Source organism: Podarcis melisellensis (genome assembly GCF_964234715.1).
Source record: "Podarcis melisellensis genome assembly, chromosome: 3".
Lineage (NCBI taxonomy): Eukaryota > Metazoa > Chordata > Lepidosauria > Squamata > Lacertidae > Podarcis > Podarcis melisellensis.
The window spans coordinates 81,874,667-81,935,963 of record NC_138530.1 but is presented as its reverse complement, the minus strand read 5'-3'; the positions used below and the strand labels follow the sequence as shown (position 1 = coordinate 81,935,963).

Here is a 61,297-nt window from a genome sequence, read left to right as displayed (position 1 = left end):
ATGGCCCTTGAACCTTCCTGCCACACTTGCCATCCTCTCCTGCCCCCAGGCCCTTTGAGAACCGCTGAATTAAGATGGAGAGGAGAGAGAGATTTGTGTGTTGTTGGTAGGTTGGCGATTCCATTCTGAATCAGTCTGATATCTGTAATGGAAAAGCTATAGAGGCTCAACCAGTCTTTAGACTATGGCATGTCTAAAGTGAGGGAGTGGCTTAAGTACATGCAGGGCTTTTTCCATGGCAATGGGAATCCTGGCCAATCAGGGCTCTTGCCCTCATGGAGGTAACTCGGCAGGTGCAGAAGCTGCTCCCTTCAGACAGAGCCAACCATATGGGAGCACAGGGGACTGCCTGGCACTGAGTCAGTCCATTGGACTCTCTACGTTAGCACTGTCGGCACTGACTGGCAGCAGCTCTCCAGGGTTTCAGGCCAGGGACATTGCTGCCATATGCAGCAATACCATGGGATAGGGCTAGCCCTATAAGTTACTGATGGCCTCTTTACACATTCAGTGCCTAGGGGTTCTGGAAGCTGGAATAGGGTGATAGTGTACTTGTGAGCCTGGGAATTTCCTGGGTATTCCTCCAACATTTCACCAATGAATATAGGGACATCCTAAGGAAAAGCAGGACATTCCGGGATCAAATCAGAAATTGGGACAGCTTCTGTAAATCCAGGACTGTCCCTGGAAAATAGGAACATTTGGAGAGTCTCTTTTCCATGCCTTTACACCTTCAAGATAGCAACAAAGGAAGCTGCCTTATACTGACTCAGACTATAGGCCCATCTAGTTCAGTACCATCTCTACTGACAGTGGCTCTCTAGGGATTCAGACAGGAAATTTACCCCGCTGCATCTGGGGATGCCAGGAATTGAACTCAGGACCTTCTGCATGAAAGGCAAGTGCTGTACCACTAAGATACAAGCCTTCCCTGCGGAAATGTTACTGATAGACTAAAATATCCACTTTGGGCTGCCATCTTAAACATACCTAATACAGCGTAGACTCCACTGAGTACAGTAGGTCTTATTTCCAAGTAAACATGAATAGGATCGGTCTGTTGGAAGTCAAGATGATGCCAACATGCAGGGATGCCAACTTGAATAGAATATTGAGGGGGGAGAGAGAGAGAAGAAGAAGAGTTTGGATTTGATATCCACTTTATCACAACCCAAAGGAGTCTCAAAGCGGCTAACACTCTCCTTTCCCTTCCTCCCCCACAACAAACACTCTGTGAGGTGAGTGAGGCTGAGAGACTTCAAAGAAGTGTGACTGGCCCAAGGTCACCCAGCAGCTGCATGTGGAGGAGCGGAGACGCGAACCCAGTTCACCAGATTACGAGTCTACTGCTCTTAACCACTACACCACACTGCCCTGCATAATTGATCATGAGACATGGCACATGCATACCATTTGAGTGGCAATGCCCATCAACTTTAGGGCCCCCTAGGCCCTTCAAATATTTTATTGGGGAGCTGAAAGGACCTCGGCCCCTAGGAGTTGGCTCCTATGCTAACATGTTGCTGAGAGCAAGATAGCATGGTAGTTGTGTCATATTGACATGGATTCTAATGGATTCTGATGTCATGAATTCTAATATAATGAAAGAGGGGGCAAAAACAAAACAAAAAAACAAAATCTAAATACTTTTAAGCATTTATTTTTATTTTTGCTAACCCTATTATGTACAGTAGCCAGTGAAGCTCCAAATATTTCAAACATTCCCTAGAAACCAAAAGTTAGATTGGAGCATAAAATGGCACATATGTTAATTTATCAGCTTTTACCATTTGCTCTTGAAAATCAGCAGCAGAAAAATAATAATTAACTGCTAACAGCCGTTTTGTCTCATCTAATTCAAACCAAATGCATACACGACATAATTATTATACAGTTCTAGTTTTAAACAGAATAAGCAAAGTCATTGTTACACTAATCCTTTACCAAATTCTCCCACCTATCAAAATAGCAAAATATTATTTTATACATTTTTAAAAAGTTAATATGTCCATTCAGGGTAGTTTTACATATTTACACAAAAGCAGCACTTCATCAAAGAAGCTATCCAATTTTCTTAAAGGGAGCATTTGCAATGAAAGTTATGGCTGCAAGTCCTCATCCAGCCATTTTCACGCACAAATTCCATTGATTCCTGTAAGATGTATGCATGCATACGAACATGCAGAACCTTAAAATCCCACATACAGCCCCAAATCTTAATAGTAGATAATTCCTAATATTGCAATACTTAATTTCTAAAAGTCAAGTCATAAAAATGTTTAAAGGCTAAAAGTACAAATCCTTGTAATTGAATCCCTATGTTTATGAACAATTGTTGTACTATCTAGAACAGATTTTTAAAAATTGGATCACATCTATTGCCCCAGTCCATCTCTGTTTGCAGCCAATGAGAAGAAGGATCCGGCCCTTAATTTGAGGACACATGTGCCAAGAACAAGTGCTTTGATCATTAAGAAATATTTCGTACATTTCAACTAATCATAACATAGAATGCTACCTTGCATAAGGCAATACATGAACCTAACGATATAAAAACGCTTAAAGGCTTACATAAACTGACAATGAACGTTCCCTGGTATCTGTACCTGCAATAACAGTGCCACATCAAAATGCGGTAATGAGACGTCTTCAGCAAATGCAGTTTCTTTGTCTCCAGTTTCCTGAGTCTGATCCAAACAGGCTTTTGGTCAGGTGCTTTGTAAGCAGATTTAAAGAGCTCTGAAGAGGACGCTCTATAAAATGCATAGACCCACACCGTGAAGATCGTTCTGTGAAATGAATGATGTGCAGCTTCTGAATCTGCTGAAGCTTACCTTTACAATTATTATACAGATATTGATTCAGCTGATCTAAGAAAACAGCCGTGGTGACTATTCAGGCATTGAGGGAAGCGCAGCATATGCTATCCCGAACCGAGAAAAGGCTTGTTGATTTTTGCACTAGTGACTCAAATGCCTCAGATTAAAGCAGATGTGTTCTCTAACATGTAACATCTGGTATTCAGAGAAGCCTGTTCAGTACAGATGTAGGAAAAGATGCTCCTACACAGAATATCCTAGGCTTGTTGCTATGTGAGCATTCTGTCAGTGCAATGATTTCTGCTTACACCATTGAATATTCTCCCCCCCAGAAATCTGCTCTAGGCATTCCTCCAACCCTGTGGAGCAGATTTGGAAAAGGGTGTGGTATGAAAGGGGGCAGGAGGAGAGGGAGTGGGAAAGCAGAAAATCTTGCACTAACAGGACCTGTTAGTTGAAGCCTCCTAGATGCTGATGAGCACATCGGTACACAGCCAACATGTGTACAGAGTCAGTCTGAAGGGGTCCCTACACATGTGTGGATGTCCACATACAGGACTCCCTCCCTGGAAGAAGAATCTCTGCTGAGCAGGAATTGAGTCCCTGTGGGAACCACCCACCCATCCACACATAGTCCGATGATGATTGTGCATCACCCGGGTGCATGGCTAACCTATGTGTCAGCATTTGCCCAAGAGCCCATTTGCATAGACGTGCTGAATTTTAGGGAGATATGGCTTCATTATTTATACTTGGATTATATTTTTGTGTTTCTAAAGGCAGGTTTTAGTGTTAACTTGTTTTTTTCCCCCCAACATCAAACTCTTCCCTCCCCACCCAAAAAATTCTTGCTTTTGCGGAAAGATGCAGCTATCTAAAACCCGAATGAATACATCACACTATGATTTGCATGAAATCTATTTACAAAACATGCTAGCCACAATGCAAGCTGCTCTTAATAAATGTTAAAATCGCACTCAAATAAACAGTTTATTTTGTTGTAGCTTTTACTAACATCTCCTGTGGATTTCAATAGCGTATACATTTATTGATAAATAGATCGTAAGAAGATTGTATCCAACATTAGTCATACTTAGAGTAGACACAGTGAAATTAATGGACTTGACCAACTTATTTTGGGTCAATGGGTCTACTCTGTCAATGGATCTACTCTGAGCAAAATGTAGTTGGCTCCAATCTGTAGTTTGTGTTGATCTCAGACATGCTCCAAGAACCAGAATTAAGGAAGAACTGACATTCTAGTTTTTGACAAGACCAGTTTGTAGTTCATCTGGTTTTTTTTTTCTATTTGGTTTTGCGAAAGCAAACTATTGCACATCATTTCCATAAGAAAGACAGAGGTTAAAAATGGAATAAACTAGATCATCATAGCTAATTCCACTTACAGATGAAAACTGTAATGACTCTGAGCATGGCATGGTAATGTGTTTCTTATTGAATTTGAAACGAAATTGCTTATTTCAACTAGCAGTAAACCAGTCCCAGGGATGCTTTGTCATCAATTGCAGATACCTGAAGCAGTTTATTCATTCAATATGCATGGTCTATGGATAATGGGGCTACATTCAGCATTATAACATCTGCTCTTATTCATGCCACCAAGTGTGTTTGCAATCCTGCAAATGGTTGCTGTTGATGTGTGATACTGTTCATGCATGTGTAGCCAGTAGACCACTTCATAAAAATGAGTCACAGCATGCAAAAGGCACTGGTTCATTTGGAGGAATAAAGCCTTATTAGAATAAATAAACTAAAATGCTTGAGATAAGCAATGGAGTCTCATATTATTCACCACCCCTTTAGTATCCTTTGCAAAAATGACATTCATTTATCCTTTGAATTAACTGCTGCGCCATACAGTGTGGCAAATCAAGGACTATCTCCCCATCACATGTAACTGCTCAGTTACTAGAAACCTGCCACACACACAAACCAGCTGCATTTCTGTGTTTTGTGGAGACAAGAAAGCAAGTATAGACTCAGCAACACTCCATTGCTCTGAAATAAGTTTTAGCTACCTGAAAATTAGAAACATTTTTTGCTTATGATTTCTGACAAGCAAATTTACAAAGATGATTTATATCTCAAAACAACTCTGGAAAATCTATTTCCTGATGTTTGTATTTGACATACCATATATTCAAAATATTGTTTCGTGCAATCAGCCAGTATCAAATCTCCCCCTACCCCACCAAATTGTAACATGCCAAAATCCAAGCTGGGGAATGCAAGCCCAGCATGCATTAATTTAGCTGTCTACGCAGGACGTTTGATTTAAGAAAAGTACAAGATTAAAGGCCAGTTGGAAAGTGAGATTGGCATATCTTGGCTCCATCTTTCCCTTCCCCCACCACTGCAAAGGAGAAAGTGATGAGATGAGTTTCAGTAGAAATGACATCTATGGACGCAGCGCTAGATTTTTTTTTTTAAGTTTTAAAAATAAAGTCTTTGAAATAGTTATGACTAAATGTTGCAATGCTTACGGAGATTTCTGTGGGCCCCATGACAATTACCTGCTTTGCGTACAAGGTTAAGACAAACCATGGTTTAGCATGAACAGGGAAAACTTGCAGGTACATGGAGTGTTCCTCCTCAGTCCTGCTGCTACTGTACTCTCTAGGGTTAAGCCATGATTTGGTTTTGCGGCACGTCCAAACCTGGGCTTGCCTCACCCAACAAACCACAACAAAGCATGTGTCCGGGTTTGGCCATAATGCTAAGCCAAACCATGACTTAGTGTTGGATAGTGCAGCAGCAGCAGCAGCAGGACCAAGGGAGAAGAGCACTGCAGCTGCAGTTTCTACTCTGGGAACCTGAACATTTTACTTTGCATTATGTATGTACTGGGTGTGGATGTCTTTCAAAATGTTGCTGGTACCTATTAAAGATGTCTAGAAAAGGATGCTGTAATCACCCCCAAAATGCACCATGATGACACAGCTCTACTTTACATTTTCAGGTGAGGCAGTGGATGCACTGGACCATTGTCTTGCCTTGGTAATGGACTGGATATGAGCCAATGAACTGAAACTTAATCCAGATAAGACAGAGGCAGATGACTATTAGAGGGTGGTTCCCTCAACCAGAAGGGTGGGGTGTGGCCTACTCTGGATGGGATTATACTTTCTCAGAAGGAGCAGGAACATAGCTTGCGGGTACTCCTGGATCAATTAATGCAGCTTCAGGCTCAATTGGCCTTGGTTCTGTTGAGTGTTTTCCCCCAGTGCTTTCAACTTGTGGCCCAGTCATGCCCCTATTTGGACAGGGACTATTTGGATTACTGAAATGTGTCACACAGGGGGCTGCATACTGTTTGGAAACTGCAGCTGGTCCAAAATTCAGCAGCCTGATTGCTGATAGCCCAAATATATAAACACTCATGCTGGCGCAACTGCACTGGCTACCAATTGGTTTCTGGGCTCTATTTCTGGTTTCGACCTATAAAGCCTCAGGACCCCAATGACCTCAAGGACTGCCTCACCTCACACAAACTGACCTTGACCCTGTGGTCATCATGTGAGCCTTTCTCCATGTAGCTCCTCCATGGGAGGTGCAGAGGGTGGCAATACGAGAACAAGCCGTTTCAGTGGTGCCTCTCCACTTGTGGAATGCTCTACCCAGGGAGGCTTGCCATCTTTATCTATGTTTGGTACCAGGCAGAAACCTTTTTTAGCCCTGGATCTTGGCCCCTCTTTTGAGGGGTTTCAGGTCTATCTGATCTCTGTTAATGTGGCCTGTCTTTTTTACTTGTATAGATGTGTTTTAAAACTTTTATTTGTTGGGTTTATATTATTTTTGTAAGTTATTTCAAGTCACTTTTGTGATAAAAGAGACTAACGAACAAATAAACATGATTTTAATTAAACCAGATCTGCCACACAGTCAAGCATGCCAGGATCTGTATCTTATTGTGGTGCAATTTGCATTGTCATCAGTGCCAACAAGTGCTTTGTTTACAAGCTACGCAGGATTTGGGTTTCCAGCAGCAATATTCTGGTGGAATTGCACCATAGGGTTAGTGTATGTTCTCATGGATATGAATCTACAATACACAAAGACCTAGGAGACTGCAAAAAAATCAAACCAAATGAAATCAAAGTCAAAAGCCACACCACCCTGGAAGAGAATATTCTCAGTACAACTGGCAAAGTCAATTATGTTGTCTGAAATAGGTGTTTTTCCCCTCCACCTGGATGATGACAGAACACCACCCCATGCTGAAATCCCATTAGATTATAAAAAGGACAAAAGATCTGCAAACATCTTTTACTTTTTATTTCTATACATTAAGGGAATAATCCAGACAAGGTTGAGCACATGCAAGTCCCATTGATTTCAATGAAAAAGTTAAGCCCATGCTTAATTCTCCCCCAATAAAATCAACAGCCCTTTAGCGTATCATGTCCCAAGGTGTTTGTTGCCTGCAGGAGCAGCTGGCGGGGTTGAGCTGCATTGCGTACTTGGCTTCCCAACATGGAGTTCACTACCAGTAACAGAGGTAGTTGAGTAACAGTTGAGGTTGTGGGGAGTTCAGCAGGTTGTTGGTACTGGAGCCAACCCACTGCTTGTGCTACTGTGCCTGCTGAAAACCAAGATACCTGCAATCACCCCCTCCCTATTAACAGCAGTGACCCCCACATTCAGAAGCCAGGTGAGCAAGGTCACCCCACCCTGCTCTGCCAGCTGCCTACAACAACACCCACCTTTCGGCTCCATTTTGAAAAGCACAAAAGAAACAACCCTAATCAGAGAAGCTACTTGATGGTCCCAGACCAGTTAAGATTTAAGAGATCTGCTGTGTATTTCCACAGTGTCATCCTTAACAGGTTTATTCAGAAGTAAGTCTCACTGTGTTCCATGCGCCTACTCCCTAGTTAGGGCTGCAGCCCATGTCAGTATTTTCATACCCAGTTTGGGTTACTTTGGGAGACCAGCTTGCCAAATTAACCTGTAAAGATGATCTGTGTCCAGACATTTATAACCTTTCCAATTATACTTTTGGATTGCTTTGGGAGTGTGTTGGGCAAAACCAATAAGCCAGAGACATAGTAAATATTAGGAAATATGGGGGGGGGGTTGTTCTCCTATCGTTTTTACAGACAATACAAGATGGGTAAAAGTAAAAACAGAATGTCCTGCGAGCTTCTGTCTCAACTAAATAGCTTTATTTTCATGATATAAAATACATTACTAGAGAGAAATCTCTTTCTCATAAATATATGAGGATGGCTCTGGTATTCAGAGCAGAGAAATCTAACGACCTCCTCAGTTCTAGTTCCAGCTGTGCCTCAAACTCAATCCAAGCTGGAGCAAATCATGACTTCTCTCCACATCCATTTCCAGGGCTGTGCAAATGGAGGATCCTTACTGTACTTTCTTCACAGTTGTGCAATAAAATGTATCCAGTCCATAGTGGAGTCGAACTTGAGGTACTCTGACAATAAGCGTTAGAGGCAAGCCATAATGGTGCAGCAGAAGGAATGATGAGCAGAACAGCCATGGAAATTAGACTTAGAGAAGCTGATATGGAAGGGATGGAATCTTAACCAGCCAATATTGCTCTTGCAGTGACATGACTGCAAGAAGAATCAATTACGAGTCTATTTGTACAGTACCTGTAAAAAGATCATGAGCCCTCAAGTATTACAGTACTAGAGGCAAGACCACCTTGTGAGTAAACAGTTCACAACAATATTATCTACAGTGCATTTGCTCATGACATTTAAGCACTTGGGCCCCAATTTAACTAAATTTAATCATGACTTAAGTCCCACTGAACCCAATGGAACAAGCTGGTCGTGGCTAACTTGAGTTCTATTGTTGGGTGGAGGCTTTCAGCTGCAAGACTCTATGCTGATGAATTTCTCCTCTTTATATTTAACATGCCCAGTACTAAATAAGTAGGCCATTAGCAAAATAAAAACTTGAGTTCTGTCCTCCCCTCTACCACAATATAACATCCAACCATTTTAAGCATTAGCACCATGGGTTTCATGCAACTGGAGACAACAAACAATAGTTTCATGACATCTTAGAAACAAGGATTGTCTTAGACTTAGACCATGGTTTGTCATTTGTTTCAGATACAGACCTTTCAAATATGTCCTCTTCATTAATGAGAAAATACATTTTAAAAAATAATAATGAAATACTTTTTTCTAATTAGATTAGAACAAAATTTATATTGGCAGACTCTGTATTTCAAAAATTAGTATTTAATGTTAGGTGTTACTTTCAAAAAATGAAGAGGTAGGTGCATTTCCACACAAGAGAAGTTGTAACAGATATAGTGGACAAATTAGGGTAACATGTAGTTCAAGAGACTATAAAACAAAACTATGATAAAAGAGGGCAAGAATAAATCCATGTCCTAATTAGGGAATGATTTGGTCTTAAAACAAATGATAGGTTCAGAAAGATTTATACAATATTCGTATTTTCAAAGAAATGTCTGCTCCAACAAGTCAACTGTACCCTTGGTTAATTGTAGTATTAACCATTGGATTGACAGGATATGCTTCAGTAATTCTTTCTTACATTACCAACACCAGCAGTCTAAAGGTTTACATAGAGATCATGAGAGTCTTAATAATTACATAATTACAATAGAATTTTTTAAGTTGAAGGGTTGTTGTTAAAACGATCTTCATAAATAATGTTTTCTATCTCTTCAATAACCTAAAGGTCAATTGGTATAGATAGGATAACGTTTCTTTCTCTTTTACAACCAATATGGAGACTCCTCACTGCCAACAATGGTTAAGGCCTGGATCGAGTTACTCTCCTTTTGCTTTTTTCTGCTTTTTTCCATTTTCCACAACTAGACCATTTTCTGGTTTGCTTATACCATTTGCCACAACACCATTGGTAATCTTGCCATTCTTTACAGGCTGCTTGGGCATCTTGTATGTCCGATAGTAGAAGTTACCAAACAAGATAATGAAAGTGCTGGCATAGAAAATGACGCCCCAGTGCATCCATTTAGGAAAGGGACAATCAATATAAATAGACATGGCCGTGTGGCCAATTGTCACGTGGAACTGAATCTGAAAAGGTAGAAAAACAGAATGTCAAAGATCCTGATCAATAAGCTTCTGCTCAATTGCATTTTATAATGTTTTTTGGGGGAAATCTGAATACTAAACAGATATTGAAAAGAATTAACAGGCAAATTGCAAAACTGAAGGTATACTTTTAAAAAATGATTCACCAACACGTCACAGAGAAATGATAATAGCTATTAGGTGGAAACGGAAAAAGAAGACATGTTTATCCTATTCTGCTATTCATAATATTCATGACCAACAACTAGGCTTTACTGTACTTTTCGGAACTGTTCTGCAGTGGCTCTTCAAACTCTGCTGAGTGACAACCACCACAATCCCTGGTCATTGCCCATGCTGCCTATGGCTGATGGGAGATGGAACCCTGAAGCTGGAGGGCCACAGGTTCCCCATGCCTGATCTACAGCCATGTATTTCGGAGAAGGGGCTGGTGGCCCATAAATCATCTCCCCTAATCTGGGTTGTTCCTCTGCCAGCAATATGGAGGGATTAATCTGGTCTTTAAAATCCAGAAAAGGATAGCATAAGATAATAACATAAGAATAGCCTGCTGGATCAGGCCAATGGCCCAGCAAGTCTGGCATCCTGCTCCCCCAGTGGCCAACATTTCATGTGTAAGACAACTATTTCATGCAGCCAAACCCTTTGTGCACAGTGTTATCACTGGATTCAGTGTGAACAGATTTCGATGAATTACTGTATACTTTCCATTCTACAGTTATTTCTAAGATATTCTGCATGCAAATAGGTATGTAAGATACTGTTTTGGTTCATACTCATTACCTGGAGCTATTTCTACACATTTCATTTCATTTCATTGTATTCAATTCTATTCTTTCATCTGGCTAGAATACCAATCTCATTCTTGGTTGCTCTTTCACGTCTATGGTGTGATCTGAGTACAGAGCATCTTGCTTCAAGGGGTACATGGAGTGTGTGGATGCATGACATCCACCTAGCTTTAAAGTTCTAGCATTCAAGGTTCTAAGTATCCTAGATAATAGGGTTTTTTTTTTTTTAAAAAAATTACTTACCAGCTGCATTATGGTCAAGTATCGTTTCCACCAAAGGTACTTGTGAAATTTTGGGCCACAGGCAGCTAGTCCATAGTACATGTACATAATAACATGGATAAAAGCATTGATTTGTGCTCCAAAAAAAGCTGTCGAGAGGAAGAAACAAAGAACAATGTTATCTGAAAGTTGCAAGAGGTGTAACCTCATATTCTCCTTATTTCTATTTTTCCTGTTACACATTAAAGTAAAAGCTTAGATAATTTGGTTTCATAGTACATTATAATAATTATAGCCTAGTATTCACAGTGGAAAGGTATTTTCTATTCTAAGTATAAAATATGGGAAACATTTGCAATGTACATCATATATCAGCTCATGGGGGGCAACCTCAGTGGCCAACAGAGATCTGTTCTCCCTCCTTCCGTGTGAGTGCACCTGCACATAGGCAATAAGCTGAACCATCGTGGACAACACCCCATATTGCCCCTCAGTCCTCGCCTTTTACCCTTCTCCTCCATTTGCAGGCACTGTACCCAGTCTAGCAGAATGTCCAAATTCTTATTCTTAGTTGTATGACATCATAAATATACACGGGGCTTTATAGAGTATAATATAAACAGGAAAAGGTGGAGGTTCCTGTCTTGAGGACCTTACCATCTAAATTAGCCTCTGTTGCATTACAACCCTGCTCTGACCTTTTACTCCCTTGCATGACACCCTGTGGCTCATCTTGAGCCACACATCACCTGTAGGTAATAAAATGAGTGTTCTGGGATGGGGGGGGGGGAGGTAAGGGCTGGTGTGTAAGCTGCAAAAGGTTGCCAACTTCATTCAGTCATGCTTGCCAGGTCATAATGTGTCAGCAAAGCACCAATGATGGATGCAGCTCCACTGCTGTAAGTTGTCGCCTCCCTTTTGGGTTCTCATACCAGTCTCAAAGTAGACCCAATGAAACCACTGGACTTAATTAATGTCAATGAGTCCACTCTGAGGATGACTTATTCAGTTATCACTTGAAATATTTTAACCACAGTGTATTTGCGATGTGCTGATTGTTGAATAATATCAACTGTTTTAAAAATACAGGGAGCATAAACAGAAATCACTCCTATTAGTTAACAGTGAACTCAGTAAGGAATGATGTCCAGGGAAGTCTGCACAGGATTACAAACTGTTCTCAAAATTCCAATATAGTTGCAAAATCAAATCGCATACTCTGAAAAAAGCAACAACAAAAACCAGGAAAAGCCCCAAACCAAAACTATTTTGCAGAGGGCATTTTTCTATCTGGATCGAGAAGGAAGAAGTCATTCCTGTGCTCTCCTAATTAATGATGGTTATCAAGCTGTATGACATGATTAGCATGAATAGTCTTTGAAGAACTTATAATTTAAGAAAGGCAAAGCAAATCAAGGTCAGAACTACGGTATTACAGGAAATGAAGATGTTCCAAATGAGTTGATGTGAATATAAGATGAGCAAAATGTCTGGGAAATAATTACAGGGTTCTGCATTATGTGTTTGCAAACAATTTCTGTGTTTAGAGTATAATTTATAGCTGTTGCCTGCTTTATATACTAGGCTTGCTAACAGACACACATACATACATATATATATATATATATATATATATATATACTTATGCATATATAAAATGTAGTGAATCTGCTAATCATACTTCCCTGGAAGTAAATCCCATTTAAATGAACAGGACTTAATTCTGAATAAACATGAATAAGCTTGGGCCTTACATCCTTTAATCACCATGGAAATATTCTGGAATAAGCAAGGCAGAATAAAATAATCTCTTCTTTTTCATGGTTGCTGAATTTTAGATTGAGCAAGCCAGATGTATGTGTTGCTTCACACAGCAAGTTTACTTAAATGAAAAAAAAGAAGAATTTGCATGCGAAATCCGAATCATGCATTCGTGCCCATGTGAAGTGTTTCCTAATTCCTAGTAGTGCAATCATATACTTCTTTCCTCCCCCTCATTTCCCAGAGAAGGAAGAAATCTACCCTTTAACTTTAGCATTCCAGAATTGAAAGGGCATTCCATTACTCCAGAAGGAAACAATATTTACAAGCTACTGTCAAAATGAATATTCGCTTCCAGGTAGAGTCCCCACTTTGTACTCCTTATTTGGGAAGATAAACAAGACTACTCACCTTGCCCTCCTGCAACCCATTTTATGCCAATCCACCACAAAGTAAACATAGTGTAATGGTGATAGACATGAAGAAAACTGATTTGGTTAAATTTTTTTCTTAGGATGAAGAATACTGTATCCAGATACTCAATTCCTTTTGATACGAAGTACCACCATAAAGCCCCAGCTATCTGTAATACAGAAAGAAGAGCGTAAGAATTCATATACCAATTTGGAGTTCAGATACAAGGACCATGTAGCCCAGTGTCTGCCATTACATAGACCTCTAGAGCTGAAGTCACTTACCTGAGGTTCTCCAAATATTGTACTACAATTCTCATCAGCCCTCACCAGCACAGACAATTGGTCCCAAAGGGATGCTGAAATTCAGCAACATCTGGAGGGCCAAAGATTCCCCACATTTGTCTACAGTCTTGTTCACTACTACCCGATTCTTTGTTTAGAGTTTCTACAAGTTTATTTGTGGCTTCATTTCAAAGAGGTAAATAAAAAAGAAATTGTTTTTGTGCATTCTCTTTCTCTTGGGGGGGGGGAAGGGCTTTTATAAACAAGATTGTGTTCTGTGAAGCCATTCATTGTGTGCTCTTCACTCCTTGAAATTAATAGACATTAATATATACACACCCCATCCAGCCCCCTCATCTCACAACAACAAAGATAAAACTGTAGCTTCAGAGACATGAATAGGGCTTCAACTTAAACAAAACAAAACAGAAAAACCCTCTCAAAACGTATTGTAGTAATCTGACTATGAAAGCGCTAAATGTAGAATACAGTTTATTATTATGAGCTAGAACAAGACTCCAGTCAGTTTCTCCCCAGTTTCTCTAGAAAACAAACAGCCAAAGTTCTTTGTCTACAAATAAAGTAAATTTTATTCATACTGCAGTCTTTAGCTACTCCTGGAAGCAAGCCCTATTTAATTCAATGGGGCTTATTTCTGAGTAGACATGTATAAAATCATGCTGTTAAACGGTGTTCCTATAACAAACAGCTGAAGCCTTAACTGATATTAATGTATTAGGAAAATGGACTTTGAAAAGACAACCTTCTCCATATGCCCACCAAAATGGCTGTAGAGGGTGGGGGTGGGGCTCTTCAGCAGATGGAGGCAAAAAGGAAGGAGAGGGAAATTGATTGTGAGAATGGATGCTTCATTTGACAATGGATTTCACCCTTTACATTTTGTTATTTATTTTATTTTAATTCTTTAGAAGCTGAGTGTACCACAGCTGCAGCACTGAAACCACAAGACATTAATGCAGATCTTTTAAAAAGCCCATTTTGTGACTCTTTTGATTTTTTAATCTTTTAAAAATTCTTTTATGGCTATAAATAAATAGGTAAACAAAGGGCACATGATTCCAGCACTGATGCACATTCCTCCCCAGTTTTATTTTTCAAAAAGCAGCAAGCATGTAGTCTTGGAACAAGGCAACCTCCCTCTACAAAAGAAAATATTGTTGCAGTTCACTTTGACTGTCCAAATAACCTGTGGCACACTTTTAATTTAACCCCTTTAAGGTAAAACACCTTAGATTTAAAGTACTCATAACAAAATAAATGCACACTTACAGGTGTTCTAAGTCTGTAAACTGTTAATGGCACAACCTTATGTATGTTTATTCAGAAGTAACTGCTACTGAGCTCAGCAAGGTTTCTTCCCAAATAAGTGTGCATAGGAATTGAGCTTAAAGCACTTAAACTGGGCTGGGGTGACCCTATACACTATGCATGAAGTTACATCCTTTGAGTATATTGGATTAATAGATTATTAATAGGACAAGCAACAGGATAGTAATTATAGTAGGTAACTCCTTCCTGGCTGTTCAGTCTTTCAACAGTGCAATACTGTACTAATAATAGGTAGTTATTCTACTTAGTGACCCTTAGTTCTTTTATTACAGGAAAAGTTTTTTGTAACGGTCCCTTATTTGATCTGTCTTACACATGAAGAAGGCTGCAGGATCTAGTCAAGATTCTATAATCTACCATGGAAACCTGATGGATCCATACCTGCGTTCTATCCTTTATTTGTTTTTTAGAGCTCCACTCTAAAACAGCATTTTACAAATAATAGTGTATTACCACTCTGCCATTTTTTCAACTCGAAAGAGTGAAACAGTTTTTTCTTTTCTCCATATTTTGAACATTTCTTCCTTGGGCATTTCTAATTAACACTGAAGAACCCAAAAGACCAACTACTTTGGATAAAGTTTAGGAAGAAAGAACATGTCAAAGAAGCATTAAAGAGTTTAGCTAATTCTGCACTGGTGATCTGGCAAATCAGATGAAAGCACTTTTTGCTTTCGGTTGGCTATATTTATCACATTCTGAATTCTTGCCTCTTTCCCCAGACACTTTTGATATCAATGGTCCTCAAAATTGAATGGGATATAAATAAAACCAGTTTGTTTCCTTCCCTGCTTGTTGCCAGACTTGCTCTGAGTCTTATAAGGCAAACTATTTCGGATACATGCGGGTGTAATGGGAAAGGAGAGGGAAGATGAAGGGAGACTCCTACAGAGCTAGGAGTTCCCAGATATAAAGGTTATTCAAAAGTGGTTTTAAAATGCACATTGCTCAAGAAGTAGCATTGTTTGCCCTGAGCCAGATAGTCATGTATTTAACTCCCACATCAAAGCCTGTGCTAACACCCACTAATGATAGCTATAGTAGCTCTGAAGAGCGCTGCACTGATTAAGACACCACCTTTTGGGAGAAGATAAAAAACAGAATGCTACATTCATTTTCATTAACTGATCAAATAAAGCTGTGACACTTACAAAGAATATTCAAGATTCTTACTTAACGTATATACAGCAAGTACTAAGGGATGTTTCCAATGTTAGTCTTATTCAGAGTATACCCATTTAAATTGATAGGCATGACTACTAACAAAGGTCCGTTTATTTCAATGGGTCTACCTGGAGTATGACTCCAGATACATACAACCCTAGGAACTTTAACATGCTGCTTCTCTTACAGGAACTTGAGTGACACAACCTGTGCTTGAAAGATGGATGTTTAGGAGACTTGCAACTTCTGGATAAAAGTTTGTAACTTTTATATTACAAACGTTTACTATTACTGTATGATCCTAACTAACCTAAAAGGAATGATCAATGCTTCTCTTACCTACGAAAAATACTATTGTGGGTGATTGTGCAGTCATTTTCCAGAAATGCATGCCTTTCCCTTCTCTGTTATGCGGAGTTCTTGCATTCAAAGTACATCTATATTAGGTTTGCCATATGTCCAAAAAATACCGGAAATGTACAGAAATTGGACGCTGGGGAAACTTTTTTAAATGTTAGAGATCTCCGGAATTTCCTGAACGTATGGCAACTCGGGTGTTTTCGGTTTTCTGGTTTTTTTAAAAAAAATCCATGGGAGGTTGTGACCCAGCAGCAGTGGAAGTGATGAGGGAGGGGGGCAGAGTGAGGAGATGGGGGACAGATGAAGGCGATGCAGAGGCCTAGCGTGTTGAAAAAGGGACCCTGTGCCAGGGATGTCCCGCGGGTGGCTCAGTCGCAGCAGCAGAGTCCGTAAGAGAAGGTCTGCAGCTGGGCGCTCGGGAGCTGCTAGAATGGCCACCTCACCCAAGAGGGCTGAGGTGGCCATGTTGGTTTGGCTCGCCAGCCAGGCACCTCCTTGTTTTGCTGGGGCAGGATGCAGCCGCTCAGGGCCACCATCTCCTTCCAGCTGCAGCACCATCAAGGCGGAAATGGGGGCCGGGCAGGTAATGGTGTGTGTGTGTGCAGGAAGCAGTTTAAATGAGACATGGATAGGCCTCGAAAGCGAGGGTAGCAAACTGTGGAAGAGGAACAAAACCGGCTGTGGTAAGTTTGAGGTTGTGGGGGGGGGAGGTGGCAGTGCCTCACTACACATTTCTGAGGCTTGTTGGGGGCCTGAGCAGCTGGGTGGTGTATAGTAAAGGGGAAAGTAAGGTGAGGGGCTGAGAAAGGGGTACATTGGGGCCTGGCCAAAGCTCAACAACTTTGGCAAAAAAGAAAAAAGAACAACAATTTTGGTGGTGTCAGGAATTTTACTTTTTGATATATGGCAAGCCTAATCTATATATCAAGGTGTATTTAATGGTGTGCACCATGTGGATGGCCAAATAGCTGCCCCTGTTGTTTTTTTACATAGCAATCTCCGCCCCTTCAATATACAATATAGCTGTATTTTTAATTAGGTGACTTTGCTAAGGTCAATATGCTGGCTTCTTTGTATTAATTTTGTTCCCGCAGTCACTCCTGCTGTGGTGCAATTATCACCACTGTAATATGCTTCAGAAACCTAACTCTGGAAATGTCAAGGGGACAAGTAGAGCCCACATTATTTTTAATATGTATATAAGTTGAAAATATACTATTAAATCTGGAAACGTTTGCCCTTTGTTTGCCCTTCTGGATCTGGAGTAAAAATGTGTGACAAGGTATAGACTAGACTCTCTTCAAGGGTATGTAAATATCTTAAATAAAATTATAAACAAATACCGCTTGGGTAGAAAACTTTAATTGCTATTGTTTATTTTAACCATGGTTTATTTTAACTATGGTTTAATGTGACATGTAAACCATGGCCATATGAGAAATAGCACTGTGTTTTAGCAGAAATGACTAAAATTTAAGTGCATTTAGGAACAGAGAATAACAATTTAATCAGAAGGATGTCCTGATTGGTTCTGCTAGGACTGCAGTCTTAATATCCTAGAGGAATTATCCAGAGAAAGTTAAGTGTGCCTAAGGCTGCCATTCATGCACCATGGGATTAATCCCCATTGAGCACACTGTGCTTATTTCCAAATCAACTGATCAGGCCGCATGCCTGATGGGGATCAAAAGAACATAATTAACTGCTTCAGTCATAAACCTATCAATCATTCTCTGTATTAGCAAACTCACTATGGTTTTGCTCTGAGCAGAATGTAATGCCAAACCAAAACTGAAGAGCTAACTGTGGAAGAGTGATTAAAAAGAAATGAGATACACAACATTCTATCTGCCTCTGTTGCATTCCATAAGGACTTTGCAGCTAGGAGACAGAAATGGTGAGGGAAATCAAATAGGCACTGTTCTCTAAAAGGGTCTTCATGATATATAGCGTTTGGTTACTTTGCTTGATAGTCAATAAGCTCAGCACTGTACGAAGTCTAGAACTCCGCCATTCAGATGTACAATTATTCTCCTGGCATGGGAACGCAACTGACCACAGACTTCACTAACTCCTTTTAATTTTCCAGCTCCAAATAATTTCCCCATGACTGCTTATGCCTAGATTTCCCACAGCTCTACAAATACACCTTGTGACCTTTCAGTCCAAGAACATTAAATAAATGCAGATTTTATTTTACTACCCTGTTGTAAGTCGTCTGCTTTCCTTTTTTTGTGGGGCTTTTTTTTTTTTGCTGAGATCCAAAGTGAAATAAAATCTGTAATTTAGCCGGCATTATGCCTGAGGATATATGTAACTATTATTATCTCAGTTTTCATATGAGCAAGAGAGAGGGGGCAGGGGAGATAAAGTATTTAGCAAGATTGCCCAAGGCCAGAGACGCAATCACTGACACAGATGAGAACATACAGTTTTACATGTATTGTGCTTTCTGCACTGTGGTAATAGGTTAAGAACAGGCAAGTTGCATTGTTGGAAACAGCAGCAAAAAAGTAGGACACAATTGTTGAATTGTGCTATAAACTTATAATAAAAGCTAGTTTGACAGACAGTAATGACATAATGACACATTCTAAAATGCCTAAAATATTCTAAATATCAGAATTATTTCAGAAATGTGTTTAACTATTCCCCTGTCCCAGCAAGCATTGATACATGTAAAATCTAAGTCTGTTAAGACACCAGATGGCATAGAAAGATTACATTAACAACTACGATTAAAGGGTCAGTGAGAGGTCCCTGATCTTCATACCTTGCACTTCAGAGTCAACTTCACGTTTGTGATAACTGATTTCACTGGGAGTTCTTTTAACAGTAGGTTTTTGCTTCCTTTGTTCTATGCCTGAGTAGTGCCAGCACTAGCCTTTTTTGAATGGGTACTACATAGCTTGTGGTGGGGTTTGCCGGGAGGTGGGGGACTAATGACAAGAAGGGGGGAAATAATAAAGTACAATCTACCAGTAAGCAGAATTTGCAGAGCACAACTTCTTTTGTACTGTTTCATTTTAAGGAAAAGAGATACACTTTGATCTAGATGAACACAGAGCACTTTTGTGCACAGAGAAGCACAGTTTTAGTAACTCACCTGTGTAAACTGGCTTCCTCCATTTAAATGGTTGGGAAAGTGTTCTCCGAAAGGGGAGCTTGTGTGCACATTGGCCTGGTTTGCACTTAATGCTAAGCCAAACTATAGCTTAGTGTGAATAAGCAAGTGTGTTGGCACCCTTAGCAAATTGTAGCCATCAACCCTCCCTTGCTTCTGCCGTTGCTGCGGTACCATGAGCTAAGCCATGGTTTGGCTTAGCATTACATGAAATCACGGGCTTGCGGTTTGTCTTGCTCCAAACAAACCATCAGTAGCAACCAAGGCACGTTCTTAGCTAACTGAATGTAGTTTAGGGAAGATAAATCACAAGCCTAGGTTTGCGTCTATGGGTTGGTTCCCAGTGACAGGGAGGCACTGGCGGGAGTAAAGGAGGAGCGATGTGGGTATGTTTTTCTAACTGTGCACCAGCACACTTGCTTATTCAAGCTTAGCTTTAGCATTATGTGCAAACCAGGCAATGAAACACTGCTGGGTTGTGGCAGGGCATTACAATACCACCCTTAATTATAAGGCAGGATGCTGAACTTTTAGAGTCAGAATGCCACACGACACAAACGTTAAAGACGGATGATTATTTCCTAGTCTTTGCTTCCTAGTTATTTCAATATTTGCAAAAAATTAGTTAGAAAAATTAATCACACTTAGTCAATATTAAAAAAACAAACACAACACAGAGATCTGTAATATACAAGTAATATAATCCTTGATCCAAGCATACATCTTCCTTGATCCAAATATTTAGCACCATAGAACATGTCACACCATCACCAATATTGTGAACATTCTGCCTGAAAAGATGACACACACATCAAAGCATCATAAATTCCTCAGCCTACAGTGTTCACAGAAGTCTTTGCTGCGAAGACAGTTCCATTTTTGGTCTACTACTCCCTAAAACCCTTTCTAAAGTGTGAGCAAGGTCCATGGGAGACTATTCAATGCCGCAGAGAGATTCTTCATTTTAATTCTTAATGAATGTTGCATAGCAGCAGAGGCTACTTGATTGCGCCTATAGTATTTCTCAAAGATAGCTATCTGTGCTTGAGTGTAGGTGTTTTTCTGAACTGAGGCCAAGTGGAAATTCTGCTTCTGTGTATGACATACTAGAATTAACAGGAGAGAGGAAACTTCTAGTCATTCGTTTGTTTCTGGGAGGGAACTAAATTATTGTTGCTAAATCCCATGATTTTATCAGTAGATTCATGTAATAGCAACTAGAATTAAGGTCCGTCAAAACATGCTGAAACAAAACTCAAATGTTGCCTCCCTAAATGTAATACAATGCAGTTGGTAGAAGCTGATACAGTTAATTTATAAATAACTAAGTACTGGAACTCCTCATTTTGAATCTGTTTTCCAGCTTTCAGTCTCTCATGGATTCACACAAATAACTGGAAATCAGTTTACAAGAGGTTATGTACAGAAATTATTTGTACATCCACATCAAAAGCACAGTCCAGCTTGCTGTTACTGCAGAATTTTGGTTATTATTTTTAAAGATCAGATTCACACTTGTGTTCTGTGACTTAGTATTAAAGCCAACTGGCTGCCTACAGTGGTTCAGGAGAATTTCACCACGGCAACACAAACCCAAAGAGGAGTTGAAAACAAGAGATTAAAAATGCCTGAATTATCAGCATCTGATCTTAGGTGTGAAACAATATTTGCATTTGAAGCTTTATCTGAATCTGCATCCCTGGGAGAGCTTCTTATGGAGCAACCTAAAGCGTCTTTCATTTTCTATGGAGTAACCTGCAGCAGCATCTTCATATCGCAACCAGGACATAAAAACTGTATAGAAATAAATGGTAATTGGGGCCCATTAACTGGTAACCCAGAAACAGTCACCATGGGGTCACTGACGAGCATGAGCTGGCACTTACTAGCAAGGAAATGTGTTTCAGCTAGGAGTGTACAACTGCCAATGAAGACAACTTACTATGAAGTAGTCATATGATTTTTATCTATAGTAGGTGTTATGGGTGTGCAGAAGACTGTGATGATGCCTTAGCCAAAAGGGAAGGATTCTGGCCTCGTCCAAGGTGAAGTTGGATTTGTACAAGGTGCCCTGAACTGAAGCAGAGACCCTACAAAGTGCTACATGGAGCCTTGGCAATTTGTGCATCCAAAAAGCAAGTGTCTGCTAAATGCAAGAACGATAGCTAAGCTTAGCATATTTACACTCACTCTTATAAGCAACTAAGAGCCACATACTACACCTGTACAGTCATACCTCGGGATAAATACGCTTCAGGTTGAGCGCTTTCGAGTTGTGCTCCGCGGTGACCTGGAAGTAACGGAGTGCGTTACTTCTGGGTTTTGTCGCTTGCGCATGCGCAGACGGTCAAAATGCTGTCACGCGCATGCGCAGAAGCGGTGAAACACGACCTGTGCACGCGCAGATGCGTCTTACGTTCTGTTCGGGATGTGAACGGGGCTCCGGAATGGATCCCGTTTGCATCCCGAGGTACCACTGTAATTTGTCACCATCGTTAACATCATACACAACCACACCCCTACAGGTAATAATAATCCATTATTGTGTTTGATCATATGTGGTGCCGACAGTAACTCAGAAGGAGGGGTGGGGAAATGGGCAGAGGTGTTGGCAGCAGCACTGGATGTTTTCAGTTTTCCCCATGCCAAACTCAAACACACCTTTATTGCCGCAAGCAACAGCGGAGTTACATAGCAGCTACAGGTTTCCTGGAGATGTTGGGGACTGAACCTGCAACCTGCACTGCAGGAGCTGAGCAGGGGGGAGTTTCCTGGGCACTAAGCCACTACCAGCCTCATCATGCACCAGCATCAAACCCTCTTGCTCAGAGAAGAGGCAGAGAAGCCAGGCAGGAAGGGGAACAGGTGTGCAGGGAGAGTGTTATGTACTGAGTTGAATAGGATCCAAAATGCAGCAGTCTGATTGGCCCTAGAACAATAGGATTCAGAATGCAGCAGTCTGATTGTCCTAGAACAATAGGATCCAGAATGCAGCAGTATGATTGGTCCACAGGAGCCACCCAATCCAGCTCCAGCTGGAAGTGAATCCGCAACCTGATTGGCCTACAGGTGAATCCCAGAATTTGCCAATCACGTGGGGCCCATTGTGTAAATAATGTATATAAAGCAGACGTCCTGGGGTAACTTCCATTACTCCTCACCACTATGAGCTGAATAAAGAGCATGAAATCCACTCTCGACTCCAAGTATATTTCAGAGAGCAAGCGAGAAATCCCCCTCTCAAGAAGCACAAGCAACTACGAAGGATTTTGGGGTGGCAGAGGTATATGTCCACAAGATTGAAGTTTTTCAATGCCAGCACTGAGACACTCAAACATACTGCTCAGTGTCCAACCAAGAGGAACCTATCTAACACTACTGAATTGGTGCTCCAAAACAAAAACACAGTGGAGAAAGCAAATCTCATTTAGTTCATCTGTGAAAGGTGCCTAGCTGTTTTTGACTTTACCCATTTGGGATTTCCCCCTTCTAAAGATTTTTTGGAGGATCAGCTGACCTCAGACCTAACTTGAGTTTGCTGAATCTTTCTTCTTGTATGTAAATTGTGTCCTTTTGGCTTTGTCTCTACAAGCTTGGGATGACTTGAATTGGAAATATAGAGAATGATAGATATGCTTAAGACATTGTATCACGATTTTAAGCAAAACAAACCAACAAGTCATGAATTTTTGGGTGAAACGACATGTTAGCATGCTTAAGCCACTACACCTCCCATGGAAGAGTAGCCGTGATAGGCCCAGTCATCAAGGCCCACATCCAGGGCCCCACTGGAAATTGTCCCCTGAGTTGCTGTTCTTCTCCTCTTCAAAGCTGTCATGTCGGATATTATTTTTGGTGGGAAACTGGCACAGGGCCCCAATCTAGATTTACTGCACTTTTTGTGTTAAACGTAATATGGTCCTTTAAAAAGTAAGTGTTTTGTGACTGCTTTGTATCAGGAATAGTTTGTTCTCAACAGAAAAAGAATTAGTAAAGAAAACTGGCAGAGTAATTATTCAAAAGCTGAGTTATAAATGGCAGGCTTCACAACAGACATAAGTTACTACTCACCCTGACTTCATATTCATTATCTGAATAATCCACACTCTGACAGATATAGCTGTATCCTCGAGCTTTTGATGCCAAAAGTAGCTGAAAATGTTAAATTCACAAATTAATGTTTCATAGGCTTGTTAATGATTATTCATGAAAGCAATCACTTCTTTAATTTAAATAAATATTTCTTTGCAAATTGGCACAAAGAGGGGTCACAGTGCCTTGTAAAAGGCCTGCAGTTTAACCATATGTTCCTTCTTATTGCAAAGGACAGATCCACATTTAAATCCCATTCAATGCACAGTTAAACCCCCTGATTCTTCCAAGGAATCCTGGGAATTATTAGTTTCCCCTCACAGATCTATAGCTCCCAGCCCCCTTAACAAATGAGAGTTCCCAGGGTTCTTTGGGGAAAGCCATGAGCTTTAAATGTGTGGTATGGATCTGCCCAAAGCCTCATCTCCAGTGTGATGTGGCAATTCACTTCCAACTGAGGCCCTCACACACCTCGCCTTACAGCCTCCAGCAGCCTGTTTTTTCTCCATGTCCCTAGCATCCATATTACTCAACAAAAGCAGGACGAGAGAGCTGCTCAGAGGGCCTAGGCAAGCCTAGGCAGCTTAGTGTTCCAAGGTGAGGCGCACTCTTGCCTTTAAGTGACTGGTTTCTCAAGCTGATGCACTAGGCATGAGGGTGGCATTGCAGGTGTTAAGGATCATTCATACTGGAGTCTCATAAGAAGCTACTCCACCCCTTCTTCAGAAGGGCAGGGTTCTGGCCTGTGGCCTTTATGTGCAAATCGAAAAGGCAAATTAAAAAAATTAACTTCTCATTTCATAGCGTCCCTCATCCAGGCATCAAACCACAGTCAACTAACTCCAAGCCTGCAAAACAACAAAACAACCCCCAAAATAAATAGAAATTCTGAAGACATCTGTCTTCCATTATTGGCTAGCTATTTAATATCTCCAGTTCAAGTTTGCTTCAATAAAACTTTCACAAGTGGCTTATAGACTGTGCATAATTTAGAGTGCTCCCATCCAGGGCAGGATATAATCTTAACTTTGCTGGACCATCAAACAATTCGGCTTTTCTGTTGGAAGGATGAAGTGTTCGATTATGGTTCTGTACCCAATATTAACAGATGGGATTATATTTACAAAATTTCTCTGCTTCATCGTTGAGCTGCAACAGCGTTGCATACAGTTTTGAAGAGGATTTGTAGAACTGACTTTTGAAAACTAGCCTAAAGAATAATTTCTCCCAATCGAGATAATCTCCAAGATAAAGATAACAGCTACTGAAATACTTCATTTCAATTTAATTTTCCGAAGGTACAGTATTACAATAATGATCTTGAGGAGAAGAAAATGAAATTGGGATTCACAGTCCTATCAAACAGTTGTCTTGTTAATTTCAACTTTTACAAACTGCTTTAAAGTAAGTATGTCACCAATTCAGCCCATCATGTACCAGGTGTTAGGACCGGTGTACAGAACACTCAACTGAGCAGAGCAGCAAGATGGAAAGTCTAAGGGAGAGGGAGAGTCCTCCCAGAGTTAAATGGTGGGGTAGGAGAGCTGCAAACAATGGCAATATATTTCACACCTGGCAACCAATGCGCCCCTTTGGTTTTAGATAGTACATGGGTGGACAAGTCTAAAAAGCCTGTGACACAGGAGGCACTTGTTCTAGGAGGCTTAGTTTGGTCAGAATTAAGTACATACTTCCAGAGTTAACACTAAATACCTTACTTCTGGTAAATGAGCCACCATAGCCACTAACAGGCTATGAACATTTATGTCCAGGGCTTTTTAGACTCATTTTCCCATGTACTATCTGAAAACAAAGGGGCACATTGGTTGCCTGATATGAATTTTTTTCAGCTCTCCTATCCTACTATAAAGGCTATTCGGCAAGTGCAACCTTTTACGGTGCTCATCATTCTCCAAATCAAAGCCAATCTCTCTCTGCATCTTAGATCATTATTAATGCATTCTTTATATTTTCTAAAACATTTATTTAGATTCAGGCAAGTCTGGTTTCAGACCTAGGAGTGAGTCTGCCTTGGTCGCCCTAATGGATACCCTTTACAGAGACCATGCTCCTGCTTCTTGATCTCTCTTGCAGCTTTCAGTACCATTCACCATGTTATTCTCCTAGACCACCTCTATGAAATGGGAACTGGGGTCACTGTGCTACAGTGGTTCTGATCTTACCTATGGGACTGAGTCCAGAGAATAGCATCAAGAGATTGCTTTGGCACTGGTACTATTTTATCTCCAATGCTATTACAAATTTATATGTAGTGTAGCCACAGCCGTGTTCCATTGCGCCAGAAGCGGCTTAGGTATGCTGGCCAGATGACCCAGAAAAACTGTGGACAAACGCCGGCTCCCTTGGCATGTAAAGCAAGATGAGTGCCCCAAACCCAGAATCTGCGACTGGACTTAACTGCCAGGGGTCCTTTACCTTTTTTAGTCACAGGGAACAGTAATTAGGAGTTTGGGGACAAGGTGTTAGCAAGTAGGCTGACAACACTCAACTCTATTTGAATCAGGAGAGGCCCTGCACCAGTGCCAAGACACATTGGTGGGATGGATGAGGGAAAATAAGCTGAAGTTGAATCACGGCAAAACGGAGGCTCTGTACAACAGCTATGTCCATTCCTGGACCAGGAGAGCTTGATCATAGTAGTTCAGGCACTGGTGACTTCAAATTTGGATTGCTGCAATGCACTCTATGTAGGGCTTTCCTTGTGATTGACCTGGAAACTACAGTCAGTGCAGAATGCTACAGCACAATTGCTGACAGGATTGAGACCCTGTCAGTATATAACATCTCTACTCAAGAGATACGCACTGGTTGATGGTTTCTTACCAGGCAAACTCAAAGTGGCCCAAATCCGTCCCAGCAATCTGCCAAGGCTCAGTCTCCCAATTCTAGCACTGTTGTGCTCAATGCTGAGGACAAGAGATAAGTGCTCCATCCGCACCCTAGAGAGCCATCTTTAAAGAATTTGTAGAGCTATTTATTCTCCTGATTTGACATTGTGGCATAGTTTGCCACTCAGTTTCTTAGCTTTTATGAATGCAACCTTCAGCAGAACCTAATGTACACAAAGTCAAATCATTCCAGTGTTAAATCACACAGAGAGACAAAAACAAAAGCCAATGTAATGATCCCAAAGGTATTTTGTGACAAATTAAAGAATTTATGAAGAGTAAAACACATTAATCGACAGTTTGATTCAAATACACCCGAAGACACATTTGCTTTTCACAACACATAAAAACCACTACAAAATTCTGAACTGTAAATAGCAAATCATATATGTAAAAAGAGCGGTACCTCTTTGAAAATATAGAAGTTAAGTAGAACCATTCCAAAGTTGTAAAAAATCAATAATGAGCGGAACTGGAAAGGCTCCCTTGTCTTCATCCATTTGGGACCAAGCCAAACAGTGAGGAGGTAAAGAGTACTTATAGCCAATGTGGGAAATGGAGACTGCATCAAGGGCCAGTCATCAACACGTTTGTCTAGGAGAAAACAGACAATAAATTATTGAGAACATGCTTTCTCATTTAAATTTTCAAAAAGCTTTTAGTTAAATAAGATTCATTGGTATAACCGCAGGCTCAAAGTGTTACACCTTGTACATCATTATGATAAAAATGTGCCTATATACAATTAAGCCAAACAAGCCGTTAAAACACTTTCTGTTTCTATTACCAGTTGTAAAATAAATTACATTGTTTAAAGTTCCAGCTGGATAACATCAGCCTCGTGCTTCCCACAGTCAAAATAAACAGTAAGAATACTTGATATTTAGAATCAGGGCTTGTCAGCGTAAAGTATATTTTCACAACACATGGTAGCAAGCAAGAGCGTGCCTTCCTTCTTCACCCACAGATCCCTCCTCTGAAATCCTTGGCTGCTCACATCTTATTTCTTAACTTTGATTCTGCTGATAGTTGTTTTTTAATATAGCTGTGGTATGCGTAGCCTTTTAAAAATGTTTTATCGGTATCTTTAAGATCATTTAAATGGGGCGTAGGTGTATAAAATCCAATATGTAGCCTTTCAAAAATGTTTTATTAGTATCTGTAGGATCATTTAAATGGGGCGTAGGTTTATAAAATCCAATATGTCAATCCACCACATGATAGAGGCCCTTGCACGTTAGCATTTATGCATGTTGATCCTGTCAAGTATGCAATCCCCTCATGGGAACTGGGACAGCCTCACTGGGACTGTAGGTTTATAAAATCCAATATGTCAATCCACCACATGATAGAGGCCCTTGCACATTAGCATTTATGCATGTTGATCCTGTCAAGTATGCAATCCCCTCATGGGAACTGGCACAGCCTCACTGGGACTGTGGGGAGGGAAGGCGCACACTCGCTCCCCACCATGCCCCTAGGACAGATGAAGGGGCAGGCATCATTCAAACCGAATCAGCCCCAGATAGCTGAAGGCAGGCGGTGCCTTCTAAAAGTATGTACAGTCGTACCTTGGTTCTCAAACGACTTAGCTGCCGAACAAATTGGCTCCTGAACGCCGCAAACCCGCAAGTGAGTGTTCTGGTTGGTGAACGTTTTTTGGAAGCTGAACGTTCTCGAACTTAATCCATTCCGGGAGTCCGTTTGACTCCCGAAATCGTTAGCAAACCAAGACACGGCTTCCAATTGGCTACAGGAGCTTCCTGTACTCAAGGGGAAGCCACATCTTGGTTTGCTAACAGTTTTGGGAGTTGAATGGACTCCCGGAATGGATTAAGTTTGAGAACCAAGGTACCACTGTATACTAACTCTAGAGATATCTCAGTTGTGATCTACTAGCTGTTTCTTCTCTGATTGCCGTGTGTGTGTGTTTATTTTATGAAAAACAAGCAAACATAAAACCAAATACTGTAGCTGTCTGCAGTACAAGCAGCGCTTTTTTCCTAGAAAGTGTAACCCCTGAAAAAACAACACTGAGTACAAGTAATTGACTAATTCAAAGCACAATGTGCATTGCTTTCCCCATCTCCACCCTCAACCCATGGTCCATTGGGCTTTTCATAGAAGAGAGGAATCAATGGGGAAACATGAAAAACAGCTGAAAAGAACAAACAGAAAACTGCTGTGGGCTTTGGACTTGCTATAAAAATGACAAAATTTGTTAATAACTCTGAAACTAAAAGTAAAGAAAGGGACATTCCTGCTGACTGCATCCAGTAGGGAAAAAGAAACAGCTGCTTTAATGAGGCAGCGCTGAGAGGTGGGGTGGGCATGGGTGGGAACTCAAGCAGCAAAAAATGATATAAAATACTATTATTATTTATTAAATTTGCCTACTGCCCTTCATCCAAAGATCCCAGAGCAGTTCACAACAGGAAAATACAAAATAGAAAACAAACTACATAATAAAATTAAAGGAAAAACAAAAGGCTATCAATACAGCCCACCCCCCAGGCCACAGAAATGCAAAGCAATGGAAGCAACAAGAGTATGTCTGCTCCAGCAGTCCCTTGGGGCCCGAATGAATTAGTATTCACATATTTCTGATATGCATCTGCTTCCGCCTTCTCAGATTGATGCTTGAGTTAAATAGTTAAAGTTCTGTAATTGCACCTATGTCAAGTGCAATAAAATTGATGCACTATGCAAATTAAAAAAAAAAAGTACAGGCATTCAGAATGCCATGGAGACCTTGCAGCGAAGCTTGAGTTTTATTTTATTTTATTGGCTTCTGCAAGCAAATAAATGAGCGCCTTTTCTTTCTTTATTTTATTTATATTAGGGATCATGGACATTCCTGACAAAAACAAAAACGGGAGCAGAAATTGCCAGTGATTGTTTATTTAGCCTGTGTCCAAAATGGAACTCAGTCCAGTGAACAACTGACGTGGTTGCTTTCAGCCTGCAAGCAATACATAATTGATCATGTTTTCTCTCCATCTGCATTGTGTTTCCTTCACACTAAAATGAATGGGGTGGAATAACGTTATGACACAGATGACATAATATTGCTATGGTAAACAATGAAACAAATAGCGCAGTTTGTGTGGAAGACAAACTGCAGCGGAACAGAGGCGGTGCTGCATGTGGTAAATCTGGGGCAGAATGGAAAGCAGTGCCTCCCTAATTTATATACAGTGGTACCTCGTGTTACATACGCTTCAGGTTACATACGCTTCAGGTTACTCCGCTAACCTGACTCCACTAACCCAGAAACATTACCTCGGGTTAAGAACTTTGCTTCAGGATGAGAACAGAAATTGTGCTCTGGCAGCGCAGCAGCAGTGGGAGGCCCCATTAGCTAAAGTGGTGCTTCAGGTTAAGAACAGTTTCAGATTAAGAACAGACCTCTGGAACGAATTAAGTACTTAACCTGAGGTACCACTGTACTTCTTTTCTGTTAAGGGTTCTGAGGTGGCCTAAAATTTATAATATTAACATATTTTAATTTTGTGTACACAAATTCAGCGATGTAAATTTATAGTGAACATGAGAGAGAGATATAAAAGGGCTCTGATAGGTTGCGAGTTAGAATGGTAAAATGGTCAGGAACTGGACAATTCAAGATTTCATCCAGATCTGTCTTGCAAAAGCTTGGATAGATCCATATTGAAATAAGGACTGCTAATGCACACTGAATGTGCTTTTGAACAGGCATATGTTTGTAGTACAGCAATCAAACTGAAAAGCAGTAATACAGAGCACTGCTAACTCCTCCACTCCTTCCTCCTGTTGCAGAATAAATTGCCCCAGTGTTACCTGCCTGAGATGAGAGGAGACATTCCACTCGCCCCAGCATTAACAGACAAGAGGCGGCAGTTGAGGGGGCAGGTGAATAGCGTTATGGCTGGAAGGCTGGTCTAGGTGTTAACTTTGGTTGTTCCCCTCCCAGTCTGTAGGTTTACAGCTTGTAAAATGGGATTATGTTTAATAATAGTAATAATAATAAAAGAGGCTGCTGAAGTAGCGAAACCAGTCTCTTTGTCAAGTGAAGCCAAGTCTGTTAAGTAGGTTTGTGATTGGTTGCCACCCAGAAACTACCAGTTGAAGAAGCTTCCAGAAGGTGGGCTAAGGAGGGCAGGCCCAGCCCCCTACATCAGCAGTGGGTGGCATCATCAGCAAGTGTCTCACCAAGAGAACAACAGACCAGACTTGTCTTGAAATGGGCTGGGAAGAGACACAGAGGCTTGGCTTGATCTCTGTGCTGAATTCAAAGCCATGGCTTTGGAGGGGCCCCAATGGTGGAGCAAGATCTGTGGGAGTGTTAATGTAGTGATGATTCCAACTGATGCTTGGCTTGAATATATATGTGTAATACAGGGTGCCCCCCTGCACACTCTACTCACCAACCCTTTCTTCTTGCCTCAGTTTCCCTATCCACAACCACAATATCCCCCATTCATCTGCCTGAGTTTCCCCTCAGGTCCATCTCCCTTCTCTATTTCTGTTTCCCTCTCCAAAACCACAGTATGTTCTTCCTTCCTCAGCTTCTGAACCTATAAAAGAGTCACCACACCTCCCCCTAACTTCCACATACCGTCTCCCCCCCCTCAGCTTCCCGCCAAAAGGACAAAGATGCATCTCCCCATCAACCCCAAGACCACCCTCTCCCCTTGCAAAAGGACAAAATTTCTCCTCTCCCCTTTTCTCTTTCGTTTTTTCTCTTTCTCTCTCTCCCCTGCCAAGAAAACCTCCCTTGATGCCAGGGAGTAAGGGAGGGAGGGAGAAGAGTCCCCTTGGCAGGTAAATGACAGCACCTCCCCTTTTCCCGTTCTTCTCCTGAGGAGACACATTTGGGCTCTGAGGTGGATTCCTGCAAGTCAGATTCCAAGTTTTGGCTCAGTTCATGTGCCTCATGTGCCCCCTAGCAGTAAAGACTGTCATTACAGCATGATACAAATATGTAAAAAAGGTAAAGGTACCCCTGACCATTAGGTCCAGTTGCGGACGACTCTGGGGTTGTGTGCTCATCTCGCTCTATAGGCCGAGGGAGCCAGTGTTTGTCCACAGAGAAGCTTCCAGCACATGTGGCCAGAGAAGCTTCCAGCACTTCTGGCGAAAGAGAGCAGCACACAGAAACGCCGTTTACCTTCCCGCTGAAGTGGTACCTATTTATCTACTTGCACTTGACATGCTTTCAAACTGCTAGCTGGGCAGGAGCTGGGACCGAGCAATGGGAGCTCACCCCGTCACGGAGATTCAAACCACTGACCTTCTCATAGGCAAGACCTAGGCTCTGTGGTTTAGACCACAGAGCTACTCACATCCCCTTGATACAAATATGTAGAAATAAATAAAAAAAGTATTGCACAAAGACACCACTGTCTTCAGAGACCTTAATTCCAAGGAAACCAAACCTGAGGTGTGTGCTGCAACCCATGAATCTACCACTGCCAGGGATTGGGGTCCGTGCAAGAATTCTTTTTGCCAGACCACAGGAGAGGAGGTGCCTTGGTAGACTGCTCCATGTACTGCCTCTGCTACCTCCTTCCACTTTCTATTGCTGAGCAGGACAACCTCCTCCTTCCTCAGACAAGTGTCTGCAGGGCTTTTCAGTCCCCTACATGAGGAAGGAGAGGACAATGTGGCTGTTGCCAAGAGGTTCTACAGTGTCTGAAGCATAATAGTGTTTGATTCAAAGCTATGCTACTGACACACAAACATATTCTTTTTTTAAAAAAGAGAGGACAATGTGCATTCACAGCTCACAGTGCTGTACCGTGCTCCTCTTTTTGAATGCCTATCTCTCTTGTCCCATCAGACAAGGTTGAAGCTCTTTGCACACAAAAATCGTAACGTGAAGTGCAAAGAGCAACAGATGGCTCACCCTTCTCCTCACACAAACAGACTTGGGAGATTCCTTAACAAATTTCTGATTTTCAAGCCCTTGTCAGACCAGTTAAGCTTAAGTGTGGGGATATTTAGACAGGCAAGACCAAGAGGCAACACCCAGCAAAGTGTACAAATTCCAAGTTAATTTCAAGTTTTAAATACGACTGTCAGGGGTGAAAACCAAGAAACAAAACAAAGATAAATTAATATTCAGTGGATATAAAGCTTGGAAAAACTCACATTACAAGGAAGTGTTCCATCATTATCCCAGACAATGAGCCAAAATGACTTAAGAACCAGAAACTTACAAATTGTTCTGGTCCAGCAGAACCACAGTTGTAAAAATGATAGCACTACATAATTTCATCTTTCTGTTCCAAATCACATCAGCTACTATATCCAACACCTTTTAAAAGTTTGATTGCAATGATTATATCTAGCATAGAAACATATCAAGACTTTTAAAAAGCTATTTTAAATTATGTTTATTTTATGTAAAAAAGTGATAAAATACTTCATATATATAAAAATAGAGAATTTGAAGATTTTGGGGATTCTACCTTATGCCTATGAATTGGATCACTTAATACAAAACCCTAAACATTCCCTGGTGCAAATGGAACAAAATAACTATGAAGAACCATTGGTAAGTGAATACCACCCCAAAAGACTGAAAAATATAGGATTGGTATCAAGTAGGGATGTCAGAGTATTCTGACAAAAAATGGGGGGGGGGGTTGAAAAAATGGCTGTAGTTTGCATGTTCATCTGTGGATTTTTGAAATGGTATGTGAAGAATAACTATTTAAATTTTGTTTTGGCATTTCCTTTTTATTGAAACGAATGTAAATTGCACAAAAGTTTACGTAAATTATGAAACTTACATTAAATAGCAAGCAACGAGGTGAACAACCTAGTGGTTGGAAGAAACAAACTGAAGTGGAATAGAAAAAAATGCTGACTTTGACAAATACAGGGCAGAATGGGAAAAAACCGCTGCTTTCTTGCATCCCCAGTGGCAAGCTATCTAATAGAATCCACTCTTAGAAATCATAGAACAAATGTTATCACCCAGTTCCCTCTTTCAGTACAAGTTTAAAACATCCCTCCCATGAGGAAATGAACTGAACAATCCTATTTACATTCTGGAGGGGGGAGAAGCAGGTCCCCGATATAATCTACAGTGGTACCTCAGGTTACAGAAGCTTCAGGTTACAGACTCCACTAACCCAGAAATAGTACCTTGGGTTAAGAACTTTGCTTCAGGATGAGAACAGAAATCACGTGGCAGCAGCGGGAGACCCCATTAGCTAAAGTGGTGCTTCAGTTTAAGAACAGTTTCAGGTTAAGAACGGACCTCCAGAACGAATTAAGTTCTTAACCTGAAGTACCACTGTCAGGGAACTGACATCTAAAGCGCCGCAGGTGCAAAGGCTCCCTGAGGTTGAGAGAGCAGTAGCAGCGGAAGAGGGAACCAGTAGAGGGCGAGCAAGAACTCCAAGGGAAAGTGAGTCGGAGGGATGGCTCAGAGACGCTTCAAGCGAAACCAGTGGGGAGGTCTCAGGACCTCCTATAGGGACACCCACACCTCGACGGAAACTGTCACGCCGAGAGGCCAGACGACGTGTTTCCGTTAAGGAGCTTTTATGTTGGAAACGTTTCCGAAAGCAGCCACTTTCGGATTCTACTAGTGATTGACGCAGCCATGCTGGAGGGGCTCCGTCACAGGCAGAGGTTTGAAAACCTGATCAAACTCTGAGGGACTTGCATTTTACGCACAAGCAGCTCATCGTCCCATCACAGCAATCCGAAAGTCACCGAAAGCCAGCTTGTGCAGAGAGAAGCATCATGAGCAACCCAGCCGGAACCGGGGGTGCAGGAGCAGCTGGAGGGGGTCCAAGCCTGGAAGAAAGGTACAGAGCGTTGGAGATCCAGTTGGCGCTGCAAACGGCGAGGCTTGAGGAGAGGAGGGCTCAGGATGCAGAAAAGGGAAAGGAGAAAACCACCCCGCTCGCCAGAAAGGTACCAGGATTGGTGCAGAAATTCGGGGGGGATCCCAGGAACTATCATGCCTTTAGAACAGAGATGCAATACGCTCTAAACTTGCAGTTTGATGACTTCCCCGACGAGGAATCGCGAGTGGCGTATGTGATTGGCCATCTCGAATCCGGGGCGAAAGATTGGGTTAGACCCCTGATGGCAGCGAATAATGAGATCTTAAAGGACACGAGGAAGTTTTTTCGTGCCATGGACCTGATGTTTTCCAGCGATATTGAGCAGGGGGTGGTGCGAAGGCAGTTAATGGCTTGCCAGCAAGGAAGCAGATCTGTCCGTGAGTACTGGACTGAATTTACTATGCTGATTCATAAATTGGGGTGGGACCTATCGGCGGAGCCCATCCAAATGCTTTTCGAAGAGAGGCTTTCTTCAACCGTCAAAGATGAGCTTTCCCGGGGGCCCAGGGCGGAGTCTATGGACCAATTAACCAAATCTGCGCTGGCCATAGGAGCGCGCCAGGAGGCGAGGGCTTTGGAAAGGCGGGAAGGGAAAGGAGACCGTTGGAGGGAGTTCCGCATTCCAGACATTCCAGAGCCATCTTTCCCGCCGGCAGAGCCGATGGAAGTTGGAACAGCGCGGGCGCGCGCAGTTTCAAATCCCAGTGAAGGGCGGAAGAAGGAGGGAAAGAGCGCCAAGAGATGTTATCTCTGCCAACAGCCAGGGCACTTTGCCAGAGTCTGCCCACAAAGAAAGGAATGGCAAGGGATGGCAGGAGCTGTTGGGGGAAAGGAAGAGGAAAGCAAGGAGCAAGTAAAAGCCAACGCCTGGCTGCCACCGTCGGGGCACAGCAGCCAGGCCAAAGAGCAATGAAAGTGCCCATGCCAGAACCTCCCAGACCTGCTTTAGTGATAGAGGTGTTACTAGAACTGCCAAACGGACACCCACTAAAGGTCAAGGCGCTTTTGGATTCAGGCAGCTCCTGTAATTTCATGAGTAAGGAGTTTGCAGCTGAGCACCAGATACAGACCATCCCTTTAAGTAACCCCTTGCAGGTGACTACGATTGACGGCAGAGAGCTGTTGGGGGGAGAAGTTAGCCAACAGACTGTCCCGATGATAATGAGAGTGGCAAGGCACACCGAACAGATAGCGTTTAATGTGGCCATCCTGGGAGGAGCGCCCATCATTTTGGGGATGAGCTGGCTGGCGCTACACGATCCGCTAGTGGGCTGGCATCAGAGGGTGGTCTCCTTTGGGTCAGCGCATTGCCTAGAACACTGCAAGGAGGGGAAGGTCTCGGGAGGAGACAGAGTCACCCTAGCGGGGATGGAAGTGATGGGCAAAGGGAAGGTGCCCCCGCAATACGCAGATCTGAGCAACGTATTCAGCGAAAGGGAAGCAGACAAACTGCCACCGCATAGACCCTTTGACTGTCAAATCAACCTACTCCCAGGGGCCCAACTCCCAGTAGGCAAGCTGTACGCCATGTCAGACAGGGAGATGCAGGAGCTGAGGGAGTTCATTGACAAAAACTTGAAGCGAGGTTTCATCAGAGAGTCCCGAGCGGTGGGGGGCAGCCCAGTGTTCTTTGTGGACAAAAAGAACACAGACAAACCGAGACTGGTGTGTGATTTCAGGGCCCTCAATGCAGTGTCGGAGCCCCTGGCTTTCCCTATGCCCCGAATTGATGACATTTTGACCAGAGTAAGGAAGGGAAAGATTTTTACAAAACTGGACCTGCGGGGGGCGTACAATCTGATACGCATAAGGAAGGGAGATGAATGGAAGACCACCATGTTTACCCCTTTGGGAGCCTTTGAATACCTCGTTATGCCCTTCGGTCTACAAGGGGGCTCCGCCTGTTTTCAAGCTTTTATAAACCACGTTCTGGGACCTTTGCTCTACAAGAACTGTGTGGCCTTTTTAGACGACGTGTTGGTGTATTCGGAAGATGAGGAACAGCATGTGAGGGACGTTCGAGAAGTGTTGGGCAGGCTGCAAGCCAACCAGCTGTGGGTGAAACTGGAGAAGTGCCAGTTTCATACCAAGGAGGTGGAATTCCTGGGGTACCGCTTGTCAGACAAGGGATTGGCCATGGATCCAGGCAAGGTTCAAGCGGTACTGGAATGGAAGACACCGAAGACCAAGAAGGACGTGCAAAGATTCTTGGGGTTTGGGAACTTTTATCGGAAGTTCATCAAGAACTTTGCCCACTTGACGGCGCCCATCACCGACTGCCTCAGCAGCAAGAAGAAATTTGTTTGGACGGTGGAGGCGGATCGAGCCTTTGAAGAACTGAAAAGGGCTTTCGCCTCGGAAGAACAACTTCTGCATGTGGATTTACAAAAACCCATGAGAGTGGAAACAGATGCATCCGACCGGGCTATAGGGGCGGTCCTTCTTCAACCGGGGAGGAGTGCGTCGGAGTGGAGACCGTGTGCATTCTTCTCGCGGAAACTGAATAAGTCCGAGAGGAATTACACGGTGTATGACAGGGAACTACTTGCCATTCACGAAGCATTCCGGAGGTGGAGACATTTATTAATTGGGGCACAACACAAGGTGCAAGTGTGCACCGACCACAAAAATTTAGAGTATTGGAGAACAGCTCGAGTGCTCAACCAACGACAAGTGAGATGGGCACAGGAATTCTCCAAATTTAGCTTTGAGATTTGTTATGTGCCAGGCCCAGAAAACGTCGGGGCGGATGCGCTCTCACGCAAACCAGAATATTGGGAAGGGGAGGAGGTGATCGAAGAGAGACATGTCATCCCGGAGGACCGCTGGGTGTGTGGGGCGGCGCTGGTGGGGCAACGGGAACTGGTGGAGGAAACGGAAAATGATGAATATGCCCAGGATAAGCTCAGAGGTCTCAGGGGGGAGGGCGAGAGCCCCGGAGGTTTTGAGGAAAGAAATGGGGCATTGTATTACAAAGGGGCACTGTATATACCCGAAGGTGAATTGAGGGGGAGAGTACTCAAGCAGTTGCATGATAGCCCCACGGCGGGACATTTTGGGCAACACAAAACCATGTGGTTGGTTACCAGGGAATTTTGGTGGCCTAAGGTGAGGGAAGATGTAAGGGAGTATGTAAGAGGGTGTGACCAATGTCAGCGAGCCAAAGGGGAAAGAAGGGCGCCGGCAGGGTTATTAGAACCTTTACCCACACCAGAACGGCCTTGGGAAGCGATATCAATAGATTTTATGACGGATCTGCCAAGGTCCAAGGGGAAAACAGCCATCATGGTAGTAGTAGACCTGTTAACTAAGATGTGCCATTTTGTAGCATGCTCACATGCAGTCACAGCGGAAGAAACGGCGAAGTTGTTTGTGGAACATATATTTAGGTTGCACGGGGCTCCCTCGAGGGTGATCTCAGATCGAGGCAAACAATTTACTTCCAGGTTCTGGAGGAAGCTCATGAGCTTGCTACACGTGGAAGTTAATTTTTCAACTGCCCGGCACCCTGAAACCAACGGGCAGGCGGAAAGGGCAAATGGCATTCTTCAACAATATCTTAGGTGTTATGTCAATGACAGAGAGAACGATTGGGTCGAAAAGTTGGCGTTGGCAGAATTTGCCTACAATAATGCGGAGAATGTGTCCACAGGGATGAGTCCCTTTTTGGCTAATTACGGGTGTCATCCCAGGGCATTTCCAGGGGAAGGAGGGGAGAGATGGAGCGTTCCAGCGGCTGAACATTTTGTAGAAGAGATGGAAGCCATCCATCAGCAGCTCCAGCTCAACTTAGAAAGGGCCAAGGCACAATATAAGAAGCAGGCAGACAAGAACAGAAGGGAAGGTGAAACCATAAGGGTGGGGGATCAAGTGTGGTTGTCAACCCAAGGGTTGCCGTTCAAAGGGGGTTGTAAGAAACTGAGGCCCAGAAGATTGGGACCCTTTGAGGTGATTCAGCAGGTCAACCCGGTAGCTTTCAAACTCCGATTACCCAACCACATGAAATTGCACCCAGTGTTCCACAGGTCGTTACTGTCACCATACAGGGGGGGACGTGAAGGGGAGCACGTCAGGGGACCAGCCTTGGAAGAGAGGGAACGCCGCAACCATGTAGCGGAAATCCTCGATTCCAGGTGGAAGGGTAATCAGGTGGAGTATTTGGTGGCGTGGGAAGGGGAACCGGAGTCAGAAAACACCTGGGTAAGTGCAGAGGAAGTCAATGACGAGGTTTTAACAGAAACGTTCCACCAAAGGTTCCCGAGGAAACCTCAGCCTATAGCAAGGTTTAGGAGGGAGTATTTCGGCACCACCGATGAGGAAGAGGAAATGGAAGGGTTCGCGGAGTCGGAGTTGGAAGATGGAGTGGACTCTGATGACGAAGAGTACCTAGAGAGTAGGAACAGCAACAAGTGGAAGGAAGTGTTCGCGACGTCGGAAGATGAGGGAGGTTCTTTCAGGGGTTTTACCTCCTCACCGCCAGTAGGAGAGGAGACGGGAGGGGGTGAAGGGGGCCCTGGAGGGGAGGTGGATGTCAGGGAACTGACATCTAAAGCGCCGCAGGTGCAAAGGCTCCCTGAGGTTGAGAGAGCAGTAGCAGCGGAAGAGGGAACCAGTAGAGGGCGAGCAAGAACTCCAAGGGAAAGTGAGTCGGAGGGATGGCTCAGAGACGCTTCAAGCGAAACCAGTGGGGAGGTCTCAGGACCTCCTATAGGGACACCCACACCTCGACGGAAACTGTCACGCCGAGAGGCCAGACGACGTGTTTCCGTTAAGGAGCTTTTATGTTGGAAACGTTTCCGAAAGCAGCCACTTTCGGATTCTACTAGTGATTGACGCAGCCATGCTGGAGGGGCTCCGTCACAGGCAGAGGTTTGAAAACCTGATCAAACTCTGAGGGACTTGCATTTTACGCACAAGCAGCTCATCGTCCCATCACAACCACTGTATTAGGAATTAAGGTAAAAGTCTAGGTCCTTAGATGCTGGTATTTAATTCCATTAGGGATGCACTTAGTAGACCACTTTATTTCACAAAAGAGCCAATTGCAGGAGTTTGGGGGACACATGGAGAGAGGAGAGCCGGGGAAGCCTCACTGTGCAACAGAAGTCCTTGTACAGGCTTCCCTTGATGGGACTCATCAAATCCCACCCTACGTGTATAGCAGCTCCATCTGCTTTTGGCCCTACCTTTGCTATTGTGATGTGCCCCCAGAGGATTGTCCAAGACTAAATGTGCCCCTCAGTCCAGTAAAGGGTTAGCCATCCTTGTCAAAGACTGACAAATTTATGGCAGTACAGGATAAACTGTAGAGAAACATTGAAACAACAGAGGCAAAAGGCTATTGCGAGAACTTTGAGGAACCTGCCAATACTTTTCCAAGTGTATAACACCCTTCCCATTTTTTTTGCTTTGTTTCTTGCAACAGAACTTTTTTTCTAAATTTATTGGCTGTTATCTTGCATCACTTTTAGTTTTAGAGAGCAAATTGAGTAGATTCCTGCCCAGTTTTATAGTAATATTCAAATTTTTGTTGTTGCAATCATAGTGCTGTTAACTCTGTGCTTGTAAGAAACGTATCACAAAATCTTATCAAGAGGTTACTGTATGTATTGTGCATGGCCAGTCTCTAAGAAAAAGATAAGCTTGATCAGTAACAGAAAATCCCCTCCTTGGGTGTGGTTCGCCATAAAACTCTGTAAGAACTAACTGGAAACTATGTAGCAAGTCCTAGTTGCGATTGCTGCTTTATGTTATTAAGGCAGATCTGTTGCAAGGTTTCCTCATAAAATAAGCAACCTTCCCTGTGGGATACATTGCAGATACTTTCTACTGAGACCATTGCTGCTAGGCTAAGCACATTCCTCTACCATTCTTCTGAGTCCTGTTCTCAACACGGCTGCAACCTCTCCACAGAAACATCACAAACTGTTTTCATTACCGGTACTTAAATCAGTCCTAAGGATCCTGAAGTGAGGTTCAACCAACCACCTACTTTTCTGTGGCTCAAAGTCTTTCTGCTTTATTCCTTTTCTCTCCAGAGGCAGATAAATACAGTGGTACCTTGGGTTACATACGCTTCAGGTTACACACTCTGCTAACCCAGAAATAGTGCTTCATGTTAAGAACTTTGCTTCAGGATAAGAACAGAAATCGGGCTCCAGCGGTGCGGCGGCAGCAGGAGGCCCCATTAGTCAAAGTGGTGCTTCAGGTTAAGAACAGTTTCAGGTTAAGAATGGACCTCCGGAATGAATTAAGTACTTAACCCGAGGTACCACTGTATAGGCTTCACTGCCTGCTGGAGCACAGCCTTGTGGCCTTGCCTCATTCTCTCTTCATACATAAAAACTCCCCGCTGTTTTTTAATCCTGTGATAGAAGAAAGGTAAGATTTCTTTTGCCTATTCACATCAGGTAGGCGCCCTTGCTATAATAACAAAATATATCAAAAATATAAACAAATATTTTTGTTTAGGCAAGCCTATCCAGATACGTGGAATGCTGACATGTGTTTTAATCTCTTCTTAGTTTTATTGTTGATTTTAACTATCTTTTGAATGTTTTCAAATATCTGTTGTTAGCTGTTTTTACTGATAATTTTAAGGTTTTACTTTTTTCTGGAAACTATTCAGAGGTTCTTTACAATCAAGCAGTATATAAATTTTGTTAAATAAAAACAAACAATAGAAAAATAGAAAAAATAAGTTTTGAGAAGAAATAAGTGCTTGATGTGCAGTCTTAGTAGTACAAGTCCTTTAGGCTGCACACGGCAGCAAAAAGCCATAAGAAATAGCAGAGAATAATTGGGGAGAAGGATGGTGAAAAATGGCAGTCCCAATGGAAGTGCAACCCAATATATGTTTACTCAGAAGCAGGTTCCATTTTATTTCCCTAGTGGGACATAACCCCATATAAGCATTTTAAGACTGAAGTCTTAAAGGTCAGTTTCACCTTTGATACCAATGCCTATTTTTTGTTTAGCACTTTGTAAAAAATTAACCATGAATGCCATCCAAAATGGGTGACAAAATGTCCCTGGGTTGGAAAGGAGTGGCGATGGGTTAACCTGCCTGATGTATCACTGAATACAACAAAAACGAGACTCTAAAGGTGCTTCAAGGCAGGTATTTATTGTGGGACAGGTGCTCCTTATGTATGCAAATTCATTGCAGCATCCACATGACATCATAAGTATTAAAACGCCAGCCCATATTCAATCCTACCCCATTTAATCAGAATTTCCCCTTTCCCAGGAAAATCTGACAACATATTTTTTAAAATATCTCAATGACCTGCAATATAAAGCCCCTATTTGAAAGCACCATAAGAAAGGACGTAGGGATGGTGTTATGAATTATCTATCTATCTATACAGGTGTTATGCTATTGTTCCTTTTTTTTCCCCAAGACAGATTTTCCACAATCTCACAAAAGTCAGAAGAAGCGCAGTGAAAACACAGGAGGACAACGTCCTATGGATGCCCCATAAAACAAGAATGAACAAATCCCGTGTTCAGATGCCTTACAGTCACATACAGATTTCAGTTTTGCTTCCACAAGGTGTCATGTGAGCGTATCAAGTCAACACTGAAACTAAACAATGCCTCCCTTTCGCCCATCTATTGTGATAATCTGTTTTATTTCCATCACACAGATTAGGGATGCAACAGGTTAAATTGCAGAAACTGCCAATAGTCTAAAAGTCTGGGTCTGGGCCCTTGCATCACACAGGACTGCCATTGCACCTTCCTAGGCACAAAAATAAATGATGCTTATTAATGGCAACCTTTGCTTCACCCCTGCCTGGTATTCTCTAGCAGATCATGTCACTGCATCATAGGAAAAAGTCATATTAATGTAAAATTTCATATATATTTTTGCAGTGCAGTCTTCAATTGGAGTTAAAAGAACCTAGTTGTCTTCCCTTCGAAAAGGGCAAGGAAAGACCCCATTTATGGGTCTCTATTTTAGTTCATCTTTTGATCTTAAAAGTACAGTGTCCAATGAAGAATAATATGTTCTGAAAGGGCCTTAGGATAGTTTGCATAAAATTTAGTAACTGAGAGTACAATCTAACAATGTCTATACAGTATCCTGAATTCAATGGACTCACTCCCAGGTAAATGGGGTTTGATTGCAGCTCTGCTTATTTTTACAGTGGTATGAGAATGAAATATATTTTTTTAATGCTACCTAAAAGTGTTAACACTACAAAAAGGGAAGCACCGAACTACATACAGTGAGATATATATTAAGCAATTTCTATGCATGAGAAAAGAAAGGAGTGGTTATGAATGCTGCTGCAGCCACTGAAAATAAGTTGAGAGTTCCTTTATTAACAAAAAATATTCCTATACATATTTACTAAGAAGTAAAGCCTACTCTGTACAATAAGGCTTACTCTCAGGAAAATGTGTACAGGATTGTAGACTTCTGACATAATTTTTATGTAGCCTTTGAGGGTTCAAATATATACTTACATGCAAAGTACCTAAGAAATGCCAACAGTGTTTCCTTCCTATAAAGCACCTTTGAAAGGGGTGAGTTCAAGTGAGAAATCAGGAGAGGAGGGGGTTGCAAATGAGGGTGCCCACATCTGGTGGACTGCAATATGGAAGCTTTATTTAAGGCACAAATTGTTTCCAGCTTTTCTTACAACTCTTACAAGTCATACAAGTACAATTGTAAATTAGCTGATAATTGTTTTTCCAAATCAGATGTTCTATAATAAAACAGATTTGGGAAAAACACTGCGTTTTCATTTGTGGGTTGAAACACATGAGCAAAGTTTACAAAAAGCTATTGTGTTATGTGCATCTGTCTCTTTGTTTCATGTCTCGCCAGCCCAGTAAATTTGTTCTTAACCTAAATTATAGGAGATAAAATCAGAATTACTCTTACATCTTTATTTTCTGCTCTGCTGAATGGACAGAATACATGACTATAAATTTTACAAGACTGGCTGGAGGACATATGAGCATTTGTAAAAGATCACACAGCTACAATATACTAATAAATTAGCAGCTTCCGATGTCAAATGCATATATTTGGTTCATTTGACAATTGCCTATGCCTTTTCCTGATTAGCACTGACGGAGTGACCGAGTGGTTCAGTGGATTAATGCATTTGTCTTTCAAAGCCTAAGACCCAGATACTAATTTGATCACAAGCAAAATGGCTGCGTTGTTAGGAAACGGTTCAAAACAAATCACACATGTAAGCCTAGAGATATATCAGCTTTCTTTACGTCGGTAGACTATAAGTTGTATGGCAAATATACCAGCTACAATAAGTATCTTCCAGCATTAATTTTCACAATGTGTCGAATGATGAGTGGAAGCTAACTCTTACAGTCAGTGTAATAATAACACATTGGTAAATGTTCTATATATTTTGCATTCACTATATTAAAAATTTAATAAAATGCTTTAGGAACCCATAATCGTATTTTCAAAGCATTGTAAGTTTGGCCTATGAGAAAACTGTAGTTCACTTTCCAGTGCTCAATATAGTAAAAGTAAAAAATTAAGAAAAATTAGTGGGCACAATCAAGCCAAAATCCCACTCATCTCAGTGGGCGAGGTTTAAGTATGCATATAACTATCCAAGTTAAAACCAACAGGATATGGAAGTACTGGATCGTAAGTGTGAATTGCATCCTGAGTCTTTTTCATCTCTACTGCCATACTTAATTTGAAAAGCATTTTATGGGTTGTTGTTTTGTTCTTTAAAAAGCTGTAACAGATCTTGGTAAATGCCCCTCATATATTACATCAGCATTTTAAAAAGTTAAATATTCATACAAAAAAGCAAATTAATTCCTTAGCTATAAACCGCTACATGTTAATTCATCTGGGAAGCCTTACGAAGTATTAATAGCGATGGCTGCTATTTTCAGAGCAAAGGCACTTACAGGGCCAATCTAGCACATGCCTCCGTCCAATCAGCATGGCTCCTTACGATGTCTGCAATTGCATTACTAAGAGGGAAACATTCAATGTGGAGAAATCTTTATAGCCCTTCCAGGATGCACTTTTCTCTGTAAGGGCTTTTCAAAAAATCTTTGAGTATCCATTAGAACAATTTTAAATAACTTATCAGTCCAAAGTACGTTCTGACTGATATTACTGAAACATCTGATCTTCTTGTTATGCTGGTGAATAAAGAGTGTTTTGCGGATATTCTTCTGTCACTCTCCATTGGTTCTGTTATCTCACTGAGAGTCTATCACTAATTTTAAAAATGACAAAGAAATCCAGAGGATTCATGTTTGTTTGTTTGTTTGTTTGTTTGTTTGTTCATATATATTTAAAGACTCACACAAGTATTTGTATTTGACAGCAACAAAACATTTCACAAGGCTCCAGCTAGCATCCTGTAAGTAACTGGGTATACAATGTTTATAAGAATATGTTCTTAAACTTCCAAATAAATGGGCATGATGCTATATTGAAGAACATGGGTGAAGCTTCACTACAAATTTTCAACTCCTCTTAAATCAAATAACTTATGGTAGAAAGCATGCCTGTCATAAAAAATTGTAGAACTGCCTGTCAATCAAATGCAACACTCATCACTGCACCTAATTTAACAATATTCTGTTGGGACATTCCCCCTAACAGAATCAATTTTATTACTACAATTCCAGCATACATATTTACTGAAAATGACTTTTGAACTTATTCAGTTTCTTTCCCTTTAGATACCAGTGTGTTGGTATCTAAAGGACGGGGAGTTTAATCTGAAGGGTCACCATAAGGACTGGGGACCATGCTAAATGGTGTGGTCTGTGGTGGTGGGCTGAGGGAAAAGGGAGGTTTGTGAAAAAAATGGACAAAAGGGCCTTCTCTAAGAAAGAGGACACATGAAGCTGCTGAGGAGAGCAGGAAAGGCATCTTCTGCTAGGAATGCTCAGGAATTTTGTTGGGTCTGCATTTCAAAGTGATTATTTGATCTGCACCTCCTGGATTAATGTGCAGATAGGAATACAGTTATCTGTCATGGACTGGCTGGATGCAGAGGAGCGATAGGAGGAAGCCCCAAGGGGAGAAGGCTCAGAGCCCAGGGAGTGGTGGTAGGACAACAATGAGTGGTCAGAGGGAGAAGAGGGAGCAGACTGGGAGGAGGAGGTGTCAAAAGCTGAAGAGAGAGCAAGGTTTAGTGAGCAGGAAGAGGTTGTGGCACAGAGCAGTCCAGAATCAGAGGCAGAAGTGGAGGCTGGAGAAGTGGAAGGGGGCCCAAGAGGCAGAGATTAGGCAGGCTGCTGAAGAATCCAGGGGGTCTCTGCCTCCTGCTGTGGCCAGTTTCCCTCCCCCTGGTTTCCCAGAACCCAGAAAGGTATGAAGAGAGCAAAGCAGAGACTAACAAGGAGTCAGAGTCTCAGATTGCTTGGGAAGGACCCAGGGGAACAGGAGCCTTAGATTGCTGTGGGAAGGTGGAAACCTTCTGTCCTCACAACTGCCTCATTGGAGTAAGATCTTCTGGAAAGAGTTGCTGTGCTCACTAGGCCTGAGCTATTTTGTTTCTTTGAATAAAAAATTAACTTCACTGACACCTTGTGAGTTATTGCTGACTTGCTTCTGACACCCACCCTGACATTATCCTTCAGATTTTGCACTTCTTAACCCAAAGAAATCCCAAAATGTGTATTTTAATATTCAATATGTTTAGTAATGTATACACCAGGGCTTCCCAAACGTTGGTTTCTTTTTTGGACTACAATTCCCATCATCCCTCACCACTGGTTCTGCTAGCTAGGGGTGATGGGAGTTGTAGTCCAACAACAGCTGTAGACCCAAGTTTGGGAAGCCCTGGTGTACAGTAAGAGAAAATACATTTAGAATGGCATAGTTTGTTAGAAAATGTGTTCCAATAAATGTATTTAAACTACCAATTTCTGTGCCAAGCTTTAAAAATAAAGTTGCATATTAATGTGGAAGTGGGACAAAACAGACCTATAAATGAACACATTCAAAACTGGCATGGATAGGGAATGGTGATCAATCCATTTCTAGCTTCCATCCACCCCCTTCTGCAGGTGCACTCAACATTATCTTCATCTGGCATATGCATAGCTGTCAAGTGTCCCTTATTTAAAGGGACAGTCCCTTATCCCAGTGCTGTGTCCCGCTGCTGTCCCTTATTGATGGATGTCTCTTAAATGTCCCTTAAATGATGTCCCTTAAATTTCAAAGGAAGCAGCTCCTCTCCCTCCCTCCCTGCCGGCCAGGGAGGAGGGAGGCTCCAACTGTGTTGCTTGGCTGTGTTGCTCACCCAATAAGAAGTCTAAGAACGACTGGGGGGTGGAGCTTGCATGTGTGTGGCTAGTTAATTCAAGCTGAGGGGTTTTTTGAATGCTGGACGCCATTTTGTTGCATGTGCTGCTGCAAACTTTGCAGTGCAAAGCCAGGCTGGGGAGCCATCTTAAGTTAAGGCTGCATAGGCCTTGTGGTGCATGTGATTCAGATTCTATTCAGTTGAACCTCTGGTTACAAAGTTGGTTGGACAGTGTTCTCGAAGCTACCAGCATGAGTTTGACCAGACTGCAGGAGGACAGGAAGACTGGAGTGCCTGGAACAGGTGAGGCTGCAGGTCCCTTATTTTCACGGCTGCTGGTCCCTTATTTTCAAATCTGTAAATTGACAGCTATGGGCATATGCATGTATATGTCTCTGCATATGTATATGTCTCTACACACACTTTTGGTTTGGCATTAGGGGTGAGCCCAGCCTTCCTTCCATCTCACACTATGCTACTCCCCATTCCTTCTCTGGCACAACAGCAAGGAGACTGGAAGCTTCTGCTTCTGTTGTAGTGTGTTATTCAAACCATAAACTGTGGTTAATCCTAGCTATGACTAGTGAAAACAAGCCAGCTCCAAGTGAAGCACAACGAACATTCAAAAAAACACTCACTGGCAAAATCAACAGCTTCCTAGCTTTAATGTACTAACAATTGTATTGGAACAACAACCACAACAACCAAAACGTGGTTCCAACTAAATCCTGAGCAAACACAGTCAAAATGAAACCCGCTGACACACACTACCTCAAATGTGGTCATAAAGTTGAATACAGATATCTGCCCTTTAATTATAGTGACATTTCCGGAATAACTCCGCCTTAATGAACTTGAGGCCAATTGGAGGAAAATTCCAGCCACATGGCTTCTGATGCCACCACAAACCTGAATATGGTAACTACTGAATGCAGAATTCCTACAAATGCAGTTTCAGCAAGACCCTACTTAAGTTTGACACACCAGGAGAATGAAAACTGCTGCTGCGATTTAAGGCACTCTCTCCAAACATTTGCTCGCAGAATGTGAAAAACAACAGAAAAATTAATACTATTGCTATGGATACTTCCCCCTCCATACTTCTGCCACTGTAGAATTAGGGGGCGGGGGCACTAAAACTCAAAATGCATCATTTCAGAAATACGTGGTAGTAATGGCAATAATGGAAATGCAAAGGATAATATAGGGAAAGCATATTAGTTCTAGCTGAAAATATAATGAATATTTATTGCAAAAGCAATTAAATATAAATTGTCAAGGACTGGCAGGACTCTGACAAGTGCGTGACAGAGGCGGGGGAGCTGGAGGTGGACCCAGGAAAGGGGCTAGTGATGTATGGGGCTTGGGGCCAGCTGTGAAACAGGAGACAGGGTGGGGGGAAGGATCCGTGCAGTCAAAGGTGGAGGTGGGGCTGCAGGATGGGTCACAAGCAGAGGAAGAGGTGAGGGGTGGGCCAGTCGAATTGTCACCATCCCTTGTCCCGCTATCTCCTAAAACCAGAAGGGGCTTGAAGAGGGAATAAAAGCAATGACTTCTATGCAGGAGAAATTATTGGGTGGTATTCAACACTAGTCCTCCTCTAAGCAAACCTGTTGAAGTGAATGAGATGATTAACTTAGGTTCACTGATGTCAATAGGTCTACTCTGAGTAGGACTTAGTTGACTATTGCCCTTTATTATATTAAGGAATCTAGATTTAGTTTACGTAAAACATTTTAAGCTGCAAATACATTTTGTGGCATTTAAGAGATACTAGTGTCATTAAGAGATGCCTGTGTCATTAACTTGGACTCCTGCAGCAATAGCACCTCTGAACTGCAAGCATTCTGACCTCCTTATGTAGGCTAGGAGGGAAGACCTTCTGTTTTTTATTTTCCTTCAGTTCCTTCAGTAATCATATACATGCTGTCAACTTGACCACACAGCTGTTGCAATGGTCAGAGTAGGATTTTTGCAGGCACGGTAACTTGAAGGGGAGTTCTCCCTGCATTTCATTTTCAATTTGTATACCACCACCTTTCTACATCACTGTATTTAAGGCAGTTTAGAGACAGCAGAAAAGGCAAAATGTGCAACAGCAAAAATCATGTTGTCATCCTATCAATCCAAAAGTCAACAACAACAATAGCAAAATAGCAAAACGCAAGAATCCAATTCACATGTGGCATTACAAGATAATGAAAATAATAATAAAACAAACAATAGAACTGAAGAATCACCATCAATTAAAACAAGTTATATCATTATAAACAACTAAGACAAACATCTGGGGAAATGAAATGCAGTGTGGCTGCCCCTGTTCTGTGAAACAACATCCCTGTTGAACTGGTTAATTCAACAATACATGCTGTAGATTAAATCCTAGAAATTTTGCCAAGCTATGCTTCTCAAAACACATGAAAAACACAACACAGCATATGTCTGTCACTGAGATGAAAGGCAGTAGTGAATTGTCAAACACACAAAAATCACATGCTATATCACAAACATGTATGTTACAGTCCTAAGGTTTAAACTACATCAATCAACCAACCAAATCTTCAGATATCTTAAGGGCTGTCACATGGAAAAGGTGGCATGCTTGTTTTCTCCTGCTCTTGAGGGTAGGACTCAAGGCAATGGCTTCAAGTTACAAGAAAGGAGATTCCAACCAACATTCAGAAAACTTTCTGACAATAAGAGCTCTTCAGCAGTGGAACAGACTCCCACGAGAGGTGGTGGACTCTTCTTCCTTGAAGGTTTTTAAGCAGAGGTTGGATGGCCATCTGTCATGGATGCTTTAGCTGAGATTCCTGCATTGCAGAGGGTTGGCCTAGAAGACCCTTGGGTCCCTTCCAACTCTAAGATTCTATGAAACCACTCAGTTATCTTTCCTTGTTTACAGCAGCAATCAGCTGCATGCTGATGCACACAAGCATCACCTTGACCAAAGATGACTAGTGCTGCTACCTCTGATTTGTTTGTTCACTCTATTTGTATTGCATTTCTCTTCCAAAAAGCTCAGATAACCCAAAAGAGAAATTGTATTTTAAGTTCACAATAACCCATGTGACAAAAGCAAGGCTAAGAGATTGTGACTTGTCTAATGACCACTCAGCGAGCCTCTTAACTGGTGCTTGCTGACTGCCATTTGTCGCTTAGTAGGACAATAGGAAGCTGCCTTATACTTGATCCATCTAGCTCTACCCTTGGTTTGTCTAGCTCAGAACTGCTGAAACTGATGGACAGCGGCTCTCCAGGACTTCATAGAGGGATCTCTTCCTTGGGATGTTCCATATGCAAAGCTGACGCTTAAGCACTGAGCTACATTCCTTCCCCTGTGTTCCACTATACACACACACACAATGGGGTGTTGATTTGGAATTTCCATTCTTTAGTGTTACTCTTGCAAAGATGATCCACATATGGAGGAGCCTAATTATTAAAACACTATCCTTGCTAGACTACAACAACCAAGTATGGATACAATCAACTTGAAATGAATGTGAGTTGTACAAAAGAGCAATTGCACAAAACCTACTGGTGTCCTAGGCATTGTTACATTAAAAGTTTCTGCCTTTCTGAAGCTTCCATGCATTTCAATAGAAATGTTACACAGAAGAAACTCCCAAGTAAACTACAATCATAATATTCAGCAAAGGGTGGCATTAGAAACACCCACATGCCTCCTGCCAAGTGTGCTTAAAAATCTAATTGTGACCATTTGATTGCTAGGCAAAGGTAATTTCCACAGATTGAGCTATTTCTTTATCCACAGGTAATGCTGTAACCAAACAGCCCACAAAATATATAGAATATGGATGCTTTAGTTAGGATTCCTGGATTGCAGGGGGTTGGACAACATGCCACTCGGGGTCCCTTCAAACTCTACGATTCTATGATAATACAAAATATATAAGCCTTCTGTATTAAAATGGGGTTGATGTTATAAGAATGAGGCTTTAACTCGTCATATACATAAGAACATATCCACCATGACTGCCAATTTGTTTCTGGGTCCCAATTCAAGGTGCTTATACTGGCATTTAAAACCCTAACCGACCTAGTCCTCAAATATCCTTCCCTACAGACTCTCTAGGATCAGATCAGCAGAGGGTGGGTCTCTTGTAGTTTCACTGAACTCAGAAGTTCATGGTGGTGGTGGCGTCCCAGAAGAGGGCATTCTCAGTGGCAGTAACAAGTGGATACCCCTGAAATAGCATGTTTGGGAGGTGAGGAGAAGGCAGAGCTGGCACAGCACAGAATCCACCGCAACCTGAGCCAGCCTGCTAACACCATGTGATTGCAACAGCTCTGTCTCCTCTCCACCCCTTTGTGTGGTGGCAATATAGTGTTTGTCCATTGGGGCAGGTGCACTGGGCTGTTCAGCAGCTGGACTCCCCTGGTGGTTCAGGCCAATGAAATCAGGCAAAGTTGGGCAGAGGGACACATTTGCCTCATCCAAATCAGGGGTCTGGGTCACTCTTCCCAATCTTACCTGAAACTGCTATGGGGAGAATGTTATTTGTTGTTTCTTGTTATCTGAATGGTAAAAAATTGCTTAGGATCAATGCAAGCTGTCTGTCCACTTGGTCTTAGATATAACTTTGGTAATCACAGGGTGGGGAGGGAGTTTATAGTTAAGTCTGAAGCACCTCAAAATGCCTCTGGCAAGTAAAAGAACATGACCCTATGCACACTTACTTAAAAGTAAACTCCAGTGATCAGTAAGGGACTTATGCGTAAAAAGGCCCAATAAACTTGCAATCTAATGGATCATTTTGTGTGGTGTAACACCACCAGAATTTGTTTTTTAACGTTCTGTTTGGCACCTTCACTAATAACCTCTATGAACAGGGGAAAGGGCGGTCACTATTTCTTCTGTCAGCACACTCCCTAGGCTAGGTCACGTGTGAAAATGTATTGCCACAGGGCAAGAAAACTGCAAAGCACAAAGCACAATGAACTGTATCTCAGGATTAGATTTCCTGGAAAAATATATAACTGAATAATACTTCTTTAATCACCTGCAGACCTGTAGTCCTTTGAAGTGTGCACTGAATTTCTGTTGAGAAACATCTCTCCACCCCATTCCTATCCCAGCACTATAAGCTAGGAAGGATATTGAAATGCACAGAGATCAAACTGTAGGGATGTATGAATACTGCCTCTGCAGCAATTGCTCAAAATCATGGGTGGGGAACCTGTGGCCCTCAAAATGCTGTTGGGCTTTAGCTCCCATTATCCCTGATCACTGGCAATGCTGGCCAGGACTGATGAGAGTTGGAGTCCAATAATACCTGCAAGGCCACAGGTTTCTCCTCCTTGACTTTAGTAAGATGCTGAGGAGCAAAACAGTTCTATTTGTTCTGCTCATACAGCCATTAGCCTCCTGAGAGAACGTCCCTGCAAAACAGGAACATGGAGCAAAGTTACATTGGAGTCAAAATGCATAGCTATTCAATTACTCTACTGACTGTAATATTAAATATTATGTGTTGGACCTATCTAGGTTAAGTCACGCTTAGAGTAAGCCCATCAAAATCAATGTGACTTGATATTTGTGATGAAACTTCAGCTCAATGATTTCAATGGTTCTATGCGAAGCACAACTGAGTTGGGATCCAAACCTATATTTTATCCCCGCAAATTACCACAATAAATGAGACTATGAGACAATGTGTTGTGGAAATAAGAACTCTGATTTACCCATCATACCCAATGAATGCTCAGTCAAAAACAATATAGTGGTGGCAGAGAACAAAGAAGCAGGTACAGTTCTATACCACCTTGCTTGGGCATAAGACCCAATAAACTCAGCAGACTTATTCTGAGTGAACATGTGCAGGTATTCAGTATAGCTGCCTTCCTAAACCTGGTGACCTCCAAATATTGTGGACTACAACTTCTATCATCCATAATTGATGGCTATCAAGGCTGGGGCTAATAGGGGTTGTATCTAAAACATCTGGAGGGTACCAGGTTGGGGAAGCCTGATGTATAGGATTTTGCTGTTGAGTTCAGTTCATTGTTCTATCATAAAACAGGATCTCCCCACCCTACTGATGGTGCAATTCAGGTGTTAAACTTGAAATGTAGGAAGAGGTACAAGAGGTACATAAAACCTAAGTTTGCATAGCAATTCTGGGGAACCTGCCAGTTGGACTGCTTTTTCAAGCATCCCAGTTTATCTTTCTATCTGGAATAGGTCAGATTATCACTGAGACCAGAACAATCCCCTTGGTGAACTGAAACTATAAAAGGGATTTATTTGTAATCTGTAAACATGAGGTTTTTTCTTTACTTGGCAACCCTTCACACACAAGCCCAAATCTGCTTCTGAGCATCAAGGGACGCTCAGCACCAAGATGCTGAGCATCTGATGTTGCACAAAGCTATTCATACAGTACACATCTGGAAGTGCTCTCCCGTTTGATCACTGCGCTCAGATTTGCACATTGATCTCTTGCCCATATGGACCACCCCACAGATTTCAATGAAGGCACCTGATCCATACACAGAAGGTATGCATGTGTGGATTTGGTCCTTCCGATGAAATGAATGGAAAATGTTCTGGGGAGAGTTCTGTGTGCCCATTAACTTGTAGTTTGAGTTTATGGTTTTAGAAGTTCACTTCTCCCAGTAATATTATTAACTTATGATCATGCTCAAGTGATTTGAAGTGAGGAGTCTACAGGTTAAAAACAAAAACAAAAAACAAGAGGCAAAAAATATTCTTGGACAAGGGCTCTCCTTAGCTGGAATAATGGCCGAGAATTCTTAGATTTTCTTCCACCACTACTTTTCATATTGCTTAATAACTGGGTGCATATATATTTACTATAAAGCTATGTTCATTGAATATATTGGGTCATTTTACCACTTATACAGAACTGTTAGTCAGAAATCTGCCTTTTCAGGACTAATGCCTTTTTTAAAATAAAGTGATCACATTGAACTAAAGCCATAAAGATGCTGTATAACATTGATAATAATAACTTGGTATATATCAGTATTACTAATAATCTTTCAGAAGACTTCAGATTTATATTAACCTCCTAGTCAAGCAATAGCTGCTCAATTTCTAATTTATAAATACACACACACACACAATTTCACCCAACATTCTTCCTTATCTCTTACATCCTGCAGGTTCTCAACTTATAGAAAGCAAGAAATTAGAAACACAGCGAACAATTTTTGAACATTAAAGTGGCTAATTCACATTCCGCTTTACCATGATGCAATTTCTGAGCAGTCAACTGGTGACAGAAATTCATGCTATATTCTGTGATTGATGAAATCTCTTCCAGAAAGCAACTTCCAGAAAATTATCACATTGTATGAGTGATACAGTTGCATGAGTTGGCCTTGAGGGACCTAATTAGAGTTGCGAAAGAACAATAAAAAATATTTAGGAATCTGATTTTAGAAATATGAGAATGCTGAGAACAATGAAGGGAAACTGTGTAGGTGTCTGAGGGGAAAAAAATTATTCATTCCTTGTGCAATGTTGCTGTGTAGTGATGTTTCCAACATGGTGAAATGTCTTATTCATTGAGCAATATTAACACATGGCAAAAGCCTTTACAATATGACTGTTGGGCAAGGCCACAGCATGGTATAATTTCAAGATATTGTGGATTGAGAAATGATGCTGCGGAGCAACAGATGATCTGATTCATCTGTTGAGTAGCATCACTGCTATTATCAAGGAGCTCTACAATCTGATAGACAAGCCCACATTTTTGAAACAAAAAACACCAGTATTTGCATGCATCAGGGATTAGTGTTCAGGAAATATTACAACAAGCATGAGAATGTGGCCAGGAAAATATGGAGTAAAGAGTAAAGGAGTGCTCATCCCATTGAAAGCATCATCCAACACCTCAAGCTTTCCTGACTCTCTCAGTAGCATAGACAGTGACACAGAGGTTACGCAGAGTTATAGCATATAATCATATCACAGAATTGTAGAGTTGGAAGGGACTACAAGGGTTATCTAGTCCAGCCCCCTGCAATGCAGGAATCCTTCGTCCATTGTGGGACTTCAACGCGTGACCCTGAGATTAAGAGTCTCATGCTCTACCAACCGAGACAAAATTTGCTCCATCCTTGTTCTAAAATAAAGCTTCGGAAAAGGAAGGTAACAGTTAACACTGGGTGGTAGTTAAATGCATGCTGGAAGCCCACAGATCAATGTTGTCTTCAGCCATTAAGTATGGGGGGGGGCATTAGCCACCCAGATGTTGGGACTCCAACTCCCATCAGTCCTAGCTGCATGGCCAATAGTCAGGGATGATGGGAACTGATGTCCAAAAACATTTGGAGGGGCACAAGCTACCCACCCCTGTAGTAAATAAATAGCTATACTGTTATAAATTTAAAAACGTTGGTGCTGTATAACCAAATGATCCAGCACATTGCACTGTAATAATGTTATTTGGTGAAAGAGAAATCAATCTGCCCTAGCAGAACTGCATTTATTTCAAACAGCGTTGGGGTGTGGCTTCTTCAAGAACCAATTAAATGAATAGAGAGATGCAGCTGCAGTTCTTGGGGGACTCCTCCTACAGTACTGTGACATCAGGATACAAATATTATTTTGATTCTAAAAAACTGCATGTGCCGATAAGGGCTGCAAGAGCACACTCTCAGAGCTTGCTTACAAGTAATTTTGACGGATTTGGAGGCCAGTATGTTTAGGAAAGCAGCTGAAATCTCATATAGTTCCTCACCCACAGCTATACCATGTCCCCACAATCTCATGGTTCTCCAAAGAGCCAAAATAAACTAAAATGTCCCACTTTAACATTTTTAACTGGGGTGTGTGTGTTTTTTGTCACAGAGGCATCTCATTATGCCATACAATTGACACCTATGTATGGCAATCTCAAACAGTTGACTAAGCAAGATAAGTTAGGCACTATTTTCTCAGCAATCTAAATGATACTGTAATTAGTATTCCCTCAAAGAGAGGAAGACAGTAGAGTGAGTCCATATCATAGCATTCTGGGCCGCTGCCAAATTCTTCCACACTAATAGTCTACCTTCTTCTATAAGAGCTGATATTTTCGCTGTTGCTGATTTGTGCAATGTAAACTCTAGCAATTCTGAGGCAAAGTAGTTATTAATTAGGACCATAAAACTACTTTGCTATTAAAACCTTGTCTTTAAAAGTTTCTTAGAGATGACTAGCGCAGCAGTTTGCTTTTATGTTAAATGAGAATCATATAAAAGCACTGTAGGAATGAAAATGGCTCATTGAAAACATACAACTACAGCATTTTACTCAATCTTTTACATTTTGGGGAAATGCAGATGTTGGTTAATATATCTTAAGTATGTCTGAAAGTGAGATCAGGAGAATAATAATGCAATAATAATAGTGCAATAATGCAGATCAAGCAAGAATGTGCTGTCTCAACTGAAAACGTAAGATTAATTTACAATCCGGCAGATGGCAGAAAGGGATGGGAATAGGAATGAAGGCAGCTCATGCAATAATGAGTTACTGGGATCTATAACCAGGGCCACTTGGATTTCATAGCAGTGAAATCCATCATAGGTTCATTGTAGAGCCATCTTGGCATCCAGTAAGTACCTGACAATCTTTACAGCTGTGCAGAAGTGATACTTAAGAGTAAAACGTGTACATAAAAGACAGTCCTGCCTTCTTTAAGATAAATGCAGTCTTACACATTCATTAAGTGCATCTCTGCCCTTTAATGAGTATGTATTAAAAAATATTGTTTAGTGTGTTGTTCAGGTATGCCCTTCATAAGCCTGAATTGTATGTACAAATACTGACCAACATCCTTGCCACTGCATATGTGAAGCAACTCGAAGACTGCAATCCTATGCCCATTTACCTGGGAGTAAATCTCGCTGACCTAAGTGGGACTGACTTCTATTGCACAGTACCTTTCTGACTCTTTGGCCTTCTTCCAAATTCCAGCTGTAGCTATTTTATTACTGATCCTACTTGATGGATATTGATCTATCCAGCATCAATTCTGCAATAACATCTCATCTCGAAAATGGGGAGGGGAAGGGGAAGGGGTGGGAGAGCCTACACCTTATAAAATGAAATGTGAGACCAGGCCTTGAACTCCATTTCATTTAAATTAAATAAATCACACATAGCCATCTGACGAAACTCTGCTATAACATTCAGATTACAATGCAAACCAGTCTATCTTACCAAAATGGGATCTGCCTTAAGCCTAATATCTAATGTGTCATGATGGCAAATGACCCCAGGGCTGTTTTCCCAGTGTGTACTCCACATGTTCCCAAAGTGTTCCCTGTAACAATGGGGGGGGGGGGAGAGACACTTTGCAAACATCTCCATTTCTCATTGTGAAGCAATGAGCAGCAACATGATCGGCACGTTCCCAGTTTGCTCGGAAAGCTCCGCTATGTTATTGATGGAACACAGTGACCAGCAATTAACATGGTTACCATCGCAGCCAAGTCTCCAGTACAAAGGAATTGGAATCAGTCACAATGGGGTGGGGAATCTGTTTACATTTAATATATACAGTATCTGTATATGTATGTTTATGTATGCATATTTGCAGTTTCCACCCAATACTGTATTCAGGCAGCTGCGTGGGAGCTGCTGGAAGAAAACCTTATGCAGCAAACTTAAACGGAGCCTGCTCCTCCTGCTGCACTTCTAGCTGGCGGTCCCCCTAAGGGGAATGACGGGGAAGTGAAAAGAAAAAGAAGAAAGACCACACCGAAAACATCCACTTTCAGAGCTATTGGCTGCTGGGGGTGGCGTGGGGGAGAGAGCGCTTAAACAGGCCCCATCTAAAGCCAGATCCAGATCCGCGTCGCAACCTTCCTTCCAGACCCGCTTTCCCAGAAGCCACGGAGCCATTTTGACCGCTGTGTGACAGTGACAGCAGGCGAGGAATTGGAGACGGGGCGCGGGTGGGGGCTGCTGCCTGGCCGTCCTTTTGCGGCCTGGACGAGGGAAGGGGATGCAGGGAGACGGGGATGGAGCTGAGGCGGCGGCGGCGGCGGGAGCAGCAAGGGAGGGCGGAGGAGGAGGCGGCGGCGGCAGGTGCTTTGTGGCCAGCGAGGCGCGCTAAGAGGAGGCAACTTGGCCTGGGATAAGGAGCCTGCAGGGAGCGCGGCTGCGGAGAAGGAGGCTGCGGGGAGCTTAACAAAGGCTTGGCAGCGCGTCGCTTGGCCGGCCGGCCGGCGCGCACACGGGCTCGGTTACCTCGGATGGTCCAGGTCCAGCGGTAGAACTCCAAGGTGTCGTTCACCACGTTGGCGATGAGGCCCGGCTCCCCGGCGGCGGAGTGGCCCATGGCTGGTTGGCTGGCTGGCTGGCTGGCAGGCAGGTCAAGCGAGCGAGCGAGCGAGCAGCGGCGGCGGCGGCAGAGGAGCCGACGGGACTGGTCGGGGCGCGCGCGCGTCTGTCGCTGTGCGCCGGGGCTGCTGCTGCTGCCGCTACTGCTGCTGTTCTTGCTCAGAATGAAATTTAAATCTCTGTCTCTGGGTATCTATCTGCAGGCCCCGCCTCGCTTCAGACGACTCCCGTGCCCGGGGCCAGGGAGGGAGGGAAAAAAAGGCAGAAGAACAGGCGCCGAGGCTGAGGCACCTTGGGATGGAGAGGGGCGCTTAGCTCGGCTTGCGTCACGTGGCCGTCGCCTTTCCCGGGGGCAGCGCACAAAGCGCCCGTCCAGGCGCACGCGCACAAACCCGGGGCGGGGGCGCGCGCGCTCGGAGCTGAACCACCTGCTTTATTGATCACGGCGGGGGCGGGATTACTTGGTCTCTTCGCTCGATCCCATAAGGCCAGACGCATAAGGCCCCCATTGCAGCGGCTGGCGTGGGTGGGTTTCCCCTTTGCCATGTCTTGACCAGCTGCCACGGAGGAGCGCTGGCACTGGGGGACCCTTCAGGCGGTGTGACCCCCACACCCCAAAAAAGACCGTGTCGCCCCACTCCTTTGCCTGTTTATTTATATTCCTTTCCACCAAGCCACTCTGGTTGGCATGCACCCTCCTCCCGCCCTTGGTACGCATGTTGAATCCTCACGACAGCCCTGTGAGATAGGTTGCGCCGAGAGACCTCAATGCGGATTTGTTGTCTTTTTCACAAAAGCAACTCGAAGAAACAAACGTTTAAAACTACTGGTAGAAGAAGGAAATAAGGACCTTTGGTGGGGTCTTTTGACTTCACAGTGATCTTGATTCTGCACTTGTGGCAGCTCCAGCTGAAGTAGCGAGTGCCACTGTTGAGAATGTGTAGTGGGATCAGGTTCCGCTTGCGCAATCCGCTGCTGTGGGCACGGTGCTGGCAGCATTTAGCCACATGCCCTCTAGACATTTAGCCACATGCCCTCTATTCCTCCATAACATAATTATCAGGTGAGGGCCACCTTTCCTGGCTTATTAAATCTAGCAGAAGCGGACTGACTTGGTTGGGTCCACAGTGTAGTTAAACACTTCATTACCTGTGGGTGTGGTGCAACAGTTCCCAAAGAAACCAACTCTGGACCCCTTCGTCCATGACACAGATTAGTTTGACCCATTCCAATTTGGGTTCAGGCCCAATTTGGGTTCGCGGGACTGTGTCGGGCTTGGTCACCCTGATGGATGGCCTTTGCAGAGAGTGGGACAGGAAGAGTGAGACCTTGCTGCTACTGCTTCTGGATCTCTTATTGGAATTTGATACCATCCATCGACCATGGCGTTTTCCTGGACTGGCTCCAAAGAAATGGGAATTGGGGGCACTGTACTACAGTGGTTCCAATCCCACCTTTGGGACCGTGTCCAGAAAGTAGCATCGGGAGAGTGCTTTTCAGCCCCCTGGTGTCACAGGCAGGGGCAATGTGTTGTGTTTTGCCACCTGAGGCGAAATGGGAAGCTGCGATCCCACCCTGCCGCCACTGGGATGCATGGCAGCGCCCACAAAGCTGTGACGATAATGGTGGATTCCAGCAAGATCTCACAGAGTGTACCGATTGTGAGATGTCTTTGGAAGCTGCCGCCACCTCATAGGCAGCTCGGCCCTGGCTGCAGGACATGATTTTATCTCCAAGGCTATTTAATATGTACATGAAGGTCAGTGGTTGGCTTGGGGGCAAGGTGCCGCCAGAATGCAAATGCACCCTGCTCTATTTCTCCTTGACATAATTATCAGGCGAGGCCTGGGTCAGTGCCTGAATGCAATGGGACAACAGATGAAGCAAAACAAGCTGAGCTGCCAAGACAGAGGTATTGTGGGTAGGCAGTTCCCATATCTAAGAAATGGGTCAACTCCCTACCCTGGACTTCCCCGAAGGAGCAGGTTCGCAGCTTGGGGTGCTTCTGCATCCAGCTCTGCCACAGGAGTCTCAGGTAGCCTCAGTGGCCAGAAGCATTTGGTACGACAGCTATGACCATTCCTGAACTGGGGAAACTTGACCACAGGATTTCATGAATTGGTTACTTCAAGACTGGGTTACCGTAATGCACTGTGTGTGGGGCTTCCCTTGCGCTGGAGCCGCAAACTGCAGTTAGTGAAGAATACTGCAGCATGACTGCTGACAGGAGCAAGGCCTTGTCAGCATATAACACGTGTGCTAAGAGATCTGCACTGGCTGCTAATCTGCGACTGGGCCACACTCAAGGTGTTCCTATTGGTATACAAAGCCCTTAAGGACTTGGGATCAGTTTACCTGTGAGATCACCTTATCCCCATATATTCCCTCTTGACCACTTTGTTCTGTGGAAGTAGCACTGCTACAAGTGCCACATAATATCATCCCCAAATCTGAATCTGTAAGAAATCGATCTTTTAGTGTGACGGCATCTACACTTCGGAATTCCCTGCCTATTGACATCAAGCAGGTGCCATCACTGTACTTTTTTTTAAGGCACCTGATAATTTTTTAAAAAAAATATTTAGACAAGCCTACCCAGATATCTAGAATGCTGATATGTTTTTAGGTTTTTTGCTGGAAATTTAAAATTGTTTTTACTGATAATATAATTGTGATGATCATGGCGTACAGCTGATGAAAACCCCAAATTAACAATCTCAGAAAATTAGAGTATTAAATGAAATCAGCAAAACAAGGACTGCAAATAGAGCAATATTGGACCTCGGAGAAGTAGAAGCATGCACATGTACTCAGTACTTGGTTTGGGCCCCTTTTGCTTCAATCAAGGTCTGATGTCTCTCATCTTTCTCTTGGCAATGCCCCATAGATTCTCTATGGAGTTCAGGTCAGGTGAGTTTGCTGGCCGATCAAGCACAGTAATCCCATGGGCATTGAACCAGGTTTTGGTACTTTTGGCAGTGTGGGGAGGTGACAAGGTCCTGCTGGAAAATGAAATCAGCATCCCCATAAAGCTCGTCTGTGGAAGGAAGCACGAAGCACATTCTCTTATGGTCAATCCCTGGGTGGGGTGGGGGTGAATGCCAGTAGTGATTAGGTAAAGGTAAAGGTAAAGGTACCCCTGCCCGTACGGGCCAGTCTTGACAGACTCTGGGGTTGTGCGCCCATCTCACTTAAGAGGCCAGGGGCCAGCGCTGTCCGGAGACACTTCCGGGTCACATGGCCAGTGTGACATCGCTGCTCTGGCGAGCCAGAGCTGCACACGGAAACGCCGTTTACCTTCCCGCTGGTAAGCGGTCCCTATTTATCTACTTGCACCCGGAGGTGCTTTCGAACTGCTAGGTTGGCAGGCGCTGGGACCGAGCAGCGGGAGCGCACCCCGCAGCAGGGATTCGAACCGCCGACCTTTCGATCAGCAAGTCCTAGGCGCTGAGGCTTTAACCCACAGCGCCACCT

The 61,297-nt window shown here is 42.7% G+C and overlaps 1 protein-coding gene across 1 annotated transcript; it reads right to left on the bottom strand.

Annotated features, from left to right (window-relative positions):
• Nucleotides 1–7,094: 7,094 nt before the first annotated feature.
• On the bottom strand, nucleotides 7,095–57,874 carry ELOVL4 (ELOVL fatty acid elongase 4). The gene is made up of 6 exons (XM_081904903.1): nucleotides 57,731–57,874; nucleotides 26,782–26,969; nucleotides 23,446–23,526; nucleotides 13,090–13,261; nucleotides 10,939–11,066; nucleotides 7,095–9,886 (listed from the first exon to the last, which is right to left on the bottom strand). Exons 1-6 carry the CDS (start codon nucleotides 57,819–57,821, stop codon nucleotides 9,617–9,619), a joined length of 930 nt encoding a protein of 309 aa, XP_081761029.1. The 5' UTR covers nucleotides 57,822–57,874; the 3' UTR covers nucleotides 7,095–9,616.
• Between the last annotated feature and the right edge of the window lie 3,423 nt (nucleotides 57,875–61,297).

Excerpts from the sequence above, each read along its gene's own strand:
- ELOVL4 (XM_081904903.1), bottom strand. The coding sequence starts at position 57,821 with ATGGGCCACTCCGCCGCCGGGGAGCCGGGCCTCATCGCCAACGTGGTG. Across the intron at positions 26,970-57,730 it reads CTGGACCTGGACCATCCGAG|ACAAACGTGTTGATGACTGG; the intron begins GTAACCGAGCCC and ends GTTTTCTCCTAG. Across the intron at positions 23,527-26,781 it reads ACTTCTATATTTTCAAAGAG|CTACTTTTGGCATCAAAAGC; the intron begins GTACCGCTCTTT and ends TAACATTTTCAG.